The 69,249-nt window shown below is 46.6% G+C and overlaps 1 protein-coding gene across 1 annotated transcript; it reads right to left on the reverse strand.

Moving 5' to 3' along the window:
- Positions 1-10,366: 10,366 nt before the first annotated feature.
- CHAMP1 (chromosome alignment maintaining phosphoprotein 1) lies at positions 10,367-49,002 on the reverse strand. The gene is given in 3 exon segments (XM_038741386.1): positions 10,367-11,481; positions 11,483-13,573; positions 48,955-49,002. Coding segments are annotated over 2 exon segments (2,709 nt in total). The 5' UTR covers positions 13,519-13,573; positions 48,955-49,002; the 3' UTR covers positions 10,367-10,808.
- Between the last annotated feature and the right edge of the window lie 20,247 nt (positions 49,003-69,249).

The following is a 69,249-nucleotide window of genomic DNA, read 5'->3' on the forward strand; positions in this document are numbered from 1 at the left end:
TCCCCTTCTGTTCTCCATCTACACTCACTCCCTCGGTAAATTCAAAGCAGCGTGACTCGGTGGAAAGAGCCCGGGCTTTGGAGTCAGAGGTCATCATCATCATCATCAATCGCATTTATTGAGCGCTTACTGTGTGCAGAGCACTGTACTAAGCGCTTGGGAAGTACAAGTTGGCAACATATAGAGACAGTCCCTACCCAACAGTGGGCTCACAGTCCCCTTCTGGTCTCCATCTACACTCACTCCCTCGGTAAATTCAAAGCAGCGTGGCTCAGTGGAAAGAGCCCGGGCTTTGGAGTCAGAGATCATGGGTTCAAATCCCGGCTCCGCCAATTGTCAACTGCGTGACTTTGGGCAAGTCACTTCACTTCTCCGTTCCTCAGTTACCTCATCTGAAAAAGAGATTAAAACTGTGAGCCCCACGTGGGACAACCTCATCACCTTGTAACCGCCCCAGTGCTTAGAACAGCGCTTTGCACATAGTAAGTGCTTAACAAATACCATTATTATTATTATTATTATTATTATTGTCTGCTGTGTGACCTGGGGCAAGCCACTTCACTTCTCTGGGCCTCAGTTCCCTCATCTGAAAAAGAGACTAAGACTGTGAGCCCCCCGTGGGACAACCTCATCACCTTGTAACCTCCCCAGCGCTTAGAACAGTGCTTTGCACATAGTAAGTGCTTAACAAATACCATCATTATTATTATTATTATTATTATTGTCTGCTGTGTGACCTGGGGCAAGCCACTTCACTTCTCTGGGCCTCAGTTCCCTCATCTGGAAAATGGAGATCAAGACTGTGAGCCCCACGTGGGTCAACCGGATTACCTCGTATCTTCCCCAGCGCTTAGAACAGTCTTTTAGATTGTGAGCCCACTGTTGGGTAGGGACTGTCTCTATATGTTGCCAACCTGTACTTCCCAAGCGCTTAGTACAGTGCTCTGCACACAGTAAGCGCTCAATAAATACGATTGATGATGATGATGATGCCTGGCACAAAGTGCTTAACAAATACCATCATTATTAATGTTATTAGTATTATTATTATCTCACCTCACTGATCTCCAGCTACAGCCCAGCCCATCCACTCCGCTCCTTTAGCGCCAAGTTATTAGAACAGTGCTCAGCGCTTAGAACAGTGTGCAGCGCTTAGAACAGTGCTTTGCACATAGTAAGCGCTTAACAAATGCCATCATTATTATTATTCACTGGGCCTCAATCTCGTCCATCTCACCACTGATCCCTTTCCCACTTCCTCCCCCTAGCCTGGAATAACCTCTCCCTCCATATACACCAGATCACCATCATCATCATCAATCGTATTTATTGAGCGCTTACTGCATGCAGAGCACTGTACTAAGCGCTTGGGAAGTACAAGTTGGCAACATATAGAGACACCAGTCAGTCATTCATTCAATCGTATCTATTGAGCGCTTACCGTGTGCAGAGCACTGTACTGAGCACTTGGGAAGTACAAGTCAGCAACAACGGGCACCAATCTCTCCCCCTTCCAAGCATCACTACGGTCACGTCTCCTCCAGGAGGCCTTCCCGGATTAATCCCTTTTCTCCCCGGCTCATTCACCCTTCTGCATCATCTCAAGAGCTTAGTACAGTGCTCTGCACATAGTAAACGCAGAAGCAGCGTGGCTCAGTGGAAAGACCCCGGGCTCTGGAGTCAGGGGTCATGGGTTCAAATCTCGGCTCCGCCAACTGTCAGCTGGGTGACTTTGGGCGAGTCACTTCACTTCTCTGGGCCTCAGTTCTCTCATCTGGAAAATGGGGATGAAGACTGTGGGCCCCCCGTGGGGCAACCTGATCACCTTGTAACCTCCCCAGCGATTAGAACAGTGCCCTGCACATAGTAAGCGCTTAACAAATGCCATTATTATTATTATTATTATTATTATTATTGTTAAGTGACTTGCCCAAAGTCACACAGCTGACAAATGGGGATTAAGGCTGTGAGCCCCATGTGGGACAGGGACTGTGTCCAACCTGATTAGCTTGTATCCACCCCGGCGTTAAGCACAGTGCCTGGCACATAGTAAGCGCTCCACAAATACCATAAAAAAGCACAGTAGTGATAACTCGTGAGAATACATTTAACGTGTTTATAAACAGTACAGATGAAGAAGAGAAGCAGCGTGGCTCAGTGGAAAGAGCCCGGGCTTTGGAGTCCGAGGTCATGGGTTCAAACCCCAGCTCCACCAACTGTCAGCTGCGGGACTTTGGGCAAGTCCCTTCAATCAATCAATCAATCAATCAATCGTATTTATTGAGCGCCTACTGTGTGCAGAGCACTGGACTAAGCGCTTGGGAAGTACAAGTCGGCAACACATAGAGACGGTCCCTACCCAACATCGGGCTCACAGTCTAGAAGGGGGAGACGGAGAACGAAACCAAACATACTAACAAAATAAAATAAATAGAATAGATAAGTACAAGTAAGGTAAATAAATAAATAAATAGATAGATAGATAGATAGATAGATAGATAAATGAATGAATGAATGAATAAATAAATAAATAAATAAAATTCACTTCTCTGGGCCTCAGTTCCCTCATCTGTAAAATGGGGATTAAGACTGGGAGCCCCCCCGAGGGACAACCTGATCACCTTGTAACCTCCCCAGTGGTTAGAACAGTGTTTTGCACATAGTAAGCGCTTAATAAATGCCATTATTATTATTATTATTATTATTATTGTTATTATAGATGGCGGCAAAGTGTCAAAACCCACACACCCAGACCCCCGGGGCAGTTCGATCCGATGTGTATCGTGACTCTAGACTGAACGCTCCTTGTGATGATGATGATGATGGCATTTGTTAAGCGCTTACTGTGTGCCAAGCACTGTTCTAAGCGCTGGGGGGGATACAAGGCGATCAGGTTGTCCCACGGGGGGCTCAAAGTCTTCATCCCCATTTTCCAGCTGAGGGAACTGAGGCCCAGAGAAGCGAAGTGACTTGCCCAAAGTCACCCAGCTGACAAGTGGCGGAGCTGGGATTCGAACCCATGACCTCTGACTCCCAAGCCCGGGGTCTTTCCGCTGAGCCACGCTGCTTGCCTTCTGGGCAGGGAAAGCGTCTACCAACTCTGTTGCATTGTACTTTCCTAAGCGCTTCTACAGTACTGTGCGCTCAGTAAGCGCTCAATGAATATCACCGATGATGATGACTGTAATGTTTGCTGAAGCAGCGTGGCTCAGTGGAAAGAGCCCGGGCTTTGGAGCCAAGGGTCATGGGTTCAAATCCCGGCTCCGCCAACTATCAGCTGTGTGACTTCGGGCAAGTCCATTCATTCATTCATTCAATTGTATTTATTGAGCGCTTACTGTGTGCAGAGCACTGTACTAAGTGCTTGGGAAGTCCAAGTTGGCAACAGATAGAGACAGTCCCTACCCAACACTTCTCAGTTTCCTCATCTGGAAAATGGGGATGAAGACTGTGAGCCCCCCGTGGGACAACCTGATCACCTTGTATCCTCCCCAGGCGCTTAGAACAGTGCTTGGCACGTAGTAAACGCTTACCAAATGCCATCATTATTATTATACAGAATGCAGGTCTTTGGGGGAAGAGAATTTCCTTCTCCATTTGCAAGATCTTGCCTTATGCCGTCGTTTCCGACCCAAAGTGACACCGCGGCTACATCTCTCCCAGGCGCCCCGCTCTCCTCTATATGTTGCCAATTTGTACTTCCCAAGCGCTTAGTACAGTGCTCTGCACATAGTAAGCGCTCAATAAATACGATTGATGATGATGACGATGATGCAATCGTTCTCGTGTTTGGACCATCTCTGCAAGGGCTCTCGTCCATAACTAGAAAACCTAGGAATGAAGGAGCACAGGCTTGGAGTCAAAGGACTTGGGTTCTAATCCAGCCTCTGGCACGTGCCTGCTGTGTGATGATGATGATGATGATGGCATTTATTAAGCGCTTACTACGTGCATTGCACTGTTCTAAGCGCTGGGGAGGTTACAAGGTGATCAGGTGGTCCCACGGGGGGCTCACGGTCTTCATCCCCATTTGACAGATGAGGGAACTGAGGCCCAGAGAATAACAATAATGATGATGGCATTTGTTAAGCGCTTACTATGTGCAAAGCACTGTTCTAAGCGCTGGGGAGGATACCAGGTGATCAGGTTGTCCCACGGGGGGCTCACGGTCTTCATCCCCATTTGACAGATGAGGGAACTGAGGCCCAGAGAATAACAATAATGATGATGGCATTTGTTAAGCGCTTACTATGTGCAAAGCACTGTTCTAAGCGCTGGGGAGGCTACAAGGTGAGCAGGTTGTCCCACGGGGGGCTCACGGTCTTCATCCCCATTTTACAGATGAGGTAACTGAGGCCCAGAGAAGTGAAGTGGCTTGCCCAAAGTCACACAGCTGACAATTGGCGGGGCCGGGATTTGAACCCATGACCTCTGACTCCAAAGCCCGGGCTCTTTCCACCGAGCCACAAGTCACTTAACTTCTCTGTGCCTCAGTTGCCTCATCTGTAAAATGGGGATTAAGACTGAGCCCCATGCGGGACATAATAATAATAATAATAATAATGGCATTTGTTAAGCGCTTACTATGTGCAATCACTGTTCTAAGCACTGGGGGGGCTACAAGGTGATCAGGTTGTCCCACGTGGGGCTCACCGTCTTCATCCCCATTTTCCAGATGAGGTAACTGAGGCCCAGAGAAGTGAAGTGACTTGCCCAAAGTCCCACAGCGGACAGGCGGCGGAGCCGGAATTAGAACCCACGACCTCTGACTCCCAAGCCGGGGCTCTTTCCACTGAGCCACGCTGCTTCTCTACGGGACGGACCGTGTCCGTCCTGATTCGGTTGAATCAACCCCGCGGCCTATCACGATGCCGGGCACATAGTAAGCGCTTAACAAATGCCTTAAAAAATGCTACAGACTGAACTGTAAAGCGATATCGGCTGAGGGAAAGACTGCTGCGCAATAAGGCTTTGAAATTCTCCCAGCAATTTATAAAACCCCCAAAACCTCTGAACCTCAACTGCCCTTCTATCAATCAATCAATCAATCGTATTTATTGAGCGCTTACTATGTGCAGAGCACTGTACTAAGCGCTTGGGAAGTACAAGTTGGTTCCTCAACTTGGTTTTGTTGTTTGTCTCCCCCCTTCTAGACTGTGAGCCCACCGTTGGGTAGGGACTGTCTCTATACGTTGCCAACTTGGACTTCCCAAGCGTTTAGTACAGTGCTCTGCACACAGTAAGCGCTCAATAAATACGATTGATTGATTGATTGCCCTATATGATTTGCTAGCAAAGGCCTCAGCTGGTAATGTGTCCTTCTCCTCTCTGCCCTGAAAAAGCCTAAATTGGGTGTGTCGGTGGATTGAGAGCAAGTTTGGAGTTGAATGATGCGTTTACTACACAGTCAATCCTGCCCTCTGGTGTCATGAAGTGTAAGGAGACAAGAAGTGAGTTTATTATTATTATTAATAATAATAATAATAATAGCATTTGTTAAGCGCTTACTATGTGCAAAGCGCCGTTCTAAGCGCTGGGGAGGATACAAGGTCATCAGGTTGTCCCACGGGGGGCTCCCAGTCTTCATCCCCCTTTAACAGATTTCTAGACTGTGAGCCCGCTGTTGGGTAGGGACCGTCTCTAGATGTTGCCGACTTGTACTTCCCAAGCGCTTAGTACACTGCTCTGCACACAGTAAGCGCTCAATACGATTGATTGATTGATTGATTGATTGATTGAATGATTGACTGCCTCCCCCTTCTAGACTGTGAGCCCGCTGTTGGGTAGGGACCGTCTCTAGATGTTGCCAACCTGTACTTCCCAAGCACTTAGTACACTGCTGTGCACACAGTAAGCACTCAATAAATACGATTGATTGATTGATTGTCTCCCCCTCCTAGACTGTGAGCCCGCCATTGGGTAAGGACCGTCTCTATCTGTTGCCAACTTGTACTTCCCAAGCGCTTAGTACACTGCTCTGCACACAGTAAGCGCTCAATAAATCATCATCATCATCAATCGTATTTATTGAGCGCTTACTATGTGCAGAGCACTGTACTAAGCGCTTGGGAAGTACAAGTCGGCAACATCTAGAGACGGTCCCTACCCAACAGTGGGCTCACAGTCTAGAAGGGGGAGACAGAGAACAAAACCAAACATACTAACAAAATAAAATAAATAGAATAGCTATGTACAAGTAAAATAGAGTAATAAATATGTACAAACATATATACATATAACAAACATATATACATATACAAACATATACACAATAAATACGGTTGATTGATTGATTGATTGCCTCCCCCTTCTAGACTGTGAGCCCGCAGTTGGGTAGGGACCGTCTCTATCTGTTGCCGACTTGGACTTCCCAAGCGCTTAGTACAGTGCTCTGCACACAGTAAGCGCTCAATAAATACGATTGAATGAATGAACCCCTCAAATAGCTGTCCTGGATCATTTTATTTCCCTATCTGGAAACTGGGGCCTGGATCAGCTAACCTTCACCCCTATTAGTCCGTTCCCCAAACTGCAGGTTCCTCAACTTGGTTTTGTTGTCCGTCTCCCCCTTCTCGACTGTGAGCCCACTGTTGGGTCGGGACCGTCTCTCTATGTTGCCAACTTGGACTTCCCAAGCGCTTAGTCCAGTGCTCTGCACACAGTAAGCGCTCAATAAATACGATTGATTGATTGAAAGAGAAACTAACAGATTCAAAATTAAAAAAAAAAAAACAATTCTTTAATTCCGGAGCCAGAAAAAAAAAAATCTTCCTAGGTGCAAAAGCCGGATCAATCAAGCGCTTAGTACAGTGCTCTGCACACAGTAAGCGCTCAATAAATACGATTGATTGATTGAAAGAGAAACTAACAGATTCAAAATGTTAAAAAAATAACAATTCTTTAATTCCGGAGCCAGAAAAAAACAAATCTTCCTAGGTGCAAAAACCGGATCAATCAATGACCAGACTGTGCGGCATCCGGATTTCGTGAGAAATTCCAGAGCCGGGGAGGCGAAGAGCCGAATTCCAACTAGGAGCCAAATATTTCCCTTATCTCAACCCTCCTCCTCCCTCAATCCACTGTTGGGTAGGAACTGTCTCTATGTGTTGCCAACTTGTACTTCCCAAGCGCTTAGTACAGTGCTCTGCACACAGTAAGCGCTCAATAAATACAATTGATTGATTGATTGATTGATCGCCGCTTCTGCCGATCCCGGCTCCTCCGCTTTCAGCCCCCATCAGCCTATAAAGCAGATTTGTGTCTACTAACATTGATGTGGGACTGTATATATGTTTGTACGTATTTATTACTCCATTTGTTTATTTTATTTGTACCCATCTATTCTATTCATTTTTATTACCCTACTTTATTTGTACATATTTATTCTATTTATTTTATTTTGTTAATATGTTTGGTTTTGTTCTCTGTCACCCCATTCCAGACTGTGAGCCCGCTGTCGGGTAGGGACCGTCTCTTGATGTTGCCAACTTGCACTTCCCAAGCGCTTAGCACAGTGCTCTGCACACAGTAAGCGCTCAATAAATACGATTGATTTATTGGTTGATCGCCACATCTGCCAATCCCGGCTCCTCCGCTTTCAGCCCCCATCAGCCTATAAAGCAGATTTGTGTCTACTAACGTTGCTGTGGGACTGTGTATATGTATATATGTTTGTACGTATTTATTACTCTGTTTATTTTATTTGTACATATTTATTCTATTTATTTTTATTACTCTATTTTATTTGTACATATTTATTCTATTTTATTTTGTTAACATGTTTGGTTTTGTTCTCTGTCTCCCCCTTCCAGACTGTGAGCCCGCTGTTGGGTAGGGACCGTCTCTATATGTTGCCAACTTGGACTTCCCAAGCGCTTAGTCCAGTGCTCTGCACACAGTAAGCGCTCAATAAATACAATTGAATGGATGATGCCTGAAGTGGGCAGGGAATGTGTTTGTTCTATTAATAATAATAATAATGATGGCATTTTAGACTGTGAGCCCACTGTTGGGTAGGGACTGTCTCTATATGTTGCCAATTTGTACTTCCCAAGCGCTTAGTACAGTGCTCTGCACACAGTAAGCGCTCAATAAATACGATTGATGATGATTTACTAAGCGCTTACTATGTGCAGAGCACTGTTCTAAGCGCTAGGGAGGTTACAAAGTAATCAGGTTGTCCCACGGCAGGCTCACGGTCTTCATCCCCATTTTACAGATGAGGTAACTGAGGCACAGAGAATAATAATAATAATGATGATGGCGTGAGTTAAGCGCTTACTCATCATCATCATCAATCGTATTTATTGAGCGCTTACTATGTGCAGAGCACTGTACTAAGCGCTTGGGAAGTCCAAGTTGGCAACATATACAGTCCCTACCCAACAGTGGGCTCACAGTCTAAAAGGGGGAGACACAGAACAAAACCAAACATACTAACAAAATAAAATAGAATAGATATGTACAAATAAAATAAATAGAGTAAAAAAAAAATATGTACAAACAGATATACATATATGCAGGTGCTGTGGGGAAGGGAAGGAGGTAAGATGGGGGGATGGAGAGGGGGACGAGGGGGAGAGGAAGGAAGGGGCTTTGCGCAAAGCACTGTTCTAAGCACTAAGGGGGATACAAGGTGATCAGGTTGTCCCACGTGGGGCTCACAGTCTTCATCCCCATTTTCCAGACGAGGGAACTGAGGCCCAGAGAAGTGAAGTGACTTGCCCAAGGTCACACAGCTAATTGGCAGAGGTAGGATTCGAACCCACGCCCTCTGACTCCAAAGCCCGGGCCCTTTCCACTCAGCCACGCTGCTTATCATCAATCGTATTTATTGAGTGCTTACTGAGTGCACAGCACTGTACTAAGCGCTTGGGAAGTCCAAGTTGGCAACATATAGGGACGGTCCCTACCCGACAGCGGGATCACAGTCTAAAAAACTTCTCAACTGATCTGTTTGCACTCTCCCAAGCGCTTAGTACAGTACCTCGCACCCAGCAGGCGCTCAATCAAAAACCACTGACCGATCAACCTTCTACATTAGATGTTCTAATGAACATCTAGTATCCATTTAAATTTGAAGCGATTAAAATTCCGTGAATATTTCCCGATGCCTTTGAAATCTGAAGAAAACTACTGAGACTATGGTATTTGTACTTCCCAAGCGCTTAGTACAGTGCTCTGCACATAGTAAGTGCTCAATAAATATGATTGATGATGATGATGATGGTATTTATTAAGCACTTAGTTTCAAGCCGGGGTAGATGTGAGTTCATCAGATTGGCCACGTTCCCTGCAATCGAAGTAGGAGGGAGAACGGGTCTTCAGTCCCCATTTCACAGATGAGGAAACTGAGGCACGGCGCAGTGACGGGACTAAGAACCCAGGTGGCAAGGGAACTAAGTTTCACTGCTCTACGACACTATTCTTCCGCAGACTGAGCTAATAATAATATAACGATGGCATTATTTGAGAAGCAGCGTGGCTCAGTGGAAAGAGCCCGGGCTTTGGAGTCAGAGGTCATGGGTTCAAATCCCGGCTCTGCCAATTTTCAGCTGTGTGACTTTGGGCGAGTCACTTCACTTCTCTGGGCCTCAGTTACCCCATCTGTACAATGGGGATTAAGACTGTGAGCCCCCCGTGGGACAACCTGATCACCTTGCATCCCCCCAGCGCTTAGAACAGTGCTTTGCACAGAGTAAGCGCTTAACAAATACCATTATTATTATTATTATTTATTAAGCGCTTACTCTGCACAAAGCACTGTTCTGAGTGCTGGGGAGGTTACCAGCCGATCAGGTTGCCCCACGGGGGGCTCACGGCCTTCATCCCCATTTTACAGATGAGGGGACTGAGGCCCGGAGAAGGAGAAACGGACTTTTCCCTCCAACTTGGATTGGCGGCATTTTAAAGGGTTATTTGGGAAGCCGCTTCTTAAAATGATTGAACATTCGGACTAACGGGCTGAGGCAGAAACAGACTTTTTCCCTCAAACCTGGTTTGGCGGCATTTAAAAGGGTTATTTTGAAGGCTGCTTCTCAAAACGATAGAACATTCGGACGAGTATCTAAACAGAAACAAAACCTACGTACCAAAATAATTCTTTAGCACCTTCTCTCCCTGCCCCTATAATTACCATCCTGTGATTGTACAGATGCGCTTCAAAAAGAAAGAAATGCAGCTCGTTTGGCACACTCGGTACGTCTTTATTGGTTTTAAGACACGACACGAACGGGTATCGTAAAAAAAACCAAGAGAAGAAAGAAATGCAGCTCACTTGGCACACTCGCTATGTCTTTATTGGTTTTAAGATAGGACACGAACGGGTATCGTAAAAAAAAACAAGAGAAGAAAGAAATGCAGCTCATTTGGCACACTCGGTACGTCTTTATTGGTTTTAAGACAGAACACGAACGGGTATCGTAAAAAAACCAAGAGAAGAAAGAAACGCAGCTCATTTGGCATACTCGGTATGTCTTTATTGGTTTTAAGACAGGACACGAACGGGTATCGTAAAAAAACCAGGAGAAGAAAGAAACGCAGCTCATTTGGCATACTCGGTATGTCTTTATTGGTTTTAAGACAGGACACGAACAGGTATCGTAAAAAAAACCCAACAACAGACCTTCTGAAAGCTTATTTTCTGTCACGCTACTGAGACAAATCAAACGTGGTACGACAGCTATGCACCTTTTAACTTCTACCGATACAACTCAGGCTATTTCATTAGCTAACTCAGGGCCGAACTTTGAGGGGTTTCACCGACCGACACGCTTCTGGGGCAAAACGATAACCAAATGAAAGAGAAATCAAGTCTGCCCTTCGGACGGCTCGACGGCCTCCGTCGCCTTTTTGCCGGCCTCTTCGCTGTGACGGCTCTGGCAGTGGGTTAAGTGTTTCTTGAAGCCCCTGGGGAAGTTGGACTCGAAACTACAACGGGGGCATTTCAGCAGGCTCTGCCCGTGGGCCGCCACGTGGTTCTTAAGGAGGGACTCCAGGAGGAAGGCCTTCCCGCATATGGTGCATTTATAGGGGCTGTGAACGTTGTGTTTGTTGACCAGGTGGTGCAGCACGGCCCCCTTTTTCATAGCCCGGCAGCAACAGATCTTGCAGAAATACTTTCCTTTCCCCCGTTTCATATATTTGGCTATCTCCTCTTCGGAGATGAAGGCCTCCTTCTCCTCCGTAAACTGCAGTATGCTTTTGGGCTGCTCGGGGAGGGCCTCCTCCGCTTGGTTCTCTTCCCTGAAGTCGCCGGACTCCGAGTCGGCGGGCTCCTGATCGCCTTGGGTGTCCCGGGTTTTGAGGTCGGCGGCGTCCAGATCCACCTTCCCGCCCTCGCCGCCGCTGAGCTCGGCTTCGGAGCTCTCCTGGTTGTCCGGCTTCGGCTTCTTGGGGCTCGGCGGCCCCGGCTCGTCCGCGGCCTTCTTGGCTCCCCCCGGGCGTTCCTCCTCGAGGGGCGGCTCGTCCCCCCCCGCCTCCCGCGCTCTCCTGGGCCTCGCCGTCGCCCGGTTCCGCGGACGGCTGGGGCTCCGGGAAGAGGGGAGCCGATCTCAGGAGCTCGGGGAACAGGGAATGCTTCCGGGGCTCCGGGAAGAGAGACCGCTTCCGGGGCTCGGGGGAGACGGACGGGGCCGCTTTGGGGGACGGGTCGGGAAAGAGGGAGGGCTTCCGACAGTCGGGATCCCCCGGGGGGGCCGGCTTCCGGATCTCCGGGGCCGCCTTTGGGGGTTCAGATGAAGCCGGGGCAGCGCACGGCTTCCGAGGCTCGGGGAAGACGACGGGTTTCTGGGGCTCAAGGAAGACGGAAGGCTTCCGGACCTCGGGGGAAGCGGCGCGAGCGGGTCTGGGGGGTTCAGGGAAATCGTTGGAGCTGGTTTTCCAAGGCTCCCCGGAGCCTGGAGATTTGCGTTGGTCAGGAGAAAGCTTCCAGAGTTCCGGGGACGCGGAGGGTTTCCGGAGCTCCGGGGACACCGCGGGGATGGGTTTTCGGAGCTCCGGAGACGCCGGGGGGCCCGGCTTTCGGAGCTCGGGGGACGCGGGGGGGCCCGGCTTCCGGAGCTCGGGGGACGCGGGGGGGCCCGGCTTCCGGAGCTCGGGGGACACCGGGGGGCCCGGCTTCCGGAGCTCCGGGGACAACGGGGGCCCCGGCTTCCGCTGCTCCGGAGACAGCGGGGGCCCCGGCTTCCGCTGCTCCGGAGACAGCGGGGGCCCCGGCTTCCGCTGCTCCGGAGACAGCGGGGGTCCCGGCTTCCGCAGCTCCGGAGACAGCGGGGGTCCCGGCTTCCGCAGCTCCGGGGACGTCGGGAGGCCCGGTTTCCGGAGCTCAGAGGACACCGCGGGGGATCCTTTGCGGAGGTCGGATGGCCCAGGTTTCCAGGCCTCCGGAGAGCCCGTGGGGGAAGACTTCCAGGACTCCGGAGACACGGCTGGAGATTTCCAGGATCCGGAGGCGGTGGACGACGCGGACTTCCAGGTCCCAGCCGGGGCAGCCTTCCAGGACCCGGGGGACACGGACGGAGCGGACTTCCAAGGTCCGGGCGACGCAGACGGAGCCGGTTTCCAAGACCCGGGGGGCCCCGAGGGAGCGGCCTTCCAGGGCCGGGGTGAGACGGAGGGCACGGGCCTCCAGGGTCCCGGGGATACGGCCGGAGCCGGCCTCCGGGGCTCGGGGGACCCGGCCGGGGACGGTTTCCGGGGCTCGGGGGACGCAGCCGGGGCGGGTTTCCGGGGCTCGGGGGACGAGGCCGGGGACGGACCCCAAGGGTCCGGAGAAACAGCCGGAACTGGGCCCGGGGACTCGGGGGAAGAAGCCGGCGCTGGTTTCGGGGGCTCCGGGAAAAGGGGGACTTTCTGGGGTTTGGGGCTCACCGGGGCAGGCTTCGGGGGCTCGGGAGTCACGGGGGCGAGTCTCTGGGGCTCCGGAGAGATGATGGGGGCAATGAGTCTCTGGGGCTCCGGAGAAGAGACGGGGACCGGTTTTTGCGGTTCGGGGGCGGCGGGGGCAGATTTCAGCGGCTCGGGGGCGACGACGGCTGGCGGTTTCTGAGGCTCCGGAGAGGCGACGGGGGCGGGTCTGGGTGGCTCGGGGTTAACAAGCGGGCCGGGTTTCGGGGGTTCGGCAGGAACAGCCGGAGAGGGCTTCTGTACCTCCGGGGAAACGGAAGTCGCCGGGGGGGTCTCGGGGAAATGGGAAGCTTTCAGGGACTCCGTCCCGGCGTTCCACTGAGTCTTCTGGTCATCCCACTTCTCCGGCGTCGCGTGCTGAGACGTGATGTGGTAATACACGTTACAGTACATCTTGCTGGTGAAGAAGCACTTGTGGCAGTGGAAAAGCTTGGCGCTCTTCTGATAGAATATGATTTTACCTAACCCGCCGGCGTCCATCTCGTCACAGTACTCCGGGTGAATGGTGCCCATGTGGATCTGCACGTTCTCGTAGTCCGTGCCCCTGAAGCTGCAGTGGGCGCACTCCAAGCGGTCCGACGAGGCCTTACGGAGGTCCTGGAGCGCTTCCATCGCTCCTTCGGCGACTCGGTTCCGCGTCCCGACGACGACGACGACTCCGGCGCTGCTGGAATGAAGCGAACGGGAAATGGCCCCATCACTACACGGCATTCAACTGGGCACCGGTCAACGGAGTTGACAGCCACGATCCCTTCTTCCAAGGAGTCGGGTCTACGGAGGGGAATCTTAGTTTGAATGGGAATACTTGGTTTATTAAAGGGTGGCCATCAAAATGTCCTTTATATCTTGGTCTCAAAAGCAAATTCGGTTCAGGAGTCTTTCCGTCTGGGGGAAGCGCCCTCACGGATTTTGGAAAACGCCCTCTTGGATACTCACGTTTGGCTCTGGGGCCAGCCGACCTCGGGATCCCCTTCCCTGCTCCTACGAAGGGGAGGTAGTCAGGGCGGTGCCAGAGCATTCATTCATTCAACCGTATTTACTGAGCGCTTACTGTGTGCAGAGCACCGTACTAAGCGCTCGCAGCTTCTGGGTGGAGTTTGGAAGCTCTGGGGCACCTATAATAATAATAATAATGGTATTTGTTAAGCACTTACTATATACAAACCACTGCTCTAAGCGATGGGGAGGATACAAGGTGATCGGGTTGTCCCTCATGGGGCTCCCGGTCTTAATCCCCATTTTACGGATGAGGGAACTGAGGCCCAGAGAAGTGAAGGGACTCGCCCGAAGTCGCACAGCTGACAATGGGAAGAGCTGGGATTTGAACCCACGACTCTGACGCCCAAGCCCGGGCTCTTTCCACTGAGCCACGCTGCTTCCTGATTTCCGGCTCCCATAGTTACAATAATAATGATGGTACTTGCTGAGCACTCTTTCCCCTGAGCCACGCTGCTTCCTGATTTCCGGCTCCCATGGTTACAATAATAATGATGGTACTTGCTGAGCGCTCTTAACCCTGAGCCACGCTGCTTCCTGATTTCCAGCTCCCATAGTTACAGTAATAACGATGGTACTTGCTGAGCGCTCTTTCCCCTGAGCCACGCTGCTTCCTGATTTCCGGCTCCTATAGTTACAATAATAATGATGGTACTTACTGAGCGCTCTTTCCCCTCAGCCACACTGCTTCCTGATTTCCGGCTCCCATAGTTACAATAATAATGATGGTACTTGCTGAGCGCTCTTTCCCCTGAGCCACACTGCTTCCTGATTTCCGGCTCCCATAGTTACAGTAATAATGATGGTACTTGCTGAGCGCTCTCTCCCCTGAGCCACGCTGCTTCCTGATTTCCAGCTCCCATAGTTACAATAATAATGATGGTACTTGCTGAGCGCTCTTTCCCCTGAGCCACGCAGCTTCCTGATTTCCAGCTCCCATAGTTACAATAATAATGATGGTACTTGCTGAGCGCTCTTTCCCCTCAGCCACACTGCATCCTGATTTCCAGCTCCCATAGTTACAATAATAATGATGGTACTTGCTGAGCGCTCTTTCCCCTGAGCCACGCTGCATCCTGATTTCCGGCTCCCATGGTTACAATAATAATGATGGTACTTGCTGAGCGCTCTTAACCCTGAGCCACGCTGCTTCCCGATTTCCGGCTCCCACAGTTACAATAACAATGATGGTACTTGCTGAACGCTCTTTCCCCTGAGCCACGCTGCTTCCTGATTTCCAGCTCCCATAGTTACAATGATAATGATGGTACTTGCTGAGCGCTCTTTCCACTGAGCCACGCTCCTTCCTGATTTCCGGCTCCCATAGTTACAATAATAATGATGGTACTTGCTGAGCGCTCTTTCCCCTGAGCCACGCTGCTTCCTGATTTCCAGCTCCCATAGTTACAATAATAATGATGGTACTTGCTGAGCGCTCTTTCCCCTGAGCCACGCAGCTTCCTGATTTCCAGCTCCCATAGTTACAATAATAATGATGGTACTTGCTGAGCGCTCTTTCCCCTCAGCCACACTGCATCCTGATTTCCAGCTCCCATAGTTACAATAATAATGATGGTACTTGCTGAGCGCTCTTTCCCCTGAGCCACACTGCATCCTGATTTCCAGCTCCCATAGTTACAATAATAATGATGGTACTTGCTGAGCGCTCTTTCCCCTCAGCCACACTGCATCCTGATTTCCAGCTCCCATAGTTACAGTAATAATGATGGTACTTGCTGAGCGCTCTTTCCCCTGAGCCACGCTGCTTCCTGATTTCCGGCTCCCATAGTTACAATAATAATGATGGTACTTGCTGAGCGCTCTTTCCCCTGAGCCACGCTGCTTCCTGATTTCCGGCTCCCATGGTTACAATAATAATGATGGTACTTGCTGAGCGCTCTTAACCCTGAGCCACGCTGCTTCCTGATTTCCGGCTCCCACAGTTACAATAACAATGATGGTACTTGCTGAACGCTCTTTCCCCTGAGCCACGCTGCTTCCTGATTTCCAGCTCCCATAGTTACAATGATAATGATGGTACTTGCTGAGCGCTCTTTCCACTGAACCACGCTGCTTCCTGATTTCCGGCTGCTATAATTATAATAATAATGATGGTACTTGCTGAGCGCTCTTTCCCCTGAGCCACGCTCCTTCCTGATTTCCGGCTCCCATAGTTACAATAATAATGATGGTACTTGCTGAGCGCTCTTTCCCCTGAGCCACGCTGCTTCCTGATTTCCGGCTCCCATAGTTATTACAATAACAATGATGGTACTTGCTGAGCGCTCTTTCCCCTGAACCACGCGGCTTCCTGATTTCCGGCTCCCATAGTTACAATAATAATGATGGTACTTGCTGAGTGCTCTTTCCCCTGAGCCACGCTGCTTCCTGATTTCCATAGTTACACTAATAATGACAGTACTTCTTAAGCGCTTACAGTCTTAATCCCCATTTTACAGATGAGATAACTGAGGCACAGAGAAGTGAAGTGACCTGCCCAAAGTTACACATTCATTCATTCATATTTATTAAGCAGTTACTGTGTGCAGAGCACTGTAATAATGATGGCATTTATTAGGCGCTTACTATGTGCCCAGCACTGTTCTAAGCGCTGGGGGAGATACAGGGTCATCAGGTTGTCCCACGGGAGGCTCACAGTCTTCATCCCCATTTGACAGATGAGGTCACTGAGGCGTGACTTGGCCAAAGTCACACAGCTGATAAGTAGCCCGGGCTTTGGAGTCAGAGGTCACGGGTTCAAATCCCGGCTCCGCCACAGGTCTGCTGTGTAACCTTGGGCAAGTCACTTAACTTCTCTGAGCCTCAGTTCCCTCATCTGGAAAATGGGGATTAAGATGGCGAGTCCCACGTGGGACAGCCTGATCACCTTATAGCCTCCCCAGCGCTTAGTACAGTGCTTTGCACATAGTAAGCGCTTAACAAATCCCATCACTACTATTATTATAAGTGCCAGAATTAGAACCCATGACCTCTGACTCCCAAGCTCGTGCTCTTTCCATTAAGCCACCATATAAGCCCCCTCCTCCCCCCTCCATCCCGCCTTACCTCCTTCCCTTCCCCACAGCACCTGTATATAAGTATATATGTTTGTACATATTTATTACTCTATTTATTTTACTTGTACATATTTATTCTATTTATTTTATTTAGTTAATATGTTTGGTTTTGCTGTCTGTCTCCCCCTTCTAGACTGTGAGCCCGCTGTTGGGTACGGACCGTCTCTAGATGTTGCCGACTTGGACTTCCCAAGCGCTTCGTACAGTGCTCTGCACACAGTAAGCGCTCAATAAATACGATTGATTGATTGAGATATTGAGATTGAGGCCTTCACCTCCTCCAGGAGGCCTTCCCAGACTGAGCCCCTTCTTTCCTCTCCCCCCTCGTCCCCCTCTCCATCCCCCCGTCTTACCTCCTTCCCTTCCCCACAGCACCTGTATATATGTATATATGGTTGTACATATTTATTACTCTATTTATTTATTTATTTATTTATTTATTTATTTTACTTGTACATTTCTATCCTACTTATTTTATTTTGTTGGTATGTTTGGTTCTGTTCTCTGTCTCCCCCTTTTAGACTGTGAGCTCACTGTTGGGTAGGGACTGTCTCTATGTGATGCCAATTTGTACTTCCCAAGCGCTTAGTACAGTGCTCTGCACATAGTAAGCGCTCAATAAATACGATTGATTGATTGAGATATTTGCCACCTGAACAGAAGCCAGGCCAGGCGGGGCGGATTCCATTCCCAGGAGCGTGGGAGCCCGGGAATGCTGCGCCCGGCCCTGGAGCGAGCTTCCAGGTGAGAAGGTGCAACTTTGGGCCTCCGTGGTTGGATTTGCCAACGCCCCATCTAGACCCCAGGCTCCTCCGCTCATTCATTCATTCATTCATTCATTCATTCATATTTATTGAGCGCTTACTGTGTGCAGAGCACTGTACTAAGCGCTTGGGAAGTACAAGTTGGCAACATCTAGAGACGGTCCCTACCCAACAGCGGGCTCACGGTCTAGAAGGGGGAGACAGACAACAAAACATATTAACCAAATGAAATAAATAGAATAAATATGTACAAATAAAATAGAGTAATAAATACGTACAAACATATATTCATTCATTCATTCATATTTATTGAGCGCTTACTGTGTGCAAAGCACACAGCTTCGGAAGTATGAGTCGGCTCATCTCCTTTTTAGACTGTGAGCCCACTGTTGGGTAGGGACTGTCTCTATATGTTGCCAACTTGGACATCCCAAGCGCTTAGTACAGTGCTTTGCACACAGTAAGCGCTCAATAAATACGACTGATTGATTGATTGATCTCCTCCTCGGACCCAAGTGACAAATCGCGGCTGATGGAGAGGGCTACCTCTTCAGCCTCTCGCCCGGTGCCCAGTTACGGAAGCGGCGGGGCTCAGCGGAAGGAGCCCGGGCTTGGGAGTCCCGGGGTCGTGGGTTCGAATCCCGCCTCCGCCACGTGCCCACTGGGTGACTTTGGGCAAGTCACTTCAGAGGATGCAGCGTGGCTCGGCGGAAAGAGCCCGGGCTTTGGAGTCGGAGGTCATGGGTTCTAATCCCGGCTCCGCCAACTGTCAGCCGTGTGACTTTGGGCACGGCGCTTAGCTTCTCTGGGCCTCAGTTCCCTCATCTGTAAAATGGGGATGAAGACGGTGAGCCCCCCGTGGGACAACCTGATCACCTTGTATCCCCCCAGCGCTTAGAACAGTGATGTGCACATAGTAAGCGCTTAATAAATGCCATTATTATTATTATTATTGTATCCCCCCAGCGCTTAGAACCGTGCTTTGCACATAGTAAGCGCTTAACAAATACCATCATTACTATTATTATTCTCTGTGCCTCAGTGACCTCATCTGTAAAATGGGGATGAAGACTGTGAGCCCCACGTGGGACAACCTGATCACCTTGTATCCCCCCAGCGCTTAGAACAGTGACGTGCACATAGTAAGCACTTAATAAATACCATTATTATTGTATCCCCCCAGCGCTTAGAACAGTGTTTTGCACAAAGTAAGTGCTTAACAAATACCATCATTATTATTATTATTCTCTGTGCCTCAGTTACTTCATCTGTAAAATGGGGGTGAAGACTGTAAGCCCCATGTGGGATAACCTGATCACCTTGCATCTCCCCTAGCGCCTAGAACATTGCTTGGCACATAGTAAGCGCTTAACAAATACCATCATTATTATTATTATTCTCTGTGCCTCAGTGACCTCATCTGTAAAACGGGGATTAAGACTGTGAGCCCCACGTGGGACAACCTGATCACCTTGCATCTTCCCCAGCGCCTAGAACAGTGCTTGGCACATAGTAAGCGCTTAACAAATACCATCATTATTATTATTATTCTCTGTGCCTCAGTGACCTCATCTGTAAAACGGGGATTAAGACTGTGAGCCCCACGTGGGACAACCTGATCACCTTGCATCTCCCCCAGCGCTTAGAACAGTGCTTGGTACATAGTAAGCGCTTAACAAATACCATCATTATTATTATTTTTTTTTATAATGGCATTTGTTAAGCGCTTACTATGTGCAAAGCACTGTTCTAAGCGCTGGGGAGGGGAAACAAGGTAATGAGGTTGTCCCATGTGGGGCTCACAGTCTTAATCCCCATTTTATAGATGAGGTAACTGAGGCTCAGAGGAGTTAAGTGACTTACCCAAGGTCACACAGCAGACATGTGGAGGAGCCGGGATTCGAACCCATAACCTCTGACTCCAGAGCCCGTGCTCTTTCCACTGAGCCACGCTGCTTCTCCTCTGTACCTCAGTGACCTCATCTGTAAAATGGGGATTAAGACGGTGAGCCCCACGTGGGACAACCTGATTACCTTGCATCTCCCCCAGCGCCTAGAACAATGCTTGGCACATAGTAAGCGCTTAACAAATACCATCATTATTATTATTATTCTCTGTGCCTCAGCTACCTCACCTGTAAAACGGGGATTAAGGCTGTGAGCCCCACGTGGGACAACCTGATTACCTTGCATCTCCCCCAGCGCTTAGAACGGTGCTTGGCACATAGTAAGCGCTTAACAAACACCATCATTAGAGAAGCGGCGTGCCTCAGCGGAAAGAGCCCGGGCTTTGGAGTCCGAGGTCATGGGTTCGAATCCCGGCTCCGCCACATGTCTGCTGTGTGACCTTGGGCAAGTTCACTTAACTTCTCTGAGCCTCAGTTACCTCATCTGTAAAATGGGGATTAAGACTGGGAGCCCCACGTGGGACAACCTGATCACTTTGTAACCCCCCGAGCGCTTAGAACAGTGCTTTGCACATAGTAAGCGCTTAACAAATGCCAACATTATTATTATTATTATTATTATCATCATTATTATTATTATTCTCTGTGCCTCAGTGACCTCCTCTGTAAAACGGGGATTAAGACTGTGAGCCCCACGTGGGACAACCTGATCACTTTGTAACCCCCCAAGCGCTTAGAACAGTGCTTTGCACATAGTAGGCGCTTAACAAATGCCAACATTATTATTATTATTATTATTATTATTATTATTATTCTCTGTGCCTCAGTGACCTCCTCTGTAAAACGGGGATTGCCGCATGTGGGACAGCCTCATTACCTTGCATCTCCCCCAGAGCTTAGACCAGTGGTTGGCACATAGTAAGTGCTTAACAAATGCCATCATTATTATTCTTATTATTTGTATTAATATATGACAGTGTGTGTTATTATTATTAATAATAATATTAATTAATAATCATAACAGCAAGCCTTGCAGGAGGAAGAAGAGAGAGAGATCTACATTGTCACATTGTCAGGGCCCGAGCCAAAGTCAACCTCATCCTTCCCTGGTCCCTAACCCGGCTGGCCGAGCCCATCTCGGTAAAACGTGGAATCTGGGCTCTTGAGGCCGCCCGGCCGGGACTATCCTATAGACGCCCCCGGCAAATCATCAATCGTATTTATTGAGCGCTTACTGTGTGCAGAGCACTGTACTAAGCGCTTGGGAAGTACAAGTTGGCAACATATAGAGACGGTCCCTACCCAACAGTGGGCTCACAGTCTAAATGGCTGCTGGGCAGCTCTGGCCGTGTGGGCCATGCTGGACGGCAGTCATTCATTCAATCGTCTTTATCGAGCGCTGACTGAGTGCAGGGCACTGTACTAAGCGCTTGGGAAGCCCAAGTTGGCCACATATTCATTCATTCATTCATTCAATCGTATTTATCGAGCGCTGACTGAGTGCAGGGCACTGTACGAAGCGCTTGGGAAGTCCAAGTTGGCAACATATTCATTCATTCATTCAATTGTATTTATCGAGCGCTGACTGAGTGCAGGGCACTGTACTAAGCGCTTGGGAAGTCCAAGTTGGCCACATATTCATTCATTCATTCATTCAATCGTATTTATCGAGCGCTGACTGTGTGCAGGGCACTGTACGAAGTGCTTGGGAAGTCCAAGTTGGCAACATATTCATTCAGTCATTTACTTGTATTTATTGAGTGCTGACTGTGTGCAGGGCACTGTACTAAGCGCTTGGGAAGTCCAAGTTGGCAACATATTCATTCATTCAATTGTATTTATTGAGCGCTGACTGTGTGCAGGGCGCTGTACTAAGCGCTTGGGAAGTCCAAGTTGGCAACATATTCATTCATTCATTCAATTGTATTTATTGGGCACTGTGTGCAGGGCACTGTACTAAGCGCTTGGAAAGTCCAAGTTGGCCACATATTCATTCATTCATTCATTCAATCGTATTTATCGAGCGCTGACTGTGTGCAGGGCACTGTACTAAGCGCTTGGGAAGTCCAAGTTGGCAACATATTCATTCATTCATTCAATTGCATTTATTGAGCACTGACTGTGTGCAGGGCACTGGACTAAGCGCTTGGGAAGTCCAAGTTGGCCACATATTCATTCATTCATTCAATTGTATTGAGTGCTGACTGTGTGCAGGGCACTGTACTAAGCGCTTGGGAAGTCCAAGTTGGCAACATATTCATTCATTCATTCAATTGTATTTATTGAGCGCTGTGTGCAGGGCACTGTACTAAGCGCTTGGGAAGTTCAAGTTGGCAACATATTCGTTCATTCATTCAATCGTATTTATCGAGCGCTGACTGTGTGCAGGGCACTGTATGAAGCGCTTGGGAAGTCCAAGTTGGCAACATATTCATTCATTCATTCAATCGTATTTATTGAGCGCTCACTGTGTGCAGAGCACTGGACTAAGCGCTTGGGAAGTCCAAGGTGGCAACATATTCATTCATTCATTCAATCGCATTTATTGAGCGCTGACTGTGCGCAGGGCACTGTACTAAGCGCTTGGGAAGTCCAAGTTGGCAACATATTCATTCAGTCATTCAATTGTATTTATTGAGCGCTGACTGTGTGCAGGGCGCTGTACTAAGCGCTTGGGAAGTACAAGTTGGCAACATCTAGAGACGGTCCCTACCCAACGGCGGGCTCACGGTCTAGGAAGGGGAGCCAGACAGCAAAGCAGAACATAAAAACAAAATAAAATAATTAATCACCTCACTTCCTCAACACTTCATTACGGGGCCCAACTCCCACCCTTACAGTTATTTCCTGTAATCAGGAAATCAAACCGTCATATTTATTGAGCGCTTATTCCACGCGGGTTACTGTACTAAGCACTTGGGAGGCGTGGGAGACACGCCTCCTGAATCCCAAGCCGAACAAAACATAGTAGCCAAATAAAATATTTGGGGAAGCAGCGTGGCTCAGTGGAAAGAGGACAGGCTTTGGAGTCAGAGGTCATGGGTTCAAATCCCGGCTCTGCCAATTGTCAGCTGGGTGACTTTGGGCAAGTCACTTCACTTCTCTGGGCCTCAGTGACCTCATCTGGAAAATGGGGATGAAGACTGTGAGCCCCACACGGGACAACCTGATCACCCTGTAACCTCCCCAGCGCTTAGAACAGTGCTTTGCACATAGTAAGCACTTAATAAATGCTATTATTATTATTATTGAGTGCTTATTCCATGCGGGTTACTGTACTAAGCATTTGGGAGACGTGGGAGGCACTCCTCCTGAATCCCAAACCGAACATATTAGCCAAATAAAATACACAGAATAAATCTGTACAAATAAAATAGAGTAATAAATACGTACAAACATATATACAGTCCCATCGACTCCCGGACCACGTCCTCCCCCGGGCCTGGAATGGCCTCCCTCTGCCCATCCGCCAAGCTCGCTCTCTTCCTCCCTTCAAGGCCCTACTGAGAGCTCACCTCCTCCAGGAGGCCTTCCCAGGCTGAGCCCCTTCCTTCCTCTCCCCCTCGTCCCCCTCTCCATCCCCCCATCTTACCTCCTTCCCTTCCCCACAGCACCTGTATATATGTTTGTGCATATTTATTACTCTATTTATTTTGCTTGTACATATCTATTCTATTTATTTTATTTTGTTAGTATGTTTGGTTTTGTCTCCCCCTTTTAGACTGTGAGCCCACTGTTGGGTAGGGACTGTCTCTATATGTTGCCAACTTGGACTTCCCAAGCGCTTAGTCCAGTGCTCTGCACACAGTAAGCGCTCAATAAATACGATTGATGATGATGATGATGATGATGATCTCTTTCTGGGCTCACGGGGGCTGTGTCCCAGAACTTTCCGGGCACCACCGACTCTACCGTCCCGTCCCCTCCCAAGCGCTTAGTACTCTGTCCTGCACCCAAAGCCCTCGGTAAATACCGCCTCTGAACCCCTAAATTCGGCCGGATTAAGTCTCGATTAATCATTTCGGAGGGGACCAGGGTGACCGCGGGCCTGGAATGCCCTCCCTCTGCCCATCCGCCAAGCTCGCTCTCTTCCTCCCTTCAAGGCCCTACTGAGAGCTCACCTCCTCCAGGAGGCCTTCCCACACTGAGCCCCTTCCTTCCTCTCCCCCTCATCCCCCTCTCCATCCCCCCGTCTTACCTCCTTCCCTTCCCCACAGCACCTGTATATATGTATATATGTTCGTACATATTTATTACTCTATTTATTTATTTATTTATTTTGCCTGTACATATCTATTCTATTCATTTTATTTTGTTAGTATGTTTGGTTGTGTTCTCTGTCTCCCCCTTTTAGACTGTGAGCCCACTGTTGGGTAGGGACCGTCTCTATATGTTGCCAACTTGGACTTCCCAAGCGCTTAGTACAGTGCTCTGCACACAGTTAGCGCTCAATAAATACGACTGATGATGATGATGATTTATTGCTCTATTTATTTATTTATTTTACTTGTACATATCTATTCTATTCATTTTATTTTGTGAGTATGTTTGGTTGTGTTCTCCGTCTCCCCCTTTTAGACCGTGAGCCCACTGTTGGGTAGGGACCGTCTCTATAGGTTGCCAACTTGGACTTCCCAAGCGCTTAGTACAGTGCTCTGCACACAGTTAGCACTCACTAGGTGCTGAGCGTTGCTGTAAGCGCTGAGAAACCGTCATGACTGAACTCCTTGAGATCAGCCTACTTCCTGAGCGCTTTCGTACATCTGTAAAGTCAGCTATTTACTGAGCGCGCCTCAATCCGTAAGATCCTCCTGTTTACTGACCGCTTTCAGAAATCCGTCCTATTTACTGAGCGCTCGTAGATCCCTACAACCGTAATGACTGAGCACTTCCGTGACTTTTTAAAATCAGCCCATTTACTGAGCGGTCTCGTAAATCCCTAGAATCGGCCTATTTACTGAACGCTTTCATAAATCCGTCAAATCGTCCTATTTACTGAGCGCTCTCGTGTTTTGTTGTCTGTCTCCCCATCACCCCACAACGACACGCACACCTTCAGACGGGTACAGTGTGCTTAGCGCCGGCAGCGTGGCCCCGGAGGAAGAGCACGGGTCCGGGCCTCAGAAGAGCTCGGTTTGAATCCCAGTTCTGCCGCTTGCCTCCTGCACGGACGTGCGCGAGTCTGTGCCTCAGTTTCCTCATCTGCAAAATGGAGCTTAAATAATAATAATAATAATTATGGCATTTGTTAAGCGCTTACTATGTGCAAAGCACTGTTCTAAGCGCTGGGGAGGGGAAACAAGGTAATGAGGTTGTCCCACGTGGGGCTCACAGTCTTCACCCCCATTTTACAGATGAGGGAACTGAGGCTCAGAGAAGTTAAGTGACTTACCCAAGGTCACACAGCAGACATGTTTCCCTCCTTGTTACGAGCGTGAGGGACTGTATCATGTATCATGTATCTGTTGGCCCTGCTGAGAGCTCACCTCCTCCAGGAGGCCTTCCCAGACTGAGCGCCTTCCTTCCTCTCCCCCTCGTCCCCCTCTCCATCCCCCCATCTTACCTCCTTCCCTTCCCCACAACACCTGTATATATGTAGATATGTTTGTACAGATTTACTACTCTATTTATTTATTTATTTATTTTGCTTGTGCATATCTATTCATTTTATTTTGTTAGTATGTTTGGTTTTGTTCTCTGTCTCCCCCTTTTAGACTGTGAGCCCACTGTTGGGTAGGGACCGTCTCTATATGCTGCCAATTTGTACTTCCCAAGCGCTTAGTACAGTGCTCTGCACAGAGTAAGCGCTCAATAAATACGATTGATTGATTGATTGATTGATTGATGTATCTATCTCTCAGTACAGTGCTTAACAAATTTTGAATTTTGAGCTGAGCGGCGTGGCTCAGTGGAGTCAGAGGTCAATCAATCAATCGATCGTATTTATTGAGCGCTTACTGTGTGCGGAGCACTGTACTGAGCGCTTGGGAAGTACAAGTTGGTAACATATAGAGACAGCCCCTACCCAACAGTGGGCTCCAAGTCTAAAAGACTAAAGGTCATGGGTTCGAATCCCGACCCTGCCACACGTCTGCTGGGTGACCTTGGGCAGGTCACACAACTTCTTCGAGCCTCAGTTCCCTCATCTGTAAAATGGGGATGAATAATAATAATAATAATAATAATAATAATAATGGCATTTATTAAGCGCTTACTATGTGCAAAGCACTGTTCTAAGCGCTGGGGAGGTTACAAGGTGATCAGGTTGTCCCTTGGGGGGCTCACAGTCTTAATCCCCATTTTACAGATGAGGTAACTGAGGCACAGAGAAGTTGAGTGACTTGCCCAAAGTCACACAGCTGGCAATTGGCGGAGCCGGGATTTGAACCCATGACCTCTGACTCCAGAGCCCGGGCTCCTTCCATTGAGCCACGCTGCTTCAACAATCCCAAAACAAGAAAGAAAAGAAAGAAAACCCAACATAAGAGAGATGGTGGCATCTCCTTGCAGGGGAGCTGAAGTTGTCTTCTAGACTGTAAGCTTGTTGTGGCCAGAGAATATGTCTGTTTATTACTATATTGTACACTCCCAGTAGCTTAGTAGAGTGCTCTGCACACAGTAAGTGCTCAATAACAATAATAATAATAGCATTTGTTAAGTGCTTACTATGTGCAAAGCACTGTTCTAAACGCTGGGGTGAAGACCGTGAGCCCCACGTGGGACAACTTGATCACCTCCTATCCCCCCTAGCGCTTGGAACAGTGCTCTGCGCATAGTAAGCGCTTAACAAATGCCATCATTAAATTAAAAACAAATGCTACGATTATTTTTAATCACAAAACCTGCCTTGATGAGACCTGTCTTACCAAGCTTCATCATTTTACACTGAGAGGTGTCCCCTCCAATAAAAAAAAACAGTGAATTTCAGCCATATCAGTCTATATCACAACGTTACAATACGGCAATAGGAACGTACCATATATTCTTATCCTTCATTTGTCAATTGACAATTTGAGGAAGCAGCGTGGCTCGGTGGAAAGAGCCCGGGCTTTGGAGTCAGAGGTCATGGGTTCGAATCCCGGCTCCACCATATGTCTGCTGTGTGACTTTGGGCAAGTCACTTCACTTCTCTGAGCCTCAGTTCCCGCATCTGTAAAATGGGGGTGATGACTGTGAGAGCCCCACGCGGGACAACCTGATCACTTTGTATCCCCCCAGCGCTTAGAACAGTGCTTTGCACATGCTAAGCGCTTAATAAATGCCATTATTATTATTATTATTATTATTATTATTATTATTAATTTACCCTAAGGCAAATAATGATGATGATGGCAAAGATGATGGGGACGGTGTTGCCTCTCAACAATTCTCTCTTCCCAAGTGGACAAAATCAAAGTTGAACCACATCGGGAATCCTTAGGGTAAACAGCAAATGGGAGCAGGAAACAGGGAAGTATTGAGAAAAGACAGAGTAAAGGAATAAGTGAAAAAGAGCAAGTGCGGAGCAGTCGTGTTTTCATTTAGCTGCTGAACTAAGCCAAGACTCGTTGGGGGTCTTGATGATGAAGTCAGGTCCTCGGGAGTGCCAACAAGCGCTTAGAACAGTGCTTTGCACATAGTAAGCGCTTAACAAACGCCATTATTATAAATAACGGATGAAGCCCAGAGGATTTTCAGAAGACGGCCTGAAAAACACATGGCCCGGTTTTGGTTTTTTTTGGGCACTTGGAAGTTAGCCCTGTGGGATCTGGATTGCAATTCGGAAAAGACGCCAACTCGGCTTTGCGTTTTACTTTTAAATCCAGCATTATCCTTCAGGGAATGCTTGCAGGGCGGCGGGCCAGTCGCCGGCAGATTATTCCTTCCAAGGTTTGGAAAAATAAAACTAGAGGAACGATACCTTGCTTTCCAAACGGGCATCAGAAATGAATTTGGGGGCTCAAAGAAGACCACTCGAAGTCGGTCGTCTTTTAAAGACCGGTGTTCGGAGCTGACCAGTGGACTGGAGGTTTTATGATTGTAGACAATGCTGAATTCACCTATGAGTGACTCCGATTTATTCATTCATTCCATCATATTTATTGAGCGCTTACTGCGTGCACAGCGCCGTACTAAGCGCTTGGAAGTCAACAACATACAGAGAAGCAACGTGGCTCAGTGGAAAAGAGCCCGGGCTTTGGAGTCAGAGGTCATGGGTTCAAATCCCGGCTCCGCCCACTGTCAGCTGTGGGACTTTGGGCAAGTCACTTCACTTCTCTGGGCCTCAGTTCCCTCATCTGGAAAATGGGGATGAAGACTGTGAGCCCCACGGGGGACAACCTGATCACCTTGTAGCCTCCCCAGCGCTTAGAACAGTGCTTTGCACATAGTAAGCGCTTAGTAAATACCAACATTATTATTATTATTATTATATAGAGACGGTCCCTACCTAACAATGGGCTCACTGTCTAGAAGGGGGAAACAGACAACAAAACATGTAGACAGGTGTCAAAACAGTCAGAATAAATAGAATTACAGCTATATGCACGTCGTTCACAAAACAGAGTAGCAAATATGTCTGCTGTGTGACCTTGGGCAAGTCACTTAACTTCTCTGAGCCTCAGTTACCTCATCTGCAAAATGGGGATTACGACTGTGAGCCCCACGTGGGACAACCTGATCACCCTGTGTCCGCCCCCGAGCTTAGAACAGTGCTTTGCACATAGTAAGTGCTTAACAAGTGTCGTCGTCATTATTATTATTATTAAATATGTACAGGTAAAATAGAGTAATGAATCTGTACAAATATATACACGTGCTTTGGGGAGGGGAAGGAGGTAGGGCAGAGAGGGCGGATGGGGAGGAGGAGAGGAAAAAGGGAAGGCCTCCTGGAGGAGGTGAGCTCTCAGTAGGGCTTTGAAGGGAGGAAGAGAGCCAGTTTGGCGGAGGGAGGGCATTCCGGGCCAGGGGAAGGACGTGGGCCGGGGGTCGATGGCGGGACGGGCGAGAACAAGGTATGGTGAGGAGGTCAGCGACGGAGGAGCGGAGGGTGCGGGCTGGGCTGGAGAAAGACAGAAGGGAGGTGAGGTAGGAGGGGGCCAGGGGATGGATGGACAGCCTTGAAGCCCAGGGTGAGGAGTTTCTGCCTGATGCGCAGATTGATTGGTAGCCAATGGAGATTTTTGAGGAGGGGAGTGACGTGCCCGGAGCGTTTCTGCACAAAGATGACCCGGGCAGCAGAGTGAAGTACGGACTGAAAGATGGAGAGACAGGAGGATGGGAGATCAGAGAGGAGGCTGACGCGGTAATCCAGTCGGGAAAGGATGACAGACTGAACCAGATCCGCACAGACTATGCCACGCGCCTTCGGGAGAGGGACTTTTCAAACGTAGCTTTGATTTTCTCCAGTCTAAACGCTGCATAATTCGGCATTGACTGGGTGACGGACAATAAGCCACCCGAGGCCTCTTTGCTGTCAGAACTCCGCTGTGGCCGGTAAAAATGTACTTTTATAGGTTCGGTGAAAACCAATGCGATGCAGAAACCAAAGAAATGGGATGTGGATCATTTCTGGATGTACATATATGGCTGCACATTGGGAAAAAAGCCCGGCCTAGACTGGCCTGCTGAATCATCATCAATCGTATTTATTGAGCGCTTACTGTGTGCAGAGCACTGTACTAAGCACTTAATGTGCTCCACTATCTTATCTCTACCTCTCTTCACTTGGTTTTCTGTTGCGAATCCCTTCCCACCACTATGCTCATCTACATCACTTGTACCTATCTATTCTATTTATTTTATTTTGTTAGTATGTTTGGTTCTGTTCTCTGTCTCCCCCTTTTAGACTGTGAGCCCACTGCTGGGTAGGGACTGTCTCTAGAGGTTGCCAATTTGTACTTCCCAAGCGCTTAGTACAGTGCTCTGCACATAGTAAGCGCTCAATAAATACGATTGATGATGATGATGATCACTTGGCCTGCCACTTTCTGGCTCTCAAGCCCCTAAGGAAGCCCAGAGCTGGTAAGTCCCACCTCTTTTCCAAATCAAATGTTCAAACCTCCGTTAAAAGTGTTGTCCTTGCCATTCCAGGACAGCTTCACTATACTTTAAACCTAAGAGAAATTCTACTTTTACATCTTACTGCTGTCCTATGATAACTAGTAAGCGCTCAATAAATATGATTGATGATGATGATGATGATGATGATGGCCACTTCGCTATTCCTCTCCTGCAGGTACAAGAAAGGGGGCTCTATGAAAGAGTGCCTTTTATTCATTCATTCAATCCTATTTACTGAGCGCTTACTGTGTTCAAAGAACTGTACTAAGCACTTGGGAGAGTACAATATAACAACAGACACATTCCTGCCCACAATGAGAAGCAGCGTGGCTTGGTGGAAAGAGCCCGGGCTTAGGAGTCAGGGGTCACGGGTTCGAATCCCGCTTCGCTGCTTGTCAGCTGGGTGACTTTGGGCAAGTCAGTTCACTTCTCCGGGCCTCAGTTCCCTCATCTGTAAAACGGGGATGAAGACTGTGAGCCCCACGTGGGACAACCTGATTACCTTGTATCCCCCCCACAGCGCTCAGAACGGTGCTTGGCACATAGTAAGCGCTTAACAAATGCCATTATAACTATTGTTATTAACGAGCTCACAGTCTAGGGGGGGAGACGGACATTAACATAAATCGAAAGATAAATAAATTACAGATATGGATGGGAGGGAGGATGAATGAAGGAGCCCGCTGTTGGGTAGGGATTGTCTCCATCTGCTGCTGAATTGTACTTTCCAAGCGCTTAGAACAGTGCTCCGCACACAGTAAGCGCTCAAGTAAGAATTATTGTAGTTTCTGTTTGTTTTGTTTTAAGTATGGCACTACCTTTCCAGTAAACCAGCCTTGTAGACTTCGGTGAGGTAACTTCAACCTGTAGCATTTGATTTCTTACATCCTTCAATGACAATCAGGGTCTCCTTGCCCTTATCCTACTGCTTCTGCTGTTAGAGGGGAGACAGAAGACTCGATCCCCAGCTTTAATTCTTTTAGACTGTGAGCCCACTGTTGGGTAGGGACTGTCTCTATATGTTGCCAATTTGTACTTCCCAAGCACTTAGTACAGTGCTCTGCACATAGTAAGCGCTCAATAAATACGATTGATGATGATGTTTCTTCTGACGACTTTGATACCTGTCTACGTGCTTTGTTTTTTTGTCGGTCTCCCCCTTCTAGACTGTGAGCCCGTTCATTCCTCATTCATTCGTTCAATCGTATTTATTGAGCGCTTACTGTGTGCAGAGTACGGTACTAAGTGCTTCGGAAGTACAAGTCGGCAACATATAGAGACGGTCCCTACCCAACAGCGGGCTCACAGTCTAGAAGGGGGAGACAGACAACAAAACAAATCATATTAACCAAGTAAAATAAATAGAATAAATATGGACAAATAAAATAGAGTAATAAATACGTACAAACATATATACATATTCATTCATTCACTCAATCGTATTTATTGAGCGCTTACTGTGTGCAGAGCACTGTACTAAGCGCTTGGGAAGTCCAAGTTGGCAACATATAGAGACGGTCCCTACCCAACAGGGGGCTCACAGTCTAGAAGGGGGAGACAGACAACAAAACAAATCATATTAACCAAATAAAATAAATAGAATAAATATGTACAAATAAAATAGAGTAGTAAATCTATACAAACATATATACATATATACAGGCGCTGTGGGGAGGGGAAGGAGGTAAGGCAGGGGGGATGGGGAGGGGGTGGAAGAAGGGAGAGGAAGGAAGTAGGAGCCTGTTGAATAAATGGGCATCTAGCTTTACTTCTATTTATTGTGATGACTTGACATCTGTCCACATGTTTTGTTTTGTTGTCTGTCTCCCCACTCTAGACCGTGAGCCCGTTGTTGGGTAGGGACCGTCTCTATACGCTGCCAACTTGTACTTCCCAAGGCTTAGTCCAGTGCTCTGCACACAGTAAGCGCTCAATAAATACGACTGAGTGAATGACTGAATGAATAAATACGACTGAATGAATGAATACAAGCAGTGCAGAAGGGAATGGGAGGAGAGGTGGGCTTAGTCAGAGAAGGCTTCTTGGAGGAGATGTGCCTTCAATATGGTTTTGGGGTGGGAGCGAGCAATTTTCTGATGAGAGGAGGGAGCGCGTTCCAGGTCAGAGGCACGGTGTGGGTGAAAAGTTGGCGGCGAGATAGACGAGACGGAGGTACAGCGCGAAGGTGAGCGCTGGAGGAACAGAGTGTGCGGGCTGGGTTGAAGTCGGAGAATAGCAAGGTGAGGTAGGAGGGGGCAAGGTGATGCGTACAGGTGACCCAGACTTCTACCAATGACTGTATCAGCCTCCTCTCCGATCTCCCATCCTCGTGTCTCTCCCCACTTCAATTCATACTTCACGCCGCTGCCCGGATTGTCTTTGTGCAGAAATGCTCTGGGCATGTCACTCCCCTCCTCAAAACTCTCCAGTGGCTACCGATCAATCTGCGCATCAGGCAGAAACTCCTCACCCTGGGCTTCCAGGCTCTCCATCCATCCCCTCGCCCCCTCCTACCTCACCTCCCTTCTCTCCTTCTGCAGCCCAGCCCGCACCCTCCGCTCCTCCGCCGCTAATCTCCTCACCGTACCTCATTCTAACCTGTCCCACCATCGACCCCCGGCCCACGTCCTCCCCCGGGCCTGGAATGCCCTCCCTCTGCCCATCCGCCAAGCTCGCTCTCTTCCTCCCTTCAAGGCCCTGCTGAGAGCTCACCTCCTCCAGGAGGCCTTCCCACACTGAGCCCCTTCCTTCCTCTCCCCCTCGTCCCCCTCTCCATCCCCACCGTCTTACCTCCTTCCCTTCCCGACAGCACCTGTATATATGTATATATGTTTGGGCAAGTCACTTCACTTCTCTGGGCCTCAGTTACCTCCTCTGTAAAATGGGGATTAAGACTGGGAGCCCCACGTGGGACAGCCTGATCACCTTGTAAATTCCCCAGCACTTAGAACAGTGCTTTGCACATAGTAAGCACTTAATAAATGCCATCATTATTATTATTATTATTTGTATGTATTTATTACTCTATTTATTTATCTTACTTGTACATATATATTCTATTTATTTTATTTTGTTAGTATGTTTGGTTTTGTTCTCTGTCTCCCCCTTCTAGACTGTGAGCCCACTGTTGGGTAGGGACTGTCTCTATATGTTGCCAACTTGTACTTCCCAAGCGCTTAGTACAGTGCTCTGCACACAGTGAGCGCTCAATTTGATTGATTGATATGTATATATGTTTGTACATATTTATTACTCTATTTATTTATCTTCCTTGTACATATCTATTCTATTTATTTTATTTTGTTAGTATGTTTGGTTTTGTTCTCTGTCTCCCCCTTCTAGACTGTGAGCCCACTGTTGGGTAGGGACCGTCTCTAGATGTTGCCGACTTGGACTTCTCAAGCGCTCAGTACAGTGCTCTGCACACAGTAAGCGCTCAATAAATACGATTGATTGATTGATTGATTGACTGTGCCATCCAGGTGACTTCTGTGATGCCAAGGACCTAAGAAGGCCCTACTGAGAGCTCACCTCCTCCAGGAGGCCTTCCCAGACTGAGCCCCTTCCTTCCTCTCCCCCTCGTCCCCATCCCCATCCCCCCCGCCTTACCTCCTTCCCTTCCCCACAGCACCTGTATATATGTATATATGTTTGTGCATATTTATTACTCTATTTATTTATTTATTTTACTTGTACATATCTATTCTATTTATTTTATTAGTATGTTTGGTTTTGTTCTCTGTCTCCCCCTTTTAGACTGTGAGCCCACTGTTGGGTAGGGACCGTCTCTAGATGTTGCCAACTTGTACTTCCCAAGCGCTTAGTACAGTGCTCTGCACACAGTAAGCGCTCAATAAATACGATTGATGATGGTGAAGAAGGGGCTGGAAGAAATGGGAAAGGGCCTGTCACACAGCACTGTGAACTATTCTCACTAATTCTTCTACGCTTCTTGCCAATGTAGCAGCACGGCCTAGGGGATAAAGCAAGGGGCTGGGCGTCAAAAGGACCTGGGTTCTAATCCCGGCTTCTGCCGCTGGTCTGCTGGGTGACCTTGGGGGAGTCACTTAACGTCTCTGTAAAATGGGAGTTAAGGCCGGGAGCCCCATGCGGGACGGGGGCTGTGTCCAGTCTGCAACCTTCTTCTAGACTGTGAGCCCACTCTTCTAGACTGTTGGGTAGGGGCCGTCTCTATATGTTGCCAACTTGTACTTCCCAAGCGCTTAGTACAGTGCTCTGCACACAGGAAGCGCTCAATAAATACGATTGAGTGAATGAATGAACCTTGTATCTAGCCCTGGCGTTCAGTAAAGCTCCTAACGCGCACAGTGCTTGGCAAATAGAGAAGCAGCAATTAGAGAAGCAGCGTGGCTCCGTGGAAAGAGCCCGGGCTTTGGAGTCAGAGGTCATGGGTTCAAATCCCGGCTCCGCCAACTGTCAGCTGTGTGACCTTGGGCAAGTCACTTCACTTCTCTGGGCCTCAGTTCCCTCATCTGTAAAGTGGGGCTGAAGACCGTGAGCCCCCTGTGGGACAACCTGATTGCCTTGTAGAGAGAAAAAGTGTGGCTCAGTGGAAAGAGCATGGGCTTTAGAGCCAGAGGTCATGGGTTCAAATCCCGGCTCCGCCAATTGTCAGCTGTGTGACTTTGTGACTTCTCTGTGCCTCAGTTGCCTCATCTGTAAAATGGGGATTAAGACTGTGAGCCCCACGTGGGACAACCTGATCACCTTGTATCCCCCCAGCACTTAGAACAGTGCTTTGCACATCAATCAATCATATTTATTGAGCGCTTACTGTGTGCACAGCACTGTACTAAGCGCTTGGGAAGTACAAGTTGGCAACGTATAGAGACGGTCCCTACCCAACATTGGGCTCACAGTCTAGAAGGGGTTAAGCACATAGTAAGTACTTAACAAATACCATCATTATTATTATTATTGTAACCTCCCCATCACTTAGAACAGTGCTCTGCACATAGTAAGTGCTTAATAAATGCCATCATCATTATTATTATTATTATTATTATTATTAATGAATTATGGAAAAGGCATGAGCAGGAAGTTGGTGGCACAAGTCCCTAGCATTCTTTTGGCCCGTGTCTCCAAAGGACAAACTGGGGAGAATGATGGGCAGAGAGGGTAGGGATTCCCAACAATAACTCTGGTATTTGTTAAGCGCTTCCTGGGTGCCGGACACTGTACTAAACACTGGGGTGAATACGAGCAAACCAGGTTGGACAAAGTCCCTGCCCCATGGAGTCTCGATCCCCATTTTACATATGAGGTAATTGAGGCCCAGAGAATCAATCAATCAATCGCATTTATTGAGCGCTTACTATGTGCAGAGCACTGAACTAAGCGCTTGGGAAGTACAAGTCGGCAACATATAGAGACAGTCCCTACCCAACAGTGGGCTCACAGTCTAAAAGGGGGAGATAGAGAACAAAACCAAACATAATGACAAAATAAAATAAATAGAATAGGTATGTACAAGTAAAATAAATAAATAAATCGAGTAATAAATATGTACAAACATATATACAGGTGCTGTGGGGAAGGGAAGGAGGTAAGATGGGGGGGATGGAGAGGGGGACGAGGGGGAGAGGAAGGAAGGGGCTCAGTCTGGGAAGGCCTCCTGGAGCAGAAGCGAAGTGACTCGCCCAAGAGCAGAGCAGAAAAGTGGCGGGGCTAGGATTAGAACCCACGACCTTCTGATTCCCAGGCCTGTGCCATGAAGCAGCGTGGCTCACTGGAACGAGCCCGGGCTCTGGAGTCCGAGGTCATGGGTTCAAATCCCGGCTCCGCCAATTGCCAGCTGGGTGACTTTGGGCCAGGCGCTTCACTTCTCTGGGCCTCGGTTCCCTCATCTGTAAAATGGGGATTAAGACTGTGAGCCCCCCGAGGGACAACCTGATCACTTTGTAACCTCCCCAGCGCTTAGAACAGTGCTTTGCACATAGTAAGCGCTTAATAAATGCCATCATTATTATTATTATGTTGCTTCCCTAATGCCCGAACACACCCCTTAAGTCTTAAACACAACACAACACCCCTTAAGTCATAAATACAATTGAATGAATGAATGAATGAATTGTTAAGCGCTTACTATGTGCCAAGGTTGTGACCTGAAACAGGCAAATCCTCCAAAGCTAAGGAACACCTGGAAAACTCTGGGGTTTTTTTAACCTACTTCATTTCACGATACATCATTTCTTCCCATCAGGTTTCTTAGCTCCTTCTACTTCCTGTCTTAATAATAATAATGGTATTTGTTAAGCGCTTACTATGCGCAAAGCACTGCTCTAAGCGCTTGGGGGGATACAAGGTGATCAGGTTGTCCCACGTGGGGCTCACAGTCTTAATCCCCATTTTACAGATGAGGTAACTGAGGCACAGAGCAGTTAAGTGGCCTGCCCAAGATCACACAGCTGACAAGTGGAGGGGCTAGGATTCGAACCCATGACCTCTGGCTCCCAAGCCCATACTCTTTCCACTGAGCCATGCTGCTTTCTTGTACCCGCACTCTGGGAAGCGCTTAGTCCGGTGCTCTGCACACAGTAAGCGCTTAATAAATACAACAATGAATGTGGCATACGACACTTCCCAAAATAAATGACGCAGCGAAGCAGCGTGTCTCAGTGGAAAGAGCCCGGGCTTGGGAGTCGGAGGTCGTGGGTTCGAATCCCGGCTCTGCCACTTGTCAGCTGTGTGACTTGGGGCAGGTCACTTCACTTCTCTGGGCCTCAGTTCCCTCATCTGGAAAATGGGGATTACGATTGTGAGCCCCACGTGGGACAACCCGATCACCTTGCATTCCCCCCCCCCAGCGCTTAGAACAGTGCTTTGCACAAAGTAAGCGCTTAACAAATACCATCATTATTATTATTAAATGAGGCACCTCTAACAAATACCATCATTATTATTATTAGACTGTGAGCCCACTGTTGGGTAGGGACCGTCTCTATATGTTGCCAACTTGGACTTCCCAAGCCCTTAGTACAGTTCTCTGCACACAGTAAGCGCTCAATAAATACGATTGAACGAATGAGTTAAATGAGGCACCTTTAACAAATACCATCATTATTATTATTAGACTGTGAGCCCACTGTTGGGTAGGAACCGTCTCTATACGTTGCCAACTTGGACTTCCCAAGCCCTTAGTACAGTGCTCTGCACACAGTAAGCGCTCAATAAATACGATTGAACGAATGAATTAAATGAGAAAACTTTAACAAATACCATCATTATTATTATTAAATGAGTCACCTTTAACAAATACCATCATTATTATTATTAGACTGTGAGCCCACTGTTGGGTAGGGACCGTCTCTATATGTTGCCAACTTGGACTTCCCAAGCCCTTAGTACAGTGCTCTGCACACAGTAAGCGCTCAATAAATACGATTGAACGAATGAATTAAATGAGGCAACTTTAACAAACACCATCATTATTATTATTAAATGAGGCACCTTTAACAAACATCATCATTATTATTATTAGACTGTGAGCCCACTGTTGGGTAGGGACCGTCTCTATATGTTGCCAACTTGGACTTCCCAAGCCCTTAGTACAGTGCTCTGCACACAGTAAGCGTTCAATAAATACGACTGAACGAATGAATTAAATGAGGCAACTTTAGCAAATACCATCATTATTATTATTAAATGAGGCATCTTTAACAAATACCATCATTATCATCATCATCATCAATCGTATTTATTGAGCACTTACTATGTGCAGAGCACTGTACTAAGCGCTTGGGAAGTACAAATTGGCAACATATAGAGACGGTCCCTACCCAACAGTGGGCTCACAGTCTAAAAGGGGGAGACAGAGAACAAAACCAAACATACTAACAAAATAAATAGAATAGATATGTACAATATTACATTATTATTAAATGAGGCATCTTCAGTGCAAAACGTATTTCTGCATTTTGTTTTACCCGCTGGCAACGGACTCAGAGTCTAGACGGCTTCATCCCATACCGACTAAACCGACATGTAAAGGAGACCCTAAGGGCTGAATAAATGCCATTATCACTGTTATTATTATTATTATTATTATTATCATGGAAAGGAAGAGATTCTCCCCCAGCCAGGAGCCAAGAAGGGGGATGCTCCTGGCTTTTGGTCCTTTGGGTCACCGAGAACAACTAAAGACGTCCCGGCTTTCACTCTTCGCTCTACACGTGGCGTGGATCACACTTGGGGCTCTCATAATAATAACAATGAGAGCATTTATTAAGCGCTTACTATGTGCAAAGCAGTGTTCTCTTTTCCAAGGGACTGAACGGTTAACGCCTACACAGACTGCGGCTTCTCCAACCGGCAAAATCCAAGCCCCCTTTGTTGGTCCCTTTGGGCATCCGGATCCCCAAGCCACTGCCCACCCGGGTCCCTTAAAAGCCCCCGGAGCCCCCTGCATTGGCAACCGCTTCAATATCTACCAATTCTGCTGTACTGTAATAATTACGGTACTTGTTGCCAACTTGGACTTCCCAAGCGCTTAGTACAGTGCTCTGCACACAGTCAGCGCTCAATAAATACAACTGAATGAATGAATGAATGAATTGTAACGTGCTTACTATTCGGCAGCACTGTTCTAAGCACTGGGGTAAATACAAGTTAATCAGTTTAGACATGGTCCCTTTCATTCATTCATTCACTCAATCGTATTTATTGAATACTGTTGGGTAGGGACCGTCTCTATATGTTGCCAACTTGTATCATCATCATCATCAATCGTATTTGTTGAGCACTTACTGTGTGCAGAGCACTGTACTAAGCGCTTGGGAAGTCTAAGTTGGCAACATATAGAGACGGTCCCTACCCAACAGTGGGCTCACAGTCTAAAAGGGGGAGACAGAGAACAAAACCAAACATACTAACAAAATAAAATAAAGAGAATAGATCTGTACAAGTAAAATACATAAATAGAGTAATAAATATGCACAAACATATATACATATATACAGGTGCTGTGGGGAAGGGAAGGAGGTAAGATGGGGGGATGCAGAGGGGGACGAGGGGGAGAGGAAGGAAGGGGCTCAGTCTGGGAAGGCTTGTACTTCCCAAGCGCTTAGTACAGTGCTCTGCACACAGTCAGCGCTCAATAAATACAATTGAATGAATGAATGAATGGTTAAGTGCTTACTATGTGCCAAGCACTGTTCTAAGCGCCAGGGTAAATATAAGTTAATCAGTTTGGACATGGTCCCTTTCATTCATTCATTCATTCAATCGTATTTATTGAATACTGTTGGGTAGGGACCGTTTCAATATGTTGCCAACTTGGACTTTCCAAGCGCTTAGTACAGTGCTCTGCACACAGTCAGTGCTCAATAAATACAACTGAATGAATGAATGAATGGTTAAGCGCTTACTATGTGCCAAGCACTGTTCTAAGCGCCAGGGTAAATATAAGTTAATCAGTTCGGACATGGTCCTTTTCATTCATTCATGCAATCGTATTTATTGAATGCTGTTGGGTAGGGACAGTCTCTATATGTTGCCAACTTGGACTTCCCAAGTGCTTAGTACAGTGCTCGGCACAAAGTCAGCGCTCAATAAATACAACTGAATGAATGAATGAATGAATGGTTAAGCGCTTACTATGTGCCAAGCACTGTTCTAAGCACCGGGGTAAATATAAGTTAATCAGTTTGGACATGGTCCCTTTCATTCATTCATTCATTCAATCGTATTTATTGAATACTGTTGGGTAGGGACCATTTCTATATGTTGCCAACTTGGACTTTCCAAGCGCTTAGTACAGTGCTCTGCACAGTCAGCGCTCAATAAATACAATTGAATGAATGAATGAATGGATTGTTAAGCGCTTACTATGTGCCAAGCACTGTTCTAAGCACCGGGGTAAATACAAGTTAATCAGTTTGGACATGGTCCCTTTCATTCATTCATTTAATCGTATTTATTCAATACTGTTGGGTAGGGACCATCTCTATATGTTGCCAACTTGGACTTCCCAAGTGCTTAGTACAGTGCTCTGCACACAGTCAGCGCTCAATAAATACGACTGAATGAATGAATGAATGAATTGTTAAGCGCTTACTATGTGCCAAGCACTGTTCTAAGCACCGGGGTAAATACAAGTTAATCAGTTTGGACATGGTCCCTTTCATTCATTCATTTAATCGTATTTATTGAATACTGTTGGGTAGGGACCGTCTCTATATGTTGCCAACTTGGACTTCCCAAGCGCTTAGTACAGTGCTCTGCACACAGTCAACGCTCAAAAAATACAATTGAATGAATGAATGAATGGATTGTTAAGCGCTTACTATGTGCCAAGCACCGTTCTAAGCGAAGGGGTAAATACAAGTTAATCAGTTTGGACTTGGTCCCTTTCATTCATTCATTCATTCAATCGTATTTATTGAATACTGTTGGGTAGGGACCATTTCTATATGTTGCCAACTTGGACTTCCCAAGCGCTTAGTACAGTGCTCGGGACACAGTCAGCGCTCAGTAAGTACAATTGAATGAATGAATGAATGAATTGTTAAGCGCTTACTATGTGCCAAGCACTGTTCTAAAGCACCGGGGTAAATACAAGTTAATCAGTTTGGACACGGTCCCTTTCATTCATTCATTCAATCGTATTTCATTCATTCATTCAATCGCATTTATTGAGCGCTTACTGTGTGCAGAGCACTGTACTAAGCGCTTGGGAAGTACAAGCTGGCAACATATAGAGACGGCCCCTACCCAACAGTGGGCTCACAGTCTAGAAATTATTGAGCGCTTACTGTGTGCAGAGCACTGTACTAAGCGCTTGGGATGTACAGGTTGGCAACATATAGAGACGGTCCCTACCCAACAGCGGGCCTTTCCCACACGGGGCTCACCGTCTTAACCCCCATTTCCAAGACGAGGGAACTGAGGCCCAGAGAGGTGAAATTACTTCCCTAAGGTCACACAGCAGACCAGTGGCGGGGCCGGGATTAGAACCCAGGTCCTTCTGAATCCCCGGCCTGTGCTATCCACTGGAGCATGCTGCTTCTTCACCGAGTGCTTCATCCAGGGCTCTGTACATAGTGAGCGTTCAATAGATACCCCTGATTGATTTCCTGGGAACGGGGCGATGAAGACGGGGGTGGGGGGGAATAGGAGTTTTAGACTGTGAGCCCACTGTTGGGTAGGGACTGTCTCTATATGTTGCCATCTTGTACTTCCCAAGCGCTTAGTACAGTGCTCTGCACACAGTAAGCGCTCAATAAATACGATTGATGATGAATAGGAGGGCTGGGAAGTTGGGGGACGGCTGAGGCCGGGCACGGGCGGGTGGGCACAAGCCCGGGAATGGGGGGAAAAAGGAGACAGAAGGGGCAAGGAGCAATTGGGATGAGGACTAATAATAATATTCATTTCTTCAATCGTATTTATTGAGTGCTTACTGTGTGCATAGCACTGTATTTTGTTAAGCACTTACTATGCACCAGGCACCATTCCAAGCACTAGGGTAGACAATAATAATAATAATGAGGGTATTTGTTAAGCGCTTACTATGTGCAAAACACTGTTCTAAGCGCCGGGGAGGCTACAAGGTGATCAGGTTGTCCCACGGGGGGCTCACAGTCTTAATCCCCATTTTCCAGATGAGGGAACTGAGGCCCAGAGAAGCGAAGTGACTCACCCAAAGTCGCACAGCTGACAGTTGGCGGAGCCGGGATTTGAACCCATGACCCCTGACTCCAAAGCCCGGGCTCCTTCCACTGAGCCACGCTGGTACTCAGGTTGGACTCGGTCCCTGCCCTACGTGGGGCTCGCAGTCTCAATCCCCATTTTCCAGATGAGGTAACTGAGGCACACAGAAGAGAAGTGACTTCCCCAAGGTCACAAAGCAGACAAGTGGCAGAGCCGGGATCAGAACTCACATCCTCTGATTCCCAAGCCCACACTCTTCATTCATTCATTCATTCAATCATATTTATTGAGCGCTTACCGTGTGTAGAGCACTGTACTAAGCGCTTGGGAAGTACAAGTTGGCTTTTGCCACTGGGCCATGCAGCTTCTCAATAATAACTGCGGTATTCTCTCCTGGGATCGATAATCAATAATAAGGTAATCAGTAGCCAAGAAATACGCCAAAGATTAATCACCATCATCATCAATCGTATTTATTGAACGCTTACTGTGTGCAGAGCACTGTACTAAGCGCTTGGGAAGTACAAGTTGGCAACATATAGAGACGGTCCCTACCCAACAGTGGGCTCACATTAATGTTAGGAAGACTTGCTATGAAGAGCCTGGAAAGAGCCCAGGCTCTGGAGTCAGAGGTCATGGGTTCAAATCCTGGCTCCGCCAACTGTCAGCTGTGCGACTTTGGGCAAGTCACTTGGCTTCTCTGGGCCTCAGTGACCTCATCTGGAAAATGGGGATTAAGACTGTGAGCCCCCCGTGGGACAACCTGATCATCTTTTAACCTCCCCAGCGCTTAGAACAGTGCTTTGCACATAGTAAGTGCTTAACAAAGACCATCATTATTCCCCCTCCTTCCTCTCCCCATCCCCCCGCCTTACCTCCTTCCCCTCCCCACAGCATCTGTATATATATTTGTACGTATTTATTACTCTATTTATTTTATTTGCACATATTTATTCTATTTATTTTATTTTGTTAATATGTTCTGTTTTGTTCTCTGTCTCCCTCTTCTAGACTGTGAGCCCGCTGTTGGGTAGGCACCGTCTCTGTATGTTGCCAACTTGTACTTCCCAAGCGCTTAGTCCAGTGCTCTGCACACAGTAAGCGCTCAATAAATACGACAATGAATGAAAAGGCATGACGTGCTGATGTAACAATTGCCACAAAAATACGAATGGTCAACTCTCTGGTGTTTCCAGTGACAACGTATGGATCCGACAGCTGGACGGTGAAAAAACAGGAGAGAAAGAACATCGATTCATTCGAAATCTTTTAGACTGTGAGCCCACTGTTGGGTAGGGACTGTCTCTATATGTTGCCAATTTGTACTTCCCAAGCGCTTAGTACAGTGCTCTGCACATAGTAAGCGCTCAATAAATACGATTGATGATGAAATGTGGTGTTGGAGGAGGCTTTGGCGAATATCGCGCACTGCCCGGAAACCAAACAAATGGGTTTTGGAGCAAATTAAGCCACAGTGGTCTTTGGAAGGCCAAATGATTCGACTTTGAGATGAGCATATTTTGGACACATCATCAGGAGGGCTAATTCTCTGGAGACGACACTAACGCTTGGAAAAGTCCGGGGAAAAGGGGGAAGAGGCAGAATGGCGGCTAGATGGATAGAGACCGTAAAGATGAGAACGGAAAAACCGTCAGAAAGGCTGCGGATTACGGCAGAGGACACGACGTTCTGGAGAAAATATATCCATGGAGCCGCTGTGAATCGTTCTGATGGAAAAACGTACATGGACTCGAATTGGCAGCGACTTTACAGCACTTAATAATACTAATAATTTGTCAAGTGCTTACTATGCGACTCCACAACACTTAATAATAATAATAATAATAATAATAATAATAATAATCTGTCAAGTGCTTACTACATGCGAGGCACTGTACTAAGCGCTGGGGTGGATATAAGCAAATCAGGGTGACCATAGTCCCTGTCCTTTGTGGGGCTCCCGGCCTCCAACCCCTTTTCCGGGTGAGGGAGCTGAGGCCGGGAGAAGGGAAGTGACTTCATTCAATCGCACTTACTGAGCACTTACTGCGTGCGGAGCACTGTACTAAGCGCTTGGAAAGTACAGGTCGGCAACAGATAGAGACGGTCCCTACCCAACAGCGGGCTCACAGTCTAGAAGGGGGGAGACAGACCACAAAACAAGTAGACGGGTGTCAATAAAATCAGAATAAATAGAATTATAGCTATAGACACATCCATCCCCCCCATCTTACCTCCTTCCCTTCCCCACAGCACCTGTATATATGTATATGTTTGTACATATTATTCTATTTATTTATTTATTTTACTTGTACATATCTATTCTATTTTATTTTGTAGTATGTTTGGTTTTGTCTCCCCCTTTTAGACTGTGAGCCCGCTGTTGGGTAGGGACTGTCTCTATATGTTGCCAACTTGTACTTCCCAAGCGCTTAGTACAGTGCTCTGCACACAGTAAGCGCTCAATCAATACGATTGATTGATTGACTTGCCCAAAGTCAGGGGCTTGGGGGCCAGAGCACGGGCTTGGGAATCAGAGGTCATGGGTTCTAGTCCTGGCTTCGCAACTTGTCAGCTGCGTGGCTTTGGGCAAGTCACTTCACTTCTCTGTGCTTCAGTTGCCTCATCTGTAAAATGGGAATTAAGACTGTGAGCCCCACCTGGGACAACCTGATTATCTTGTATTCATTCATTCATTCATTCATTCAAACGTAGTTATTGGGCGCTTACTGTGTGCAGAGCAATGTACTAAGCGCTTAGAAAGTACAATTCAGCAACAGATAGAGACAGTCCCTACCCAACAACGGGCTCCCGGCGCTTAGAACAGTGCTTGGCACATAGTAAGTGCCTAACATGGGAAGCAGCGTGGCTCATTGGAAAGAGCACGGGCTTTGGAGTCAGAGGTCATGGGTTCAAATCCCGACTCCGCCAACTGTCAGCTGTGTGACTTTGGGCAGGTCACTTCACTTCTCTGGGCCTCAGTTACCTCATCTGTAAAATGGGGATGAAGACTGTGAGCCCCCCGTGGGACAACCTGATCACCTTATAATCTCCCCAGCGCTTTGAACAGTGCTTTGCACATAGTAAGCGCTTAATAAATGCTATTAAAAAAAAACCCATATGCCATCGTTATTATTAAGAGCTCACCTCCTCAGGAGGCCTTCCCTGACTGAGCCCTCCTTTTTCTCCGCTCCTCCTCGCCTCCCAATCGCCCCCACTCCCTCTGCTCTACCCCCCTCCCCACCCCACAAACCTTGTGTATATATGTACGTATTTATTATTTTATGTGCTTAATTAGTGATGTGTACATAGCTATAATTCTGTTTACTGTGATGGTACTGAGCCCTGTCGACTTGTTTTGTTTTGTTGTCTGTCTCCGCCTTCTAGACTGTGAGCCCGTTGTTGGGTAGGGACCGTCTCTACCTGTTGCCGACTTGTACTTCCCAAGCGCTTAGTACAGTGCTCTGCACACAGTAAGTGTTCAGTAAATACACTTGAATGAATGGATACGATTTAATGAATGAATAGATGATTAAATGAATACGATTGAATGAATGAGATCGAATGAATGAATAAATACGATTGAATGAAAATGACTGAATGAATGAATAAATGCGATTGAATGAATGAATAGATGATTAAATGAATACGACTGAATGAATGAGATTGACTGAATGAATGAATGCGACTGAACGAATGAAAGAATAAATACGATTGAATGAATGCGACTGAACGAATGAATGAATAAGTACGATTGACTGAATAAATGAATGCGACTGAACTAATGAATAAGTACGATTGACTGAATGAATGAATGCGACTGAACGAATGAATAAATACGATTGACTGAATGAATGAATGCGACTGAACGAATGAATGAATAAATATGATTGAATGAAAACGACTGAATGAATGAATGAGTGAATGAACACGATTGAATGAATAAATACGACTGAATGATGAATGAATATGAATGAATACGACTGAACGAATAAATGAATATGATTGAATGAATACGATTGACCGAATGAATAAATACGACTGAATGAATGAATGAGATTGAATGAATACGACTGAATGAATCAATAAACCAATACGACTGAATGAATGAATGAGTAAATATGACTGAATGAAAACGAATGAATACGGTTGAATTGATGAATGAATAAATCAATACGACAATGAATAAATCAATACAATTGAATGAGTGGATAAATATGATTGAATGATTATGACTGAAGGAATGAATATGATTGAATGGATGAATGAATAGGTACGACTGATTGAATGAAGAAATCAATACGACTGAATGAGTGAATAAATATGATGGAATGATTACGACTGAAGGAATGAATACGACTGAATGGATGAATGAATAGATACGACTGATCGAATGAAGAAATCAATGCGATTGAATGAGTGAATATGATGGAATGATTAGGACTGAAGGAATGAATACGACTGATGGAATGAAGAAATCAATGTGATTGAATGAGTAAATAAATATGATGGAATGATTACGACTGAAGGAATGAATGCGACTGATCGAATGAAGAAATCAGTACGACTGAACGAGTAAATAAATATGATGAAATGATTACGACTGAAGGAATGAATACGACTGATCGAATGAAGAAATCAATACGACTGAACGAGTAAATAAATATGATGGAATGATTACGACTGAAGGAATGAATACAACTGATCGAATGAAGAAATCAATACGACTGAATGAGTAAAAAAATATGATGAAATGATTACAACTGAAGGAATGAATACAACTGATCGAATGAAGAAATCAATACGACTGAACGAGTAAATAAATACGATGGAATGATTACGACTGAAGGAATGAATACAACTGATCGAATGACGAAATCAATACGATTGAATGAGTAAAAAAATATGATGAAATGATTACAACTGAAGGAATGAATACAACTGATCGAATGAAGAAATCAATACGATTGAATGAGTAAAAAAATATGATGAAATGATTACAACTGAAGGAATGAATACGACTGATCGAATGAAGAAATCAATACGACTGAATGAGTAAATAAATATGACGGAATGATTACGACTGAAGGAATGAATACGACTGATCAAATGAAGAAATCAATACGACTGAATGAGTAAATAAATAGGATGGAATGATTACGACTGGAGGAATGAATACGACTGATCGAATGAAGAAATCAATACGACTGAATGAGTAAATAAATATGACGGAATGATTACGACTGAAGGAATGAATACGACTGAATGAGTAAATAAATCAATACGATTGAATGAGTGAATATGATTGAATGATTACGACTGAAGGAATGAATACGACTGAATGGATACGACTGATTGAATGAATGAACAAATACGACTGAATGATTACGACTGCAGAAATGAATACGACTGAATGGATGAATGGATACGATTGATTGAATGAATGAATATGACTGAATGATTACGACTGGATGAATGGATACGACCGATTGAATGAACAAATATGACTGAATGATTACGAATGAGGGAATGAATACGACTGAATGAATGAATGGATACGATTGATTGAATGAATATGATTGAATGATTATGACTGAAGGAATGAATACGACCGATTGAATGAACAAATATGACTGAATGATTACGACTGAGGGAATGAATACGACTGAGTGAATGAATGGATACGACTGATTGAATGAATGAATATTACTGAATGATTACGACTGAAAGAATGAATACGACCGATTGAATGAACAAATATGATTGAATGATTACGACTGAGGGAATGAATACGACTGAGTGAATGAATGGATACGATTGATTGAATGAATATGATTGAATGATTACGACTGAAGGAATGAATACGACTGAATGGATGAATGAATGGATACGACTGACTGACTGAATGAATAAATATGATTGAATGATTACGATTGAAGGAACGAATATGACTGAATGGATGAATGAATAGATACGATTGATTGAATGAATGAATATGATTGAATGATTACGACTGAAGGAATGAATACGACCGATTGAATGAACAAATATGACTGAATGATTACGACTGAGGGAATGAATACGACTGAGTGAATGAATGGATACGATTGATTGAATGAATGAATATGACTGAATGATTACGACTGAAGAAATGAACACGACCGATTGAATGAACAAATATGATTGAATGATTACGATTGAGGGAATGAATACGACTCAATGGATGAATGGATACGATTGATTGAATGAATGAATATGATTGAATGATTACGACTGAAGGAATGAATACGACCGATAGAATGAACAAATATGATTGAATGATTACGTTAAGGGAATGAATACGACTGAGTGAATGAATGGATACGATTGATTGAATGAATATGATTGAATGATTACGACTGAAGAAATGAATACGACCGATTGAATGCACAAATATGATTGAATGATTGCAATTGAGGGAATGAATACGACTGAGTGAATGAATGGATACGACTGATTGAATGAATATGATTGAATGATTACGACTGAAGGAATGAATACGACTGAATGGATGAATGAATGGATACGACTGACTGACTGAACGAATAAATATGATTGAATGATTACGATTGAAGGAACGAATATGACTGAATGGATGAATGAATAGATACGATTGATTGAATGAATGAATATGATTGAATGATTACGACTGAAGGAATGAATACGACCGATTGAATGAACAAATATGACTGAATGATTACGATTGAGGGAATGAATACGACTGAGTGAATGAATGGATACGATTGATTGAATGAATGAATATGATTGAATGATTACGTCTGAAGGAATGAATACGACCGATTGAATGAACAAATATGATTGAATGATTACGTTAAGGGAATGAATACGACTGAGTGAATGAATGGATACGACTGATTGAATGAATATGACTGAATGATTACGACTGAAGGAATGAATACGACTGAATGGATGAATGAATGGATACGACTGACTGACTGAACGAATAAATATGATTGAATGATTACGATTGAAGGAACGAATATGACTGAATGGATGAATGAATAGATACGATTGATTGAATGAATATGATTGAATGATTACGATTGAAGGAACGAATACGACTGAATGGATGAATGAATAGATACGATTGATTGAACAAATATGATTGAATGATTACGACTGAGGGAATGAATACGACTGACTGAATGGATGAATGAATAGATACGATTGATTGAATGAATATGATTGAATGATTACGATTGAAGGAATGAATACGACTGAATGGATACGACTGATTGAATGAATGAATAAATATGATTGAATGATTACGGCTGAAGAAATGAATACGACTGAATGGATGAACGAATAGATACGACTGATTGAATGAATGAATAAATATGATTGAGTGATTACGACTGAAGGAATGAATACGACTGAATGGATGAATGAATACGATTGAAAAGATGAGTGAATGAATACGACTGAATGAATGAATGAATACAATTGAATGAATGAATGGGACGAGGGGTCTCCGGTCCTCCCAGGTTGCCCCCCTCCCCGGCCCCCAGGGCCCCGGGCCCCGGCCCTCCTTACCGGCCGTGAGGAGCGGGGTGAAGCCCGGCGGGCGGCCGGGAGGAGGAGGGCAGGAGGGCGGGCGGGCGGGCCCCGGCCGGCGGCCCTCAGCCACTGCCAGCGGCCCTAATGGCGGCGCCCGACGCCAACCCTCAGGGACCGACGCACGCACGCACGTACGTACGTCATCACGCACGGCCGCGCCGGGCGGGGCGCCAGCGAATCGGAGTCGAGCGGCCGCGCTTCCCGCTTTGGCCAATCGGCGCCGGGCGGAGGGCGGCGGGGGGGTTGGGACGCATGCGCGCGCTGGGGTGGGGAAGGGGGGGGGATTGGGACGCATGCGCGCGTGATCGGAGGGGAGGTGAGCTGGGACGCATGCGCGGGGAGGGGTTGGGACTCGTGCGGGCGCGGTCAGAGGGGGCGGTGCGTTGGGACGCATGCGCGCGCGCTGAGGGGAGGTGGGTTGGGACGCGTGCGCGGGGGGGGGTGGGACGCGTGCGCGCGCGCGCTGAGGGGAGGTGGGTGGGGCGCATGCGCGCGGTCAGAGGGGCGGTGCGTTGGGACGCATGCGCGGGGGGGGGGATGGGTTGGAACGCATGCGCGCGGTCAGAGGGGCGGTGTGTTGGGACTTTAGTCTTTTACACGGTGAGCCCACTGTTGGGTAGGGACTCTATATGTTGCCAATTTGTACTTCCCAAGCGCTTAGTACAGTGCTCTGCACATAGTAAGCGCTCAATACGATTGATTTGTCACCTGTATATATGTATATATGTTTGTACATATTTATTACTCTTTATTTATTTATTTTATTTGTACATATCTATTCTATTTATTTTATTTTGTTAGTATGTTTGGTTTGTTCTCTGTCTCCCCCTTTTAGACTGTGAGCCCACTGTTGGGTAGGGACTGTCTCTAGATGTTGCCAACTTGGACTTCCCAAGCGCTTAGTACAGTGCTCTGCATATAGTAAGCGCTCACTAAATACGATTGATGATGATGATGATGATTTGATGACGCATGCGCGCGGTCAGAGGGGCGGTGCGTTGGGACGCATGCTCGGGGGGGTTGGGACTCCCGCGGGCGCGCTGAGGGGAGGTGGGTTGGGACGCATGCGCGCGCGGTCAGAGAGGATGGTGTGTTGGGACGCATGCGCAGGGGAAGTTGGGACGCATGCGCAGGGGAAGTTGAGACGCATGCGCGCGCGGTCAGAGGGGGAGGTGCGTTGGGACGCATGCGCGTTGGTGGTTTAAAGCGGGAATTAGCGCCATTGAGGTGGGGGTGCAGTGACTCCTCTGGGGAAAGAGGAATAATAATAATAATAATAATAATAAAAATAATAATCGTGGTGTTTTTGTTGAGCGCTTACTATGTTCCAGGCACTATACTAAGCGCTGGGGTAGATACAAGCTAATAATAAATAAAAAAAAAATGATGGCATTTGTTAAGCACTGTTGTCCACTAGCGGACTTGACATGACTGACTCCATTTTGTGCATGCGGACAGTAATCCTCCATTTGAGCAGGCCTAGAGAACAAGTCTGCGACAGATGCCTTCAAGGCCATCAAGGAACACCCATCCGAAGATGACGAGAATTTTTACCTCCCTATTAACGAGAATTTACCTCCCTATTAACGAGAATTTACAGACCTATCTATGCAAGGCCATAGGGCAAATAACAACATCTTGCACAAGGCCGTAGGAACGGAGAACCAAGAGAATTCGTAACACCCTGCCGGTCCCAATTCCTGAAATTCCCAAATGCCCCACTCCCATGTTGCTGTAACTCAATAAAAGACACAGTGATATTGGGATCGGGGCTGCTGGTCACTCGTCCCTCTCCCGGGAGGTGAACGGGCAGGTAGCCACTTTCCTTCTTTACTGCTCTATCTGAACTCATGTCTCCGAGTCCTATTTTGCACCCTACTTGTCGATAACAATGGCATTTGTTCATCATCATCAATTGTATTGAGCGCTTACTGTGTGCAGAGCACTGTGCTAAGCGCTTGGGAAGTACAAGTTGGCAACATATAGAGACGGGCCCTACCCAACAGTGGGCTCACAGTCTAAAAGGGGGAGACGGAGAACAAAACCAAACATACTAACAAAATAAAATAAATAGAATGGATAGGTACAAGTAAAATAAATAGAGTAACAAATATGTACAAGCATATATACAGGTTTGTTAAGCGCTTACTATGTGCCAAGCACTGTTCTAAGCGCTGGGAGGGATACAAGGCGATCAGGTTGTCCAACGTGGGGCTCACAGTCTTCATCCCCATTTTTACAGATGAGGTAACTGAGGCTCAGAGAAGTGACTTGCCCAGGGCCACACAGCAGACTTGTGGTGGAGCCGGGATTCGAACCCATGACCTCCGACTCCCAAGCCCGGGCTCTTTCCACTGAGCCACGCTGTAGGTCCAGTCCCCGTCCCCAGTGCTTATTTTTTTTTACTCTATGTATTTATTTGTTTAATTTATTTGTACATATCTATTCTATTTATTTTATTTTGTTAGCATGTTTGGTTTTGTTCTCTGTCTCCCCCTTTTAGACTGTGAGCCCACTGTTGGGTAGGGACTGTCTCTATATGTTGCCAATTTGTACTTCCCAAGCACTTAGTACAGTGCTCTGCACACAGTAAGCGCTCAATAAATACGATTGATGATGATGATGATGATGATGTCCCACTTGAGGCTCACACCCTCAATCCCCATTTTCTGTCCCACTTGAGGCTCACACCCTCAATCCCCATTTTCCAGTGCTGTCCACTAGCGGACTTGACACGACTGACTCCATTTTGTGTACGCCGACAGTAACCCCCCATTTTGCGCAGGCCGAGAGAACAACTCCTTTTTTTGTATTTTATGCAAGGCTCGGCAACAGAATGTCTTCAAGGCCAGTGACAAGTAACAAGTATCTACGCAAGGCCATAGGGCAGTGAGAAGCAGCGTGGCTCAGTGGAAAGAGCCCGGGCTTTGGAGTCAGAGGTCATGGGTTCAAACCCCGGCTCCACCAGTTGTCAGCTGTGTGACTTTGGGCAAGTCACTTCACTTCTCTGGGCCTCAGTGACCTCATCTGTAAAATGGGGATGAAGACTGGGAGCCCCCCGAGGGACAACCTGATCACCTTGTAACCTCCCCAGTGCTTAGAACAGTGCATTGCACATAGTAAGTGCTTAATAAATGCCATTATTATAGAGAAGCAGTGTGGCTCAGTGGAAAGAGCCCGGGCTTTGGAGTCAGAGGTCATGGGTTCGAATTCCGTCTCCGCTAATTGTCAGCTGTGTGACTTTGGGCAAGTCACTTCACTTCTCTGGGCCTCAGTTACCTCATCTGTAAAATGGAGATTAAGACTGTGAGCCCCCCGTGGGACAACCTGATCACCTTGTAACCACCCCAGCGCTTAGAACAGTGCTTTGCACATGGTAAGCACTTAATAAATGCCATTATTATTATTATTATTATTATTATAACAACAACCTGCACAAGGCAGTGAGAACAGAGAATGATGAGAATTTATAACATCCTGTCGGGCCTAATGGGATTCCCAAAATTCCCAAATGCTCCGCTCCCATGTTGCTGTAACTCAATAAAAGAAACAGTGAGAATGGGAGCGGGGCTGCTTGTCACTCGTCCCTTTCCCGGGCGTTGAACGGGCAGGTAGCCACTTTTCCATCTTTCCTGCTCTATCTGAATTCCTGTCTCCGAGTCATTTTTCCCATCTGCGTCACCACCTTGGGTACACCAACCCCGCGGCCGATTTACACCGATTAACCTATTTTGCACCCTACCTGTCGATGACACCAGATGAGGCAACTGAGGCACAGAGAAGTAAAGTGACTTCATAATAATAATAATAATAATAATGGCATTTTTAAGCACTTGCTATGTGCCAAGCACTGTTCTAAGCGCCGGGGGACTAGAAGGTAATCAGGTTGTCCCTGGGGGGGCTCGCAGTCTTAATCCCCATTTTACATTCATTCATTCGTTCAATTGTATTTTTTTAATGGTATTTATTAAGCGCTTACTATGTGCAAAGCACTGTTCTAAGCGCTGCGCTTACTGTGTGCAGAGCACCGTGCTAAGCGCTTAGTACATTTACATTACATTACTACATTTACAGATGAGGTAACTGAGGCCCAGTGAAGTGACTTGCCCGAAGTCACACAGCTGACAAGTGGCAGAGTCATCATTCAATTGGATTTATTGAGCGCTTTCTGTGTGCAGAGCACTGTACTAAGCGCTTTGGAAGTCCAAGTCGGCAACATATAGAGACGGTCCCTACCCAACAGCGGACTCACTGTCTAGAAGGGGGAGACAGACAACAAAACAAAACATATTAACAAAATAAAATGAATAAATATGTACCAGTAAAATACATAAATAGAGTAATGAAGATGTACAAACATATATACATATATACAGGTTGGGCCCAGTCCCTGTCCCACATGAGGCTCACACTCTCAATCCTCATTTGACAGATGAGGTAACTGAGGCACAGAGAAGTAAAGTGACAATAATAATAATGACGATGGCATTTTTAGGCACTTACTAATGTGCGAAGCACTGTTCTAAGCACTGGGGAGGTTACAAGGTAATCAGGTTGTCCCATGGGGGGCTCGCAGTCTTCATCCCCATTTTACATTCATTCACTCAATCGTATTTATTGAGCGCTTACTTTGTGCAGAGCACTGTACTAAGCACTTAGTACGTTTATATTTACATTACATTAGTACATTTACAGATGAGGTAACTAAGGCGCAGAGAAGTGAAGTAATGTGCCCAAAGTCACCCAGCTGACAAGTGGCAGAGCCGGGATTAGAACCCATGACCTTCCAACTCCCAGGCCCGAGCTCTATCCACTCCGCCTCACTGCTTCTTCTAGACTAATAATAATAATGATGGCATTTATTAAGCGCTTACTATGTGCAAAGCACTGTTCTAAGCACTGGGGAGGTTACAAAGTGATCGGGTTGTCCCACGGGGGACTAACAGTCTTAATCCCCATTTTACAGATGAGGGAACTGATGCTCAGAGAAGTGAAGTCACTTGCCCAAAGTCACCCAGCTGACAATTGCCGGAGCCGGGATTAGAACCCATGACCGCTGACTCCAAAGCCCCTGCTCTTTCCACTGAGCCACGCTGCTTCTCATTATTATTAGATTAGATGATAATAATAATAATAATAGTAATGTTGGTATTTCTGAAGCGCTTACTATGTGCCAAGTACCATTTCTAAGCATTGGGGGGGATTGAAGGTGATGAGGTTGTCCCACGTGGGGCTCACAGTCTTCATCCCCATTTTACAGAGGAGGGAACTGAGGCCCAGAGAAGTGAAGTGCCCAAGGTCACGCAAGCTGACAAGGGGCGGAGGCGGGATTGGAACCCACGACCTCTGACTCCCAAGCCCGGGCTCTCTCCGCTAAGCCACGCCGCTTCTCTAGATACAAGGTGATCAGGTTGTCCCACGGGGGGCTCACTGTCTTAATCCCCATTTTCCAGATGAGGGAACTGAGGCCCGGAGAAGTGAAGCGACTTGTCCAAAGTCACATGGCTGACAAATGGCCGAACCCACAACCTCTGACTCCCAAGCCTGTGCTCTTTCCACTAAGCCACAAACCCTTGGAACGTCACCCGTGGACAGCAGGTCAATCAACCAGTGAATTAATGCTATTTATTGAGCGCTTACTGTATGCAAAGCACCGTACCGAGCTCTTGGGAAACTACAGTAGAGTTGATTGACATGATCCCTGCCCACAGGGAGCTTACACTCTGTTTTCTTAAGACTGTGAGCCCACTGTTGGGTAGGGACCGTCTCTAGATGTTGCCTACTTGGACTTCCCAAGCGCTTAGTCCAGTGCTCTGCACACAGTAAGCGCTCAGTAAATACGATTGATTGATTGAATAGTAATAATAATGGCATTTATTAAGCGCTTACTATGTGCAAATCAATCAATCAATCAATCAATCAATCAATTGTATTTATTGAGCGCTTACTATGTGCAGAGCACTGTACTAAGCGCTTGGGAAGTACAAATTGGCGTCACATAGAGACAGTCCCTACCCAACAGTGGGCTCACAGTCTAAAAGGGGGAGACAGAGAACAGAACCAAACATACCAACAAAATAAAATAAGTAGGATAGAAATGTACAAGTAAAATAAATAAATAAATAAATAAATAGAGTAATAAATATGTACAACCATATATACATATATACAGGTGCTGTGGGGAAGGGAAGGAGGTAAAACGGGGGGATGGAGAGGGGGACGAGGGGGAGAGGAAAGAAGGGGCTCAGTCTGGGAAGGCCTCCTGGAGGAGGTGAGCTCTCAGCAGGGCCTTGAAGGGAGGAAGAGAGCTAGCTTGGCGGATGGGCAGAGGGAGGGCATTCCAGGCCCGGGGGAGGACGTGGGCCGGGGGTCGATGGCGGGACAGGCGAGAGCGAGGTACGGTGAGGAGATTAGTGGTGGAGGAGCGGAGGGTGCGGGCTGGGCAGTAGAAGGAGAGAAGGGAGGTGAGGTAGGAGGGGGCGAGGGGATGGATGGACAGCCTTGAAGCCCAGGGTGAGGAGTTTCTGCCTGATGCGCAGATTGATCGGTAGCCATTGGAGGTTTTTGAGGAGGGGAGTGATATGCCCAGAGCGTTTCTGGACAAAGATAATCCGGGCAGCAGCATGAAGTATGGATTGAAGTGGAGAGAGACACGAGGATGGGAGATCAGAGAGAAGGCTGGTGCAGTAGTCCAGACGGGATAGGATGAGAGCTTGAATGAGCAGGGGAGCGGTTTGGATGGAGAGGAAAGGGCGGATCTTGGCAATGTTGCGGAGCTGAGACCGGCAGGTTTTGGTGACGGCTTGGATGTGAGGGGAGAATGAGAGAGCGGAGTCGAGGATGACACCAAGGTTGCGGGCTTGTGAGACGGGAAGGATGGTAGTGCCGTCAACAGAGATGGGAAAGTCAGGGAGAGGACAAGGTTTGGGAGGGAAGACAAGGAGCTCAGTCTTCGACATGTTGAGCTTTAGGTGGCGGGCGGACATCCAGATGGAGATGTCCTGAAGGCAGGAGGAGATGCGAGCCTGGAGGGAGGGGGAGAGAGCAGGGGCAGAGATGGAGATCTGGGTGTCATCAGCGTAGAGATGATAGTTGAAGCCGTGGGAGCGAATGAGGTCACCAAGGGAGTGCGTGTAGATTGAGAACAGAAGGGGACCAAGCACTGAACCTTGGGGAACCCCCACAGTAAGAGGATGGGAGGGGGAGGAGGAGCCTGCAAAAGAGACTGAGAAAGAACGACCGGAGAGATAAGAGGAGAACCAGGAGAGGACGGAGTCTGTGAAGCCAAGGTCAGATAGCGTGTTGAGGAGAAGGGGGTGGTCCACAGTGTCAAAGGCAGCTGAGAGGTCGAGGAAGATTAGGACAGAATATGAGCCGTTGGATTTGGCAAGCAGGAGGTCATTGGTGACCTTTGAGAGCACAGTTTCAGTGGAATGAAGGGGACGGAAGCCAGACTGGAGGGGGTCGAGGAGAGAGTTGTTGTTGAGGAATTCTAGGCAGCGTGTGTAGACAACTCGTTCAAGGAGTTTGGAAAGGAATGGTAGGAGGGATATGGGACGATAACTAGAAGGTGAGGTGGGGTCAAGAGAGGGTTTTTTTAGGATGGGAGAGACATGGGCATGTTTGAAGGCAGAGGGGAAGGAACCAGTGGAGAGTGAGCGGTTGAAGATGGAAGTTAAGGAGGGGAGAAGGGATGGAGCGAGAGATTTCATGAGATGAGAGGGAATGGGGTCAGAAGCACAGGTGGCCGGAGTAGCACTTGAGAGGAGGGAGGAGAGTTCCTCTGAGGATACCGCTGGGAAGGATGGGAGAGTAGCAGAGAGTGTTGAGAGCCGGGGGGTTGGAGAAAGCGGGGAAGAGACTTTGGGGAGGTCGGACCTGATGGATTGAATTTTGTTAATGAAGTAGGAGGCCAGATCGTTGGGAGTGAGGGAAGGAGGAGGGGGAGGAACCGGGGGCCTGAGAAGGGAGTTGAATGTACGGAAGAGCTGGCGGGGGTGATGGGCATGGGTGTCAATAAGGGAGGAGAAATAGTTTTGTCTGGCAGAAGAGAGGGCTGAGTTAAGGCAGGAAAGGATAAACTGTTCTAAGCGCTGGGGAGGTTACAAGGTGATCAGGTTGTCCCACGGGGGGCTCACAGTCTCCATCCCCGTTTTCCAGATGAGGTCACTGAGGCACAGAGAAGTGAAGTGGGGGAGCTGGGATTTGAACCCACGACCTCAGACTCCAAAGCCCGGGCTCTTTCCACCGAGCCACGTTGCTTCTCTACTTTATCATTGGATTTGTTTGGAATAATAGTATTCTTTTCGGGCACAACAATCCCCGCTTTTTTAGGGTATCGGTTCAGTGCTTACTAGGCGTCAGGCACTATTCCAAGCGAATAAAATTAAAAAAAGAATAAATGATGGCATTTGTTCGTTCTAAGCGCTGAATACAAGCAAATAAAATTAAAAAGAATAAATGACGGCATTTGTTCAGCGCTTACTATGTGCCAAGCACTGTTCTAAGCGCCGAATACAAGCTACTCTGGTTGAACAGGCCCATACTCGATCCACTGAACTACACTGCTTCTCACATTTCTTCTAATTTAAATTCATTCATTCAATCGTATTTATTAAGCGCTTACTGTGGGCGGAGCACTGTACTAAGCGCTTGGGAAGTTCATTCATTCATTCAATCGTACTTATTGAGCGCTTACTGTGCGCGGAGCACTGTACTAAGCGCTAGGGAAGCGCAAGTCGGCAACATATAAAGATGATCCCTACCCAACAACGGAATAAATGATTCCTCTCACCCTAATTTTCCTGTCCCAGAATCGCTTCCGGAAATTTTTTAATCAACTTTCACTTGTACTAAGCCCATCTAAGTCCAAATTGATGGTTTTTCCCTGGAGACTGCTAAAGGAAATCTCCCCCGGGGGCTCAAGGGTCCTTTGGCCTTGTACTTCCCAAGCGCTTAGTCCAGTGCTCTGCACACAGTAAGCGCTCAGTAAATACGATTGAATGAATGAATGAATATAATAATAATAATAATGGTATTTGTTAAGCGCTTACTATGTGCCAGTCACTGTTCTAAGCACTGGGGTATGTAGAAGGTAATCTAGCCTGTGAGCCCACTGTTGGGTAGGGACCGTCTCTATATGTTGCCGACCTGTACATCCCAAGCGCTTAGTACAGTGCTCTGCACACAGTAAGCGCTCAATAAAAACCAACTGATTGAATGAATGAATGACTGACTCTATCCATTGCCAAATTGTCCTTTCCAAGCGCCTAGTACAGTGCTCTGCACACAGTAAGCGCTCAATAAAAACCGACTGATTGAATGAATGAATGACTGTCTCTGTCGCCGTATTGTACTTTCCAAGCGCTCAGTCCAGTGCTCTGCACACAGTAAGCGCTCAATAAAAACGACTGATTAAATGAATGAATGACTGACTCTATCCATTGCCAAATTGTCCTTTCCAAGCGCTTAGTACAGTGCTCTGCACACAGTAAGCGCTCAATAAAAACCGACTGATTGAATGAATGACTGACTGACTCTATCCATTGCCAAATTGTCCTTTCCAAGCGCCTAGTACAGTGCTCTGCACACAGTAAGCGCTCAATAAAAACCGACTGATTGAATGAATGAATGAATGACTGTCTCTGTCGCCGTATTGTACTTTCCAAGCGCTCAGTCCAGTGCTCTGCACACAGTAAGCGCTCAATAAAAACGACTGATTAAATGAATGAATGACTGACTATCCATTGCCAAATTGTCCTTTCCAAGCGCTTAGTACAGTGCTCTGCACACAGTAAGCGCTCAATAAAAACCGACTGATTGAATGAATGACTGACTGACTCTATCCATTGCCAAATTGTCCTTTCCAAGCGCCTAATACAGTGCACTGCACACAGTAAGCGCTCAATAAAAACCGACTGATTGAATGAATGAATGACTGACTGTCTCTATCCATCGCCGTATTGTACTTTCCAAGCGCTCAGTACAGTGCTCTGCACACAGTAAGCGCTCAATAAATACGATTGAGTGAATGATCAATGGTATTCATTGAGCGCTTGCTGTGTGCAGAGCACTGTACTGAGCGCTTGCGAGAGGACACTTCAAAGGAGTTGTTAGACTTGTTCCCTTCCCACAAGGAGCTTAGAGTCTAGATGGGGAGATATATTTAAATAAACCATGGATATCTACAGAGTGCTGGGAGAGAGAGGGTGGGGTGAATGTCTAGTGCTCAGAGGGTAATAATAATAATAATAATAATAATAATAATAATAATAGCGTAATAATAATAATAGTGTAATGATAATAATAATAATGATAATAATAACATTTATTAAGCACTTACTATATTCCAAGCACTGTTCTAAGCGCTGGGGAGGTTACAAGGTGATCAGGTTGTCCCACGGGGGGGCTGACAGTCTTCATCCCCGTTTTACAGATGAGGGAACTGAGGCACAGAGAAGTTAAGTGACTGGCCCAAAGTCACACAGCTGACAAGTGGGGGAGCCGGGATTTGAACCCATGACCTCTGACTCCAAAGCCCGGGCTCTTTCCGCTGAGCCACGCTGCTTCAGATCCAGCATGGCCTAGGGGAAAGAGCACAGGTCCGGGAGCCACGAGGTCCTGGGTTCTAATCCCGGCTCCACCGCTTGTCCGCTGTGTGACTTTGGGCAAGTTGCTTCACTTCTCTGTGCCTCAATTACCTCATCTGTAAAATGGGGATTAAGCCTAGGAGCCTCATGTGGGAAGCAGCGTGTATTAGTGGAAAGAGCCCGGGCTTGGGAGTCGGAGGTCATGGGTTCAAATCCTGGCTCCGCCAATTGTCAGCTGTGTGACTTTGGGCAAGTCGCTTCACTTCTCTGGGCCTCAGTTCCCTCATCTGGAAAATGGGGATTAAGGCTGTGAGCCCCCTGGGGGACAACCTGATCCCCTTGTAACCTCCCCAGCGCTTAGAACAGGGCTTTGCACATAGTAAGCGCTTAATAAATGCCATCATTATTATTATTATTATCTGGAAAATGGGGATGAAGACTGCGAGCCCCACGGGGGACAACCTGATCACCTTGTATCTCCCCCAGCGCTTAGAACAGGGCTTGGCACATAGAAAGCGCTTAACAAATACCATCATCATCATCATCATTGTGCAGCTTAGAAGCAGCGTGGCTCAGTGGAGAGAGCCCGGGCTTTGGAGTCAGAGATCATGGGTTCGAATCCCAGCTCCTCCACGTGTCTGCTGTGTGACCTTGGGCAAGTCACTTCACTTCTCTGAGCCTCAGTTCCCTCATCTGTCAAATGGGGATGAAGACTGGGAGCCCCACGTACATATTTATTACTCTATTTATTTATTTATTTATTTATTTTGCTTGTACATTTCTATCCTATTTATTTTATTTTTTTGGTATGTTTGGTTTTGTTCTCTGCCTCCCCCTTTTAGACTGTGAGCCCACTGTTGGGTAGGGACTGTCTCTATGTGTTGCCAATTTGTACTTCCCAAGCGCTTAGTACAGTGCTCTGCACATAGTAAGCGCTCAATAAATACGATTGATGATGATGATGATCACCTTGCATCCCCCCCAGCGCTTAGAACAGTGCTTTGCACATAGTAAGCGCTTAACAAATGCCATTATTATTATTATTATTATTATTATTATCATCATGTGGGACAGGGACTGCGTCCAACCTGATCGCCTTGTATCTACCCCAGCGCTTAGCACAGTGCCTGGCACATAGTAAGCACTTAACAAATACCGCAATTGCTATTATCCAAGCGTATATTATTGACACTCTTCCCAGGAATAATGTGGACCGAAGAAAGCTAGAGACGGGTGAGATTTTTTTCCCCGGGACAATGCCCACGGTATCGCTTCGCACATAGTAACAGTGGACAACAGCCCGGGCTTTGGAGTCCGAGGTCCTGGGTTCAAATCCCGGCTCCACCAAACGTCAGCTGTGTGACTTTGGGCAAGTCACTTCACTTCTCTGGGCCTCCGTTCCCTCATCTGGAAAATGGGGATGAAGACTGGGAGCCTCCTGCAGGACAACCTGATCACCTTGTACAGTGCTTTGCACCTATAGTAAGCGCTTAATAAATGCCATCATTATTATTATTATTATTATTAACAGATACCATCATTATTATTCCGTTCACGGCAATGTGGGACAACCTCATCACCTTGTAACCTCCCCAGCGCTTAGAACAGTGCTTTGCACATAGTAAGCACTTAATAAATGCCATCATTATTATTATTATTAACAGATACCATCGTTATTATTCCGTTCACGGCCATTCTGGGCGGCCTCCTGTTAGTGACGCGGGGGTCCAGCAAAGTGATGGCTCCTGGAGTAAGAAAGCGGGACACAAACCATATCATTAAACTTGGGCTTCCCAAGCGCTTAGTACAGTGCTCTGCACACAGTAAGCGCTCAATAAATATGATTGATTGATCATGCGATCCTGTTGCCACGGAGACAGTCCCAGACCATCCTGCATATACTGTAGATTGAGTTAAAATCTAGATATCTTGATCCCCTTTCTGAAAAACAGCATGGTTTGGAAGGTTTGGAGGGTTTCTAGGTAGCCGGCACCCAGATCTCTGCATGGAGGAGGGAACAGCACGGAAATACACTGAATTTTCCCTTAGATTCATTCGTTCATTCAATCAATCCTACTTATTGGGCGCTTACCGTGTGCAGAGCACTGTACTAAGCGCTTGGGAAGTCCAAATTGGCAACATCTAGAGATGGTCCCTACCCAACTGTTAGTCTCCTCTCCCCAAAAACCTCACAACGGAGAGCCAGAGGATAAAGCACGGGCCCGGGAGTATGAAGGACCTGTGTTCTAATCCCGGCTGTGTGACCTTGGGCAATCCACTGAACTTCTCTGTGCCCCAGTTACCTCATCTGTAAAATAATAATGATGGCATTTGTTAAGCGCTTCCTATATTCCAAGCACTGTTCTAAGCACTAAAAGTCCTTGCCTTCATTCTCTTTTCGTTCACTTTAGATTTGTTGTTATGTCAACTGGACGTTCGGCGCCACTGGGGAGGGTCTTTAAATAATATTAATAATAATAATAATGATGATGATAACAATAATAATAATAATGGTACTTGTTAAGCGCTTACTATGTGCCAAGCACTGTTCTAAGCACTAAAAGTCCTTGCCTTCATTCTCTTTTCGTTCACTTTAGATTTGTTGTTATGTCAACCGGACGGTTGGCGCCACTGGGGAGGGTCTTTAAATAATGATAATAATAATGGCATTTGTTAAGCGCTTACTATGTGCCAAGCACTGTTCTAAGCACTAAAAGTCCTTCCCTTCATTCTCTTTTCGTTCACTTTAGATTTGTTGTTATGTCAACCGGACGGTTGGCACCACTGGGGAGGGTCCTTAAATAATAATAATAATAATGATGGTATTTGTTAAGCGCTTACTGTGTGCCAAGCACTGTTCTAAGCACTAAAAGTCATTCCCTTCATTCTCTTTTCGTTCACTTTAGATTTGTTGTTATGTCAACCGGACGGTTGGCACCACTGGGGAGGGTCCTTAAATAATAATAATAATAATGATGGTATTTGTTAAGCGCTTACTGTGTGCCAAGCACTGTTCTAAGCATTAAAAGTCCTTGCCTTCATTCTCTTTTCGTTCACTTTAGATTTGTTGTTATGTCAACCGGACGTTCAGCGCCACTGGGGAGGGTCTTTAAATAATAATAATAATAATGATGGTATTTGTTGAGCGCTTACTATGTGCCAAGCACTGTTCTAAGCACTAAGAGTCCTTGCCTTCATTCTCTTTTCGTTCACTTTAGATTTGTTGTTATGTCAATCGGACGTTCGGCGCCACTGGGGAGGGTCTATAAATAATAATAATAATAATAATAATAATAATAATAATAATAATAATAATAATGGCATTTGTTAAGCGCTTACTATGTGCCAAGCACTGTTCTAAGCACTAAAAGTCCTTGCCTTCATTCTCTTTTCGTTCACTTTAGATTTGTTGTTATGTCAACCGGATGTTCGGCGCCACTGGGGAGGGTCTTTCAATAATAATAATAATAATGGCATTTGTTAAGCGCTTACTATGTGCCAAGCACTGTTCTAAGCACTAAGAGTCCTTGCCTTCATTCTCTTTTCGTTCACTTTAGATTTGTTGTTATGTCAACCGGATGTTCGGCGCCACTGGGGAGGGTCTTTCAATAATAATAATAATAATGGCATTTGTTAAGTGCTTACTATGTGCCAAGCACTGTTCTAAGCACTAAAAGTCCTTGCCTTCATTCTCTTTTCATTCACTTTAGATTTGTTGTTATGTGAACCGGACGTTCGGCGCCACTGGAGAGGGTCTATAAATAATAATAATAATAATAATAATAATAATAATAATAATAATAATGATGGTATTTGTTAAGCACTTACTATGTGCCAAGCACTGTTCTAAGCACTAAAAGTCCTTGCCTTCATTCTCTTTTCGTTCACTTTAGATTTGTTGTTATGTCAACCGGACGGTTGGTGCCACTGGGGAGGGTCTTTAAATAATAATAATAATAATAATGGTATTTGTTAAGCGCTTACTATGTGCCAAGCACTGTTCTAAACACTAAAAGTCCTTGCCTTCATTCTCTTTTCGTTCACTTTAGATTTGTTGTTATGTCAACCGGATGTTCGGCGCCACTGGGGAGGGTCTTTCAATAATAATAATAATAATGGCATTTGTTAAGTGCTTACTATGTGCCAAGCACTGTTCTAAGCACTAAAAGTCCTTGCCTTCATTCTCTTTTCATTCACTTTAGATTTGTTGTTATGTGAACCGGACGTTCGGCGCCACTGGAGAGGGTCTATAAATAATAATAATAATAATAATAATAATAATAATAATAATAATAATAATAATAATGATGGTATTTGTTAAGCACTTACTATGTGCCAAGCACTGTTCTAAGCACTAAAAGTCCTTGCCTTCATTCTCTTTTCGTTCACTTTAGATTTGTTGTTATGTCAACCGGACGGTTGGTGCCACTGGGGAGGGTCTTTAAATAATAATAATAATAATAATGGTATTTGTTAAGCGCTTACTATGTGCCAAGCACTGTTCTAAGCACTAAAAGTCCTTCCCTTCATTCTCTTTTCGTTCATTTTAGATTTGTTGTTATGTCAACCAGACGGTTGGAGCCACTGGGGAGGGTCTTTAAATAATAATAATAATAATACTGATGGCATTTGTTAAGCGCTTACTATGTGCCAAGCACTGTTCTAAGCACTAAGAGTCCTTGCCTTCATTCTCTTTTCGTTCACTTTAGATTTGTTGTTATGTCAACCGGACGGTTGGCACCACTGGGGAGGGCCTTTAAATAATAATAATAGTAATGGCATTTGTTAAGCGCTTACTATGTGCCAAGCACTGTTCTAAGCGCTGGGGGGATACAATAATAATAATAATAATAATAATAATGACATTTATTAAGTGCTTACTATGTGCAAAGCACTGTTCTAAGTGCTGGGGGGCTTACAAGGTGATCAGGTTGTCCCACGGAGGGCTCATTGTCCCACGGAGGGCTCACAGTCTTCATCCCCATTTTACAGATGAAGGAACTGAGGCACAGAGAAGTGAAGTGACTTACCCAAAGTCACACAGCTAAGGTGATCAGGTTGTCCCACATGGGGCTCACGATCTTAATCCCCATTTTACAGATGAGGGAACTGAGGCCCAGAGAAGTGAAGTGACTTTAGTATTTCTTCTGCTCATCTCCTATTGGAGTTGTTTTGGGGTGATGCTGGATACCCTACTGAGCGCTCACCTCCTCCAGGAGGCCTTCTCAAACTGAGCTCCCCTTTTCCTCTGCTCCTCCTCCCCCATCACCCCAACTCCCTCCCTCGGCTCTACTCCCCTCCCCGCCCCACATCACTTGTGTGTATGTACATATCTAGGATTCTATTTATTTTATTAGTGATGTGTATTCATTCATGCAATCATATTTATTGAGCGCTTCCTGTGTGCAGAGCACTGTACTAAGCGTTTGGGAAGTCCAAGTTGGCAACATCTAGAGATGGTCCCTACCCAACAGCGGGCTCACAGTCTAGAAGGGGGAGACAGAGAACAAAACCAAATATATTAACAGAATAAAATGAATAGAATAAATATGTACAAGTAAAATAAATAGAGTAATATATTGTATTCATTCATTCATTCATTCAAACGTATTTATTGAGCACTTACTGTGTGCAGAGCCCTGTACTAAGCGCTTGGGAAGTACAAGTTGGCAACATCTAGAGACGGTCCCTACACAACAGGGGGCTCACAGTCTAGAAGGGGGAGACAGAGAACAAAACAAAAGATATTAACAAAATAAAATAAATAGAATAAATATGTACAAGCAAAATAAATAAATAGAGTAATATAGTGTATTCATTCATTCATTCGATCGTATTTATTGAGCGCTTACTGTGTGCAGAGCACTGTACTAAGTGCTTGGGAAGTACAAGTTGGCAACATATAGAGATAGTCCCTACCCAACAGTGGGCTCACAGTCTAGAAGGGGGAGACAGACAACAAAACAAAACATATTAACAAAATAAAATAAATAAAATAAATATGTACAAGTAAAATAGAGTAATAAATACGTACAAACATATATACATATATACAGGATGAATGAATGAATGAATGGACCACTGTTCTGACAACTTGACGACTTGACTCTGTCCTAATCCTCCTCGACCTCTCAGCTGCCTTCGACACTGTGGACCACCCCCTTCTCCTCAACACGCTATCTGACCTTGGCTTCCCAGACTCCGTCCTCTCCTGGTTCTCCTCTTATCTCTCCGGTCGTTCTTTCTCAGTCTCTTTTGCAGGCTCCTCCTCCCCCTCCCGTGCCCTTACTGTTGGGGTTCCCCAAGGTTCAGTGCTTGGTCCCCTTCTGTTCTCTATCTACACGCACTCCCTTGGTGACCTCATTTGCTCCCACGGCTTCAACTATCATCTCTACGCTGCTGACACCCAGATCTCCATCTCTGCCCCTGCTCTCTCCCCCTCCCTCCAGGCTCGCATCTCCTCCTGCCTTCAGGACATCTCCATCTGGATGTCTGCCCGCCACCTCAAACTCAACATGTCCAAGACTGAACTCCTTGTCTTCCCTCCCAAACCCTGCCCTCTCCCTGACTTTCCCATCTCTGTTGACGGCACTACCAGCCTTCCCGTCTCACAAGCCCGCAACCTTGGTGTCATCCTCGACTCCGCTCTCTCGTTCACCCCTCACATCCAATCCTTCACCAAAACCTGCTGCTCTCACCTTCGTACCATCACCAAGATCCGCCCTTTCCTCTCTATCCAAACCGCTACCCTGCTCGTTCAAGCTCTCATCCTATCCCGACTGGATTACTGCATTGGCCTCCTCTCCGATCTCCCATTCTCGTGTCTCTTCCCACTTCAATCCATTCTTCACACCACTGCCCGGATTGTCTTTGTCCAGAAACGCTCTGGGCATGTCACTCCCCTCCTCAAAAATCTCCAGTGGCTACCAATCAATCTGCGCATCAGGCAGAAACTCCTCACTCTCGGCTTCCAGGCTGTCCATCCATCCCCTGGCCCCCTCCTACCTCCCCTCCCTTCTCTCCTTCTCCAGCCCAGCCGGCACCCTCCGCTCCTCTGCCGCTGCTCACCTCCTCACCGGGCCTCGTTCTCGCCCGTCCCGCCATCGACCCCCGGCCCACGTCCTCCCCCGGGCCCGGAATGCCCTCCCTCCGCACATCTCTCTCTCTCAATCGTATTTATTGAGCGCTTACTGTGTGCAGAGCACTGTACTAAGCGCTTGGGAAGTACAAGTTGGCAACATATAGAGATGGTCCCTACCCAACAGTGGGCTCACAGTCTAGAAGATCCACCAAGCTAGCTCTCTTCCTCCCTTAAAGCCCTCCTGAGAGCTCACCTCCTCCAGGAGGCCTTCCAGACTGAGCCCCCCTTTTTCCTCTCCTCCTCCCCATCCCTCCCGCCCTACCTCCTTTCCCTCCCCACAGCGCCTGTATATATGTTTGTACAGATTTATTTTACTTGTACATATTTACTTTGTTAATAATGTGCATCTAGCTTTATTTTTATTTATTCTGATGACCTGACACCTGTCCACATGTTTTGTTTTGTTGTCCGTCTCCCCCTTCTAGACTGTGAGCCCGTTGCCGGGTAGGGACCGTCTCTATATGTTACCGACTTGTACTTCCCAAGCGCTTAGTCCAGTGCTCTGCACACAGTAAGCGCTCAATAAATACGATTGAATGAATGAATGAATATGTTGCCAATTTGTACTTCCCAAGAGCTTAATCCAGTGCTCTGCACACAGTAAGCGCTCAATAAATACGATTGAATGAATGAATGAATGAATAGGTTGCCAATTTGTACTTCCCAAGAGCTTGGTCCAGTGCTCTGCACACAGTAAGCGCTCAATAAATACGATTGAATAAATGAATGAATGTTGCCAATCTGTACTTCCCAAGAGCTTAGTCCAGTGCTCTGCACACAGTAAGCGCTCAATAAATACAAATGAATGAATATGTTGCCAATTTGTACTTCCCAAGAGCTTAATCCAGTGCTCTGCACACAGTAAGCGCTCAATAAATACGATTGAATGAATGAATGAATGAATGAATATGTTGCCAATTTGTACTTCCCAAGAGCTTGGTCCAGTGCTCTGCACACAGTAAGCACTCAATAAATACGATTGAATAAATGAATGAATGTTGCCAATTTGTACTTCCCAAGAGCTTAGTCCGGTGCTCTGCACACAGTAAGCGCTCAATAAATACGAATGAATGAATATGTTGCCAATTTGTACTTCCCAAGAGCTTAATCCAGTGCTCTGCACACAGTAAGCGCTCAATAAATACGATTGAATGAATGAATGAATGAATGAATATGTTGCCAATTTGTACTTCCCAAGAGCTTGGTCCAGTGCTCTGCACACAGTAAGCACTCAATAAATACGATTGAATAAATGAATGAATGTTGCCAATTTGTACTTCCCAAGAGCTTAATCCAGTGCTCTGCACACAGTAAGCGCTCAATAAATACGATTGAATGAATGACTGATTGATTAATTCTCTACCTGGCATCTGTAGTCACTGAAATCGTCATTCGTGTCGGCGGGTGGGGGACTAGAGGAGGGGGAGAGAGACAGTGTGTTTGCGTGTGCCCATTTCCCCACAGTTTTCTGATCCCTTATATTTATAAGCGCTTAGTACAGTGCTCTGCACACAGTAAGCGCTCAATAAATACGATTGATTGATTATAACATCCCCTCCCCACCTGGTATCCCTACTGACGATGCGCTGCCCCTCGAATATTTTCTGGAACTCCTCTCGATCCCCTGGCGACGTCGCTTCTCATCCTGCCGCGGGCAACGAATGCCGCGCAAGCGTCACGGAATCACCGACATCGTATTGCAAACCCGTATATTTTTATTCTACAGGATGTCTGGGAAAAAAAAAACCCACAATAAAATGGTCTTTCCAACCGGTCACACTAAAACGTTCGAATGAATAAACGTTCAAAGCAGGGTGCCAAAACTAAAACCACATTTTAACGGACAAAATATACTGCTTCTCATCGTTGCGGACAACCGGAGAGCCCGTCGGTCATTAAAAGGGGAGGTGCGGAAGTCCGTGAAGGGGGATATCATAGCTGCCATAGACCTCCTTTCTCCTCCCTCCTCACAGTAACCACAGGCCTTCCTCTGGACGATCCGGGTGACCTTCCCACGTCCCAAAGCCTGTGGTTTCCCCTCTTGTTACTTAAAATCACCTCTTTTGAAGGTGAGCGCCCGCACCGTAAAAAAGTCATTTTAGAAAATCCCCACCTTATGCTGCTGAGGTCTGTTCGTTCGAAAGAATAAATACCCAAACCAAAGAAACGCTCACAAAGTAAAAGGCGAACGGATCACCGGGTCACTCAACGGGACCGTCGTTCCCATTTCACCACGTAAGATTCCCGGGAAAACAGCAAAAACACAATGAAGTATCGACAGACCACGTCGCTCAATGGATGTGCGGCCGGTCGGGTGGTTCGCCAACAGAACTAAAGTGCCTCGGATCTCAAATTGACGCAAAGCTGCGTTTTGTCCCCTTCCTTGCCCTCGGACTCTTGGAAGGAGAACTTTTTTTGTGTGGATCTCAAACTGACGCAAAGCTGCGTTTTGTCCCCTTCCTTGCCCTCGGACTTTGGGAAGGAGAACATTTTTTTTGTGTGGATCGCAAACTGACGCAAAGCTGCGTTTTGTCCCCTTCC

The sequence above is a fragment of the Tachyglossus aculeatus genome, chromosome 2 (assembly GCF_015852505.1).
Source record: "Tachyglossus aculeatus isolate mTacAcu1 chromosome 2, mTacAcu1.pri, whole genome shotgun sequence".
Taxonomy (NCBI): Eukaryota; Metazoa; Chordata; class Mammalia; order Monotremata; family Tachyglossidae; genus Tachyglossus; species Tachyglossus aculeatus.